Below are 72,089 nucleotides of genomic sequence, written 5' to 3'. Positions count from 1 at the left end.
ACTAAGCACGGGTGGTAAACTAGGACAGGTGGTAAGTGTGTTACAGGTATATATTTATTCATATTATTCATATTTTTTTGTTATAGGTATATATTTATTCATATTTTTTTATGAATAATATGAATAAATATTATTCATATTTTTTGTTATAGGTATATATTTATTCATATTTTTTTTTTATGAATAATATGAATAAATATATACCTGTAACAAAGTGGACTTCATTCCTCTTCTCATCATTTTTCTATTGTTTGATATCTCGTTTAGACGGATGGATTGCCTTGAAGATGATTCAAGCAATTTTGTACTCGAGGAGGAGGAGGACTTAGTTGTTGATGATACAAGCTCCTACAATGAGATGAGTGATAATGCCAATATTGAAGAGCTTCTTGAAGCCACACTCAAAAGCAAGGAAACATCAAGTAAACAAAAGCATTATTTCTTCAATGGATCCACGTCTATGTCTCTCCTACCTTCTACTCTTTGATAAGAAAAGTTACGAAGCAATGAAAAGTGCAATCCAAAGGGATGTTAGTATAACCTTGGAGACTTTGAAGTCTTGTGATAGTAGAAATGTGCTTGATCTACAGAGATGGAGAAGAATGAAGGAAAACATCTGCTTAGGATAAAATAGGGATGGTTCCCTTTTTCTTTTTCTAAAGTCCCCACCAAACTTGAAAATTCCCTACATAGAGGAGTGGGAAGCATAGTCCAATATTGTCATGTACTCTTGGATGTAAAGAGCTATGGCTATTTAGGGTTCGTTCAAGTAAGAGCTATGGACAAGGCAAGACATTTGTTGATTACTCACACCATCGAGGTGGAAAACCTCATAGGAGATCAGGAACAATCCAAAGATTGAGGATCTCACAGAAATGTGGTTGTCCATTCAAGGTAAGAGTGGAGTACTCTACTAAGACAAACACAACCTCCATCTTAGTATTCAAGACTCGTAAGGGACATGTCCCTGGCACACTTAATGATTTATATCATCTTCCTTTCCACCATCCAAGTGTCATTGAGTGTTGCATGGAAGATTTATTTGATGTTGGTATTTCGTGGCATGTGGCAAAAATGTCCACATCAAAATAAAGATTGCATAAGAAAAGAGCTTCCCCACTTGACCAAAAATATACATGCTCTTTATGATTTGAAAGGAGGTCTCCATGCTATCTTACCAAAATACGCAATGAAGGTATGATGAATGGTGATAGCTAAATTTTTTGTCTATTAAGCATGTCATTCGGTTCACATTTCAATTATAGTGATCTTATTTATTTATACAGGGAGTCTTTCCAAGGATGATTGGAAGGCAATGTACATGGAGTCCTTAATTTTGAAAACACAAGACAAGGTATGTGCTTCAATCTTAAAACAAGTGGTTAATGAGACCATATTTGTTATTAACCTTTTACAAGTGGTTAATGAGACCATATTTGTTATTAACCTTTTACAAACGCCTTGTTTTTTTAATAAGTATTATATTGCCAGCCATACAATCCTCATGCAGAGGAGGATAAAGATAAACCGTTCATTGTTATAATCCAAGAAAAATGGATACTAGAGATGGCAATTTACTTTTCTAGCCACAATGCATGGGCTATTGATAGCACTTTCAAAACAAATGTTTTTGGGTCTTCCATTATATGCAAATGTCTTGCCAAACCAATAAGGGGTTGGTATACCAATTTGGTTCATGATGTGTCCCAATGATCCGGGAACCAAACAGGAAAGTATTGTCCTAGATATGACACTAAAGATGATATTATCTAGGATTAATGGAGTATGACCCACGGCCCTCATGATTGGTAAATCACAAAAACAACTAGATGTGTTGCTCAGGGTTGTCAATGAGTGACCCTACATGTTGGCATTATGAAGGCTAAGGAATCTATCAAAAAATTGCATGTAATATCATTGTTTTTTGGTTTCATACAAAAAAGGCTTGGGTGGTGGAGAATCTTCTTCCAAAAGTAATCATGCCAATCTTTATTAGTCATCAATGTTTATATATTTTACTCTCATTTTACGAGGCAAGAACTTATTTCAAAGTGATTGCAAGTGTAGGTTCCAAAGGATTTGCGAGATCATCTCTATAGTTCAATGATAGATCTAATGCATAGTGTTACAAAATTTGATTTTGAAGAAAAGTATCAACAACTTCTATAACAAATTTACCAGGCATATGACAATGTTCAAAAATATGTCACCAATGGATGGTGTGGGCATGATTGTCTTTAGCGAAGATGATGGCCTAAGTTTGGATGCTTATTCAACTATGGAAATGTTGATACCACCAACTTGGTGGAAAGTCTATGGCAATATATAAAGTACACGCTATTGGATGCAAGGATCAATAGGTCAACCTTGGACCTTCTACATGTAGTTTTCGGTGATTCCACAACTGGCTCTCGCATGGGTGGAACATTATTAGAGTTTTTCAAGCAAAAGCAAAAGATAGGTAAACTTTAAAATTCTACATATATTATTTCTCTAAAGTTTGATTTTTTTTGTTTGCTAAAATAATGCAATATGTTTTTGTGGTTCCAATTGATTCCAAATGGTTCAACATCCATGGCTCCTCACACAAGCATGTCTCAAGGTTACACGAGGGGGAAAGACTTTTACAACGCTATGTAAATGATCCGCCAAATACAAGCCAATATTACACAAACAAGGCTTGGTCATGGAAAGAAAATGAATTCATGTAATATCACGCAACCCCTTCAAGATAAAGAGCTTCTCCAACCTCCCAAGCATGCTTGTTTAAGTGGTGTGTTGCAGTGAAAGCATCAACAAGGGAGGTGTCATGTTTGCTTTCAAGAAAGGCCACGCATTTGGTGTTCTGCAAAGCTCTATAGTCTAGCAATGCATGGGTGCAGAAGCAATCAGTTGAAGTGTCTGGTTGGGACAAGGTAAGACATTTGTTGATTACTCATGCCATCGAGGTGGAAAACCTCATAGGAGATCAGGAACAATTAAAAGATTGAGGATCTCACAGAAATGTGGTTGTCCATTCAAGGTAAGAGGGAGTGGAGTACTTTACTAAGACAAACATAACCTCCATCTTAGTATTCAAGACTCCTAAGGGACATGTCCCTCCCTAGCACACTTAATAATTTATATCATCTTCCTTTCCACTATCCAAGTGTCATTGAGTGTTGCATGGAAGATTTATTTGATGTTGGTATTTCGTGGCATGTGGCAAAAATGTCCACATCAAAAGAAAGATTGCATAAGAAAAGAGACTTGACCAAAAATATACATGCTCTTTATGATTTGAAAGGAGGTCTCCATGCTATCTTATCAAAATACGCAATGAAGGTATGATGAATGGTGATAGCTAAATTGTTTGTCTATTAAGCATGTCATTCGGTTCACATTTCAATTATAGTGATCTTATTTATTTATACAGGGAGTCTTTCCAAGGATGATTGGAAGGCAATGTACATGGAGTCCTTAATTTTGAAAACACAAGACAAGGTATGCACTTCAATCTTAAGACAAGTGGTTAATGAGACCATATTTGTTATTAACCTTTTACAAACGCCTTGTTTTTTTAATAAGTATTATATTGCCAGCCATACAATCCTCATGCAGAGGAGGATAAAGATAAATTGTTCATTGTTATAATCCAAGAAAAATGGATACTAGAGATGGCAATTTACTTTTCTAGCCACTATGCAATAAGGGCTATTGATAGCACTTTCAAAAAAAATGTTTTTGGTCTTCCATTATATGCAAATGTCTTGCCAAACCAACACAAGGGTTGGTACACCAATTTGGTTCATAATGTGTACCAATGATCCGGGAACCAAACAAGAAAGTATTGTCCTAGATATGACACTAAAGATGATATTATCTAGGATTAATGGAGTACGACCCACGGCCCTCATGATTGGTAAATCACAACAACAACTAGATGTGTTGCTCAGGGTTGTCAATGAGTGACCCTACATGTTGGCATTATGAAGGCTAAGGAATCTATCAAAAAATTGCATTTAGTATCATTGTTTTTTGGTTTCATACAAAAAAGGCTTGGGTGGAGAATCTTCTTCCAAAAGTAATCATGCCAATCTTTATTAGTCAATGTTTATATATTTTACTATGCAAGAACTTATTTCAAAGTGATTGCAAGTGTAGGTTCCAAAGGATTTGCGAGATTATCTCTATAGTTCAATGATAGATCTAATGCATAGTGTTACAAAATTTGATTTTGAAGAAAAGTATCAACAACTTCTATAACAAATTTACCAGGCATATGACAATGTTCAAACATATGTCACCAATGGATGGTGTGGGCATGATTGTCTTTAGCGAAGACGATGGCCTAAGTTTGGATGCTTATTCAACTATGGAAATGTTGATACCACCAACTTGGTGGAAAGTCTATGGCAATATATAAAGTACACGCTATTGGATGCAAGGATCAATAGGTCAACCTTGGACCTTCTACATGTAGTTTTCGGTGATTCCACAACTAGCTCTCGCATGGGTGGAACATTATTAGAGTTTTTAAAGCAAAAGCAAGAGATAGGTAAACTTTAAATTCTACATATATCATTTCTCTAAAGTTTGATTTTTTTTGTTTGCTAAAATAATGCAATATGTTTTTGTGGTTCCAAATGGTTCAACATCCATGGCTCCTCACACAAGCATGTCTCAAGGTTACACGAGGGGTAAAGACTTTTACAATGCTATGTAAATGATCCGTGCACTTTGCAAATTATAAATGACATGATCTTGTTGTTTAAAATTCAAGCACCTATATGGAGTATGTCTGATTATCTTAAAGAACTTTCACATTTACAACCAATTCTTCCAATTGTTGATAATTTTCATGCATTGAGCACCATTCAACCCACAGAAGATGTTGAGATCCCTAGCATTGGAGTTGATGATGCTACATTAGAGAGGAAACTCCAATTGGTGAAGTACAACTTTTTATCAAGGAATTAAAAAACCTCCTTTCCAAAATTGAAGTGGATCTTGAGAAGAAGGACTCGACCCAAAAGAAGTCACTACTAGAGCAACTCAATATTTGCAAAGAGAGCCTCATGAATTCTATTATCCCCAAAGAGATCGTGATGCCTTTAGGGGGGGGCAGAATTTGCCAAATACAAGCCAATATTACACAAACAAGGCTTGGTCATGGAAAGAAAATGAATTCATGTAATATCACGCAATCCCTTCAAGATAAAGAGCTTCTCCAACCTGCCAAGCATGCTTGTTTAACTCGTGTGTTGCAGTGAAAGCGTCAACGAGGGAGGTATCGTGTTCGCTTTGAAGAAAGGCCACGCATTTGGTGTCCTCATTGTTGTGCAAAGACTTTAATTATAGACCCTTTGGTTACCATCTCATGCCACACATTCCATGCATTACTACCTCTAAGCTCAAGACATGCTCCAATTGAGACAATCTCCACACTAATCAACAAGAGTGTGAGAGTTTTCCTCATTTCTCCGAGTGTGACATGTAAAATTACCTCTATAAACTATGGTGAATCTATAGATGATGAGAGACACTTCTCATTATTGACTGGGGATGGCCAAGTGGTTACCAATGTATTTGCATCTCAAGAGAGACTTTTGCTCTTGTAGTGAGAATCAAAATCTTTTTATTTTTAATGAGAATTGTGTCTTTTACTTTGTAATTTTATGTTTTATTTGTTATGAGAAAAAAGTATTTTACTTTTGTAATGAGAATTGTGTCTTTCGCTTACTTTGTAGTTTTTATCATAGTTTACATTGTAGTTTTCTTCGTAGTTTACTTCCAAGTTTACTCTGTAGTTTACAAAGGAATCTAAATGTTAAACCAAAGATGTCTACAACTAAAAATTTAATCACAAAAAGTGGGAGGCTATTCGAGATTTTTCTACAAAATAAGCTTCTTAAAAGTCATTATATAACACACTCAAGTCTGATAAGCGGACAAAGACTCATTAAATCTACATACCAGTGTAAGGGACTCATTCACACAAGATCTTGGTGTGATGAAGATTGTCGCACGCATGATCATCATTCTGAAGGAAATCATCATCTCTAGGCACACCAAGTTTCCTTTTGCTAGTTTGCCGTTTCTAAATTTGTGGGAAAACATTTTAATAAGCAAAAAATTCAATTTATGTTTATGGTATAAACATAAATGGTAAGAAAATCACTCACATGTTTCTCGTAGCGCTCAACAATTCTTTGTTGAATCACTTGAAGCCCTTACTCATTGGATGCCATGTACGCTTCCATAGCCTTATTGATGAAGTCGTCAATAAATTTTTCCCTCCGTCATGTTCTTCCATTCATGTTCGGCCTTCAATCTTTGCAATTTTTCAAAATTTTCCCTATTGTTCAATAGCTTACACATCACATTGTGGAAGCATACTTGGGCCTACTTTTGAAATTGGAGACTAGGAGCACCATGGCCGCCCCTATCCTTAGGTCGGCCAATCTTTCGCAAGGGAATCTCTATTTTAATATTGTGAGCCTCCTTTAAATGATCCATCATATCTAGCCTCTTGCGATAATTTATAGTTCTCTAGGACACTCCTTGGAATCTCGACTTGTCGAACTACTTCTCCATTTGCTAGTGTAATGGTCACATAAGGGTTTGGAGAAGATCCCATGAGGAGCCCGACTTTTTAGAAGAACTATGTGAAAGAGTGAGGGAGGAAGGGTAAACTTGGCCAAGCCTCACGGGTTGGGATTAGAAGAAGGGGGTAGTTATGGGAATTTCCCATGAAAAAAAAAAGCTTATGAATAAGCTAACACGGTCTCTAGAATATTGATTTTTTCAGTAAACTAAGTGCATGGAAGACTAATACCTTAGGTTGGTCGTACCTGAAGCTAGGAGGCACTGTTGCATGGGAAATTCCACCAATTTTTTGCATCAATCCTCTGCCGTCGATTTCACCTGATGGGGGTCTTAAGACCCAGTGGCAGTTAGTCCTCAGGTTAAGACCTAGTGGCAGTTAGTCTTGAGGGTGATAAAATGCTTTGATTAAGGGATTGGATAAGGTGCTATTTAAGGGGAGCATTATTCGGGTGTATCAGATGTGGGCTCAATTAAGAACTTAAAGTAGCACCCAATTAAGGCTCAATTACAGTGCTTAATCACCAAGACGCTCCAAACTGTTTGTCTGGCTTCAAACGTACACGTCTAGCAAAGCTCTCTAGTCTAGCAATGCATGGGTGCAGAAGCAATCAGTTGAAGGCTACGAGGGCTGCCCATGCCGCACAGGAGATTGCAAGCAGCTTTTGGAAAATTCTCCTATCGTGCGCTAGCCCACCAACCCCTTAAAGCGACTCCTCTCTCCGACCGCGTGGAGATCACGCTGGTTTGAGAGAAAGAGCGATGGACTGAGCCAGTGGAAATTGTCTCTGCCAAACTGATGGCGATGATTCTCTCTCTCTCTCCGTAATCTGTGCGCGCAATTCCGCGACTCCTCTCTCCCTCTCCCGCGTGGGGATCAGAAAGAGCGATGGACTGAACCAGTGGAAATTCTCTCTGTCAACCTGATTGCGATGATTCTCTCTCTCTCTTTCTCTCTGATCCGCGCGCGCAATTCCGCGAGGGGCGAAGACAAAGACCAACACACAGAGAGAGAAGAAGAAGCTCTTTTAACGTCACACACAGAGAAGATGAAACAATCCCAAGAGACCAAATATGATCTATCCGACGGGAGAGGAGAGAGCGCACGCAAATCCTCGAAGGATAGTGAAGGCAAAGAAGAACAAATATAAACTGGTTGAGCGGCCTCTGGAAAGCGTGCTTTTGTCCATGTTTACGGCAGGCATGCTCGTGATGGTGGTAGGCGGGGCGCTGGCGCTGGCGGATTTCTTCGCCAGGCGTTGTTGGTGGACAGGCAGGAGCGACGCCGGCGGTCGTCCGCCGGCGCCTAGTAGGCTGAAGACAATCTCCATGTCACTTACTTGTAACTCTTTTCCATTGAGCACTTAATCAATGTTGTTTTTTCATACTTCAACTTATTGACCTGGATGTGTTTTTACTAGAGCCACTTCTTCAACTTATTGAACTCTATGTGTAGATGCCTTCTATAAGAGCTTAATTGATCTAAGCTACTTCTTCAACTTGTTGAACTCTACTTGTGGATGTGTTTTAGCATATTCTAAGCTCTTTTCCTTTTTTATTTTTAAGAAATAACATTTTTTGCACTATCTTTTAGGATTATCGTTTGTGTGGTTGTGTTCTCTTTACAACCCAGTCTGACAAGTGGATATATGAAAATTTGACGAATTGAGTGATACTTTTTATAGGCCAATATGTAGCCATGATTTTTTTTTTAAAAAAAAAATCAACCTACTGATCATGTAGCCAAAAACCTGATTACCTAGATTCTTTGTTTGGTTAGCAGTAATGGATCGCATTGATGGCATAAAAGAAGGTTTCATTGTTACACATCCAGTTTTTTTCTTTCAAACGAATAATCTTTTGTAAACTATTAAATGATTATTTACCTACTCCTAGTGTGTTTGCCTTTTCTTCGCTTCTTATGTGTAATAAATATAATTATTTTCACGTATTTCTTATTTTAAATAGTTATTTTCATATATTTCTTTTGCGTAATTTCTATAGTTATTTGACATAACTAACAAGAAACTATTACATTTTTTATATTATTTATGATTTATCTCAACTGTCATCAATCTATCTTCAATTGTTTATTATAAATCATTTATATTCCTATTATACACTAAGATATTATTATGTCCAAAAATCTACCCTAAAACTTGTGTTCATTTTCATATTCATTTTTTATTTAATTATTTATGTTGTATGCTAATTATGACGTGGTCTACTATGATTACAACTTAGTATATTAAGCTTCACCACCTTATAATTTGAACCCTTACATTGGATTATTATCCGTGCCATACGAACATGTGACCTACCCTATCTTTGCCTACACCCCTACATTACTTATAGCGCAAATATTCATTCTCCCACAGTAGTCTCCCACAAGAGAGCACAAATGAAATTATACTCTTTGTACTAATAATGATTATGGCCTACGATATTAATTCTAGCATCCTAACCTATACACACCTACAACCCAATGGTTATGGCCTACTATATATTAATTCTAGCATCGTAACCTATACACACGTCCTACAATCCAATGGTTATGGCCTACTATATTAATTTTGGCAACGTAACCTGTACACACCTTCAACCCGATGGTTATGGCCTACTATATTAATTCTAGCATCCTGACCTACAACCCAATGGTGGTATGGCCCACCATAAAACCTACAAGTTTAGCTTTACAGTACTTTCCCTCAATTCAATTTTCTTTGCAATATGATTCTTCCTTCCCCTTAATTCAATTTCTACCACCTCCATCACACATCATGCCGCATAACCGTGGGACCTTGCCCAATTCATAGCAGTAACATAGAAACTTGTGTAATGTAAACCAGTGGAATGGAAATAGAGGAGGCCATGTATGTCTTCGAGGTGTTACTATGGATTTTCATTGCTAGTGCTCTATTCTAATATGATTCCTAGTATTTTCCACCATGGAACCCTTGTAATGAAGCCTTTTCAAAGGTACAACATATACCTCCCCTACATAGCCTAAGTTTTAAATTATGCTCTCTCTAGTATGCCTACAACTTGCTATCTTAATCATTACATTACAAATATTTTCCCTTCTCTACAAATATACAACATTCTCTCTTTAAGCTACACTACATATTAACCTAAAACCTATAAAATGCTCCTTTTATTTAATGTTCTTCGCTTGACTTAATTCAATACTTGGCCACCAAATAACTCCTAGAACTTATACAATCCTTGCTGGCCACATGACAATTTCTACAAGCTATGAGTCATGGAACCGTGATGACTTATGGCTTGTTTGCATCTTAATACTATAGTATAGATTCTTAGTTTAGTCCATCTTGGTTCCCCTAAGCTTGATTTATATACTCCAAGTCAAGCGCTGTTGTTGGCTACATGCCTTATGAATTTGGGAATCCCTAATATACACAACACCTATACCACATATAGATTTCTAAGTATTTTTGTGCTCATCAATCACTACATGGATTGGAGAAAACTATGTGCATTGCAACATCCTAATATTCTTTTATGGGCACTAAGCTAGTCACCCACTAACCACAATATGTCAATACAAGTGCACGAACCAAAGATTGTGCTTAATAAGATTGAGGAGGAGAATTTGATATATGCATCACTTCCACCTCTAGATTTTAGTGAAAATTGGATGCACATAGTGTTAACAATCAAAGTATTGATTGAAACAAAGTTGACAACAACCACTAAGAGCAAGACATTGCCAAGAGGAAAGCATGTAAGAAGATGGTTAAGACAAAATGCGCTACCAGGCTAGACACAACATGTTATGAGGCTCTAGTGGATATATGCATAGTGGTCTCACCAAAACTACTTTAACATTTTGGCCCCACCAACCACCGCTGAAGTAAGTGGCACAGCTATCTTGGCATAATCTGTTATAATCATTTGGCAAGGCCATGGAACTCCTGTAAGTGCCATTAGGGAAAAAGGGATATCATTTTGGGGCCCTGTAAGAAATTCACTATTTTTTGATTTATTTCTCTCCTAAAAGACCTCAAAAATAGTAAAATACGGAAACATGGCTCAGAACTGTCAGTAAGGACTACAGAACTGTCAGTTGAGAAAGGAATAAGATAATCTTTTGTCTAACTAACATGATTTTGCATTAAATATCTCCTTAGTTTTTTTTTGTTTCCCGAAGATTTCGCATCTCTTTTGACGACGTGTGCGGCCTTGCCTCTCATAAAGAATCCATCACTGAACTTGATGATTGCATGGATACCGCCACACTTCCACGATTCATGTTACAAAAAGACTATGAGATTGACAAGCAAACTTTGCAACCTCAGAAGCACAAAAAATGGCCGATACCAGTGAGTCACAATCTCAGAAGAAGCGATTACACCATCTTCACATCAACTTAGAAGAACAATATGCTCCAGCACAAAAAAGACGAAAGGATACGGTGCTGAATGCTCAACGGGAAAATATGAGAAGAGAAGGGCTTCAACATATTGACTTATGGTGCGATGGAAGCATATATCCAAAATGTCTAGTAAAAAACTCTACACCTCCATTTGTCAATCCAACCACACTACTGAGGTTTGCGGGCGATGGACAAAATAGACTTCTTGGTTATATTTCAGCGCAGTTTGCATTTGCAGAAATATATAAAATGATGTACCTACAAGAAAAGGGGGCCAGGATGCAAGAGATAGCCATTCGTGCAAAACTGGAGCAGCAGTTGCAGAATGAAATTGAGGAGCATTCAAAGAGTAAAAAGAGTTGACAAGAGCAAGAAGGAAGAGAACCGTGCTTGGAGACAGACTACGAAGCAGGAAGATTAAAAACATTGCAAATTTGAAGGCTGGGACTGGTGGATGCAAGCAAAGAATTCAGGAAGCAAGGCTAGTTTGAAATTTTTCATTTTTTATACTAAAAAAGGCTCTCAAATGACTATATCTATTTTGTCCATTAACGCAAAACAAGAATGGAGGTTTTGAATGATATAGGCATATTGTGTTGTTACTATAGGAAACTATTGGAGCCTGCAAAAGAAAATATGGATCCCAACCTTCTTCCTGTTAAACAAATGAAAGGATTGCTTTCTTGTGGTGTAGCAAAAGGTTTGATTGAAGAAAAAAAATACAAAACAATCAAACGCAATGTTGTAAAGGACTTTATATCCAATAATCAAGTTGATGGCACTGCAATCCAAGAGGCTCTTGATGTTAGTGGAGTTAGCAAGAAGGGATATAGTTCGATTTTCCATGCGATATCCTCAACTTTGAGAGATCAAAGGATTAAACGAGTTTTACTGCCAAATCCAGCAACCGTGTGGAGAATAAAAGGTCATTTGAATGAAAGTATAGATGAGTTTATTGGGCAATATATCCATATTGAAGAAATATTTCATGGTGGTAAAGGAAATACTGTGTATGACCCTTGGAACAATATATTTGTAGATCTACAACAACTTCAAAGAAGAATGGTCGAGTTTTATGGAATAACATTTGAGGAGTGCAAAGGCATTTTGAAATTTGTTATCAAACTGGATGAGTGTGAGGTTGTAAAGGAAAAGAAAATGGAAAGGATTACTATTACATTGATGAATGGAGCACTTGATACATCATTGACTGAAGCGAGTTTGAAGTATTTTAGTGTGCAGTCTCGGAGAAACACATATGGTGGTTAGGCTCGTTCCAGGTATGATCATTTTTTGTTTCGTACTTGATTTTAGTCATTGTTTTCAAATCTTTTATAGTAAGACTTTTGTTTTCTATAATCACAGGTGAAGACAGAAGACCATGAAACACTAGATTGGGTGTTTCACTGCACGGAAATACCAAGAATAATTAAAAGACAAGTGCAAGGAGAGAATCTCCATGTTGCAAGAAAAGGTGATTTTCAAGTAGAGTGGCACATGGCAGGGGATCTTAAAACACTTAAGTGCATGTATAACGTTAGTAAAGGAGGCAACTCAAAGTCTCCTTGTCTTTACTGCAAAGAATTAGCTCAAGTAATGGATTCCAAATGGTGGAAGAGAGCATCTAATAGAGATAAAGTTGACCCTGACTTCAAGGCCATTCTTGACATTCCACTATGTAATGTTCACATATGCACATTGCATGGTCTATGTCGAATTATTGAGAAATTGGTATTTTTGTATATTGGATTTGCTTGGAAACTCCGTCCCGAAAAAAATAGAAAGGATGCTCTTCAAGCATTGGAAAAAGTGTTATCCGATATAGGTCTGCATGGAGGTGATGTTCATATCACAAAGGATTTTAAAAAGTCTACCAATGGCAAGGAGGTACCAATCAAGCCCTCTATTGGTGGTGTTAAGGCAAGAAGATTCTTGTCTCGACCCAAACACAGTAGTAAGCAAGTAAGGCAAGGTAGAACAATTTCAAGGATTAATTATGGATTGTGGAAGCAAGTCCATAATGCCGTGAAAGATCATGAGGCAGATGGGAAAGCACGAAATGTGAAGGCAGAGGTGTGGAGGTCTCTTGATCAACTCTTCATGTTCTGTGACAATGTAACATGGACAAAGAGTGATTGCAAGAACTTTGAAGAGGCAATTAAACATTTTGGGAAGTCAATGAAAGAGGCGTGGACAGCCTGCAATATAACTCACTACATGGTAAAATTCTGTCTTCTTCTTTTACTTAAGTGTGATCCTCTTTTTTTTTTATAACTTACTATGCATTCTTATGTCTCTGTGAAAACAGCATATCATCTACAACCACCTTCCCTATTTTGTCAAAAAGTATGGATGCCCAGCAATTTGGTCTACCCAAGGCATGGAGAAGTCTCACTACATGGCACATAATGCATTTTTCAGACACACACAGCACTACGGAGGGAGTCAAAAGGCAAATAGTCTAAAGGAAGTCTTCCAATGGTTTTACCGAGGCATTCTACAGAGGCTGCATGCTAAAAGAAAAGTTGCTAATTCCAAAGTCAAGCTTGCTTTTATTCTAGCCCAAAAGCAAAGACGAAGACAAACTTTGGACAATTCAATGGCAGCAGAGAGACATAGAAAATGGAGGGATTCGAAGATATTTAGAAACCATAAATGGACAAGTAAACATGAATAGCAGTTTGTAACTTATTGGTGTTATGTCCACATGTTTTCAAAATCAATCAATAGATTTTTATTTTGTGGAACAAGTGACTCTTGGTGTTATGCCTATATGTTTTGAGACTCCATCAAAAGTATTTCTTTTGTGAAACATGTGATCTATATTAACAAGCATCAATACATCCATGAGCTACACAAAAAAAATTCAATCAATACTACTTAATTATGCTAGACACACTATTGATCCTTACCAATAAGGTACTGAGTGTCAAACGCTTTTAGAAGCTATTGAGTGTGGGAAGAGTACTGAAGTGTCGTACGGTGATGGGACAAATGCAAAAGGGTACTGATCGTCCGTACGGACAAGGAACTGATGAGGGAAAGGTAGAGGATCAAAGACTTTGTACAAATCAGTTCAACTTCAACATAATGTTTGTGCTATATTTGATGACTAAATCCTATTACTCCCAGGGCCTGCCAATCGGAACTCTCTTTTTGAACTTGATTGGACTCTTTTTCTTTCTTGTTGGCTTGATGTCGACTGTCTGTTTATCAATGCTTGCCTTTGTTGCTTGTCTAGGAGGGGTATCCTTGTCTTCAGCTATCTCCACATATTCTTCTTCTTGGATTGTGTCGCCTGATGTAATCATGGGTGGCTCTCGAAACCTTATGAGCTTGTGTTTTCCATAGCCCTCCAGACATTGGGCTCCATAACACCACATGCTAATGCATAAGAAGTGTAAGACAAAAAGTAAGAGGCCCTAGAGGCCTCCTTATTCACATAAGAAGTGTAAGACAAAAAGTAAGAGGCCCTAGAGGCCTCCTTATTCACATAATCCCCAAATATATCTATGGCAGACAACCTCTCTATCAAAATGATCTTTTCCTTTTGCCATGAAAGATCATGTCCACCTAAAACCCTAGACAAACATTTAAAGAAGTAAACAATGGCTTCTCCATTGTTGCTCAACTGCCTATGGTAAATCAAGATCTTAGCACTGCCTAGATCATGAATATAATGAGCTAGGCTTGACATTTTGCCAAACCCAGCCGGCCTGTTTCCACTTGTTCTCTGGAGGAATGTGTCATTCTCCTCAATTTGTAGCTGCCACATATCAAAAGATTGGAGTGAGACAATACACAACTACAAAACATTTAAACACAAGATAAAGTATTTGATTTGAAGTAACAAGATCATACCTTCTCATTTTCATCAGCAACAAGAAGCTCATCATTCCAAAGATTTATTCCTCTCCCCTCCAGTCCAGCCTCTTCTTTAAGCTTTCCCTTGTATAGTGCTGAGAGATTCATAGCTTCCTGTGTGAGCTGGAAGGCAGCTTCATTTGGCTCTTGGAACTTTTCAGCCTCTTTGAAACAAATAGTAAGGGCCTCTGCAGGATCAAAAGTTGTTTCCAAAGCCAGTAGTGAATGGTTATCCTCTATGCCAACCTCCTTGTCAAGCCTTGAAGCCTGGGCAATAAGGGAAATGGCATAGTCCTCCCTCAAATTTAACATACACTCTATATCATGGAGGAAAACATAATCTTTACCACCAATCAAGACACCTGGAAGCATGGGCACTGCATAGTTGCTGCTCTGAACATCAAAATCTTCAACTGGCTGTGCTGCCCTAAGAGTTTCAGTCCTCAGTTGAACAAGGTCAAGAGCAGCCACTTGCAGCCCCTCATCCTGGAGGTTGATATCTTCTTCCTGCTCTGCCATTTCTGTTGCCACAGGAACATCCTCTTTTTCCTCTGCTTCAGATGTGTCTTCTTCTTCAGCCTCTTGCCCTTGCTCTTCTAGAGAGTGCTCATGGAAGACAATGTACATAAGGAATGCCATGGTTTCCTCAAGCACTCTACACTTTCTGGTGTGCAAGTTACAGTTGAATTTATATTCCTCAGGCAGGCTGTCAAATCTTCTATTCACATGGTACCTCAGCCTGTCAATGGAGACAATATGATTTATATGCACAAAAACCTTTTCACCTTCCACAATTCTTCATGCCTCTGTCAGTTGTTTGAAGGTATCCCAATGGTCTGAAAGAAAATCTCTGTGATGCTCTAGTACAGAGCTCATAGTGAAGTCCCTGTTGAAAATACTGTGGTATATGTGGAAGTTCCTCTGAGCCTTGCATTTGTGAAGAAAGTCAAATAGGAGCAAATCTGGAGATTTGTCCTCTTCTAGTTCCTTTTGTTTTGAGAGGGAAGACTCAGCTTTCTGCTCCAGTCTCTTCCTTTTGCCTGAACAAATATTTATATATCATGAATTCTATATGCTGACATATGCAATCAGGGAATGTATAGGATATCACCAAACAACTCCCTTCATGAGCACACATGACTCACCTGGTGATTGCTGTGGTCTAAGTATAGCAGCAGAAAAGTCCAGCTTCCTCTTGAAAGGAGGGGCCTGAGAATCAACTGTTCCAAAGCAAAAACTTTTCTCATCATCAAGGAAGAAATCCTCAGGGCCAAAGAAAGCAAAACAATGAGGAAGAAGTGAAAACCAAAAGGGACACAGGAATTTGCAAGAAAACGCGATGTAGGGCCATTTGGAAAATGTCAAGTACTCTCCTCGCATTTTGTTGCAAATTTTCCATTTCTATTGATATCCATCTCCAATCAAATGGTAAGATCATCTCCAGATTCCTGGACAGTAGATGATACTAGGAAGAATTCCCCAGGGCCAAAGAAAGCACAACAATGAGGAAGAAATGAAAACCAAAAGGAATATAAGAATTTGCAGGAAAATGCGATATAGGGCCATTTGGAAAATGTTAAGCACTCTCCTCGCATTTTGTTGCAAACTTCTAGGTTCTATTGATATCCATCTCCAATCAAATCCTAGGGTGATGTACCAGATTCCTGGGCAGTAAGATTTAAGAATTCTATGGATGAAAGAAATATATATCAAAAAACATTGAAAAGAATATAGATCTCTGACCTTTCTTTTCCTTTTCCATGCTGTTGGAGTTGCACTGGTGAATCTTCTGCTCTCTTCCAAACTTGAGCTGTAGCCTAGGTAACCTAGGTAACCTAGAGATCTGGCAGTGGTAGTAGTCTTCAGGCATGTTGCAATCTGGATGGAGTGTGTTGGGTAGGAAGGGATCAGAGGGGGAAGGAAAAGGATGATGGGAGGGTGCTGGTAGGGATGAAAGACGGGGACGGAAGAGTGGTTATGGATCTGATTATGAAATCATGATTGGCACAAGTTCCAAGGCAAAAAGTTTCCCATTCACACATGCCAAGTTTCAAACTCCAAGAGATCTGGGTCCCATCCACACGTGTGAAAAAACGACTCCATTTCACACGTGTGGAATGGAGTAGCTGCTTTGTTTGTATTTTGCACTAATCTTTTCCCTCCTGTTTAATCTCTCCTGTCTTAGCCCTCCCCTCTCAGCTCTCTTGCCTCTCTACCTCCCTACTCTGCACCATCAGCATCCTGACCAGCAGCACAGGTTCATCCCCAGCACAGGGTACTCATCACCAGCACAGCACATCCACAGATAGCTTCCAGGTCAGTAAGACTCTCTATATCCTTATCTTCTTGTTTAATAGTATAACACACATACTTTTGGGATGTGATGTAGCTTAGATATTAGGATAAATATTATATGCATTCCTTAGCTTTTTCCACTGCAACCACAAGCAGGAAGACTTTTGAATTAGGCTGGTTGAGTGGGAGATTGATCACTTCTTGCCTTCCATAGACTCAATCCATCCTGCACCAAGTTGCAAACAAAGTGAAATGACTGAAGGCATGTTCCAGTATGCTGCCTCATGAATTTGCAGGAAAATGTGAGGAAATTTCAAACAGCCGAAATCGCGTTTTGTTTTGCAAATATAAAATTGTTGCTTCATCCACCCCTATCATTGTGGTTTTGTGTCTTTCCAAGTTATCCATGGCTGTACACTCCTTGCATAAACTCAATCCATATTGTATTTAGTTGTAAAGACAGAGAAATCACTGTAGGAATGTAATAGCATGTTACTTCAGGTATTTGCAGGAAAACGCGAGAGTGAGCTGTTAGGAATTTCAAACTGTCGAAATCGCGTTTTGTTGCAAATTTATAAATGTTGCTTCATCCACCCCTGTCATTGCCTTCTTGTATCATTCCATATCCTCCATGGCTGTAATCCCTTTCCATTGCTTTGTATGCAGCTTGTCAGAGTGATGGCAAGAACCAAGTCAACTGCAAGGAGTGCTGGCAAGGGGCCAGGGCTTGCAGCAGCAGCAAACTAGGGCAGGTATCAAGGAATTTAGTGTGCCTCCAAGTGTGCCTCCAAAGGGAAGAGTTGCACATGGCAGGAAGGGGAAGCCAATGAGCCTGCTTTAGCAAAAGGCCAAGAGATTGAAACATGGTGCAGGTGTGCTAAAGGAGATCAGGAAGCAACAAAAGCTATAGGCTTTGCAATCCCCAAGGCACCTTTTCAGAGACTAGTGAAAGACATATGTGATAGTTGGCACCTTGGTTTCAGGTGGAACAAGACTGCCATTCTTTCCTTACAGGAAATGGCAGAGGATTACTTGGAGAAATATTTTGAAGATGCAATGCTGGTAGCAGCCCATGCTCACAGGGTAACTCTGATGGCCAAAGACTTCAACACTTTGTCCAGAGTGAGATGGAGGTATGACAAGCTGGTCCATCCTGTGGAATGGCAAGACATCAAAATGTTAGACATATTATTAATTCCACATACAAGAAAGTTGAAGGTAGATGAAGTTAAGGTTGTTGAAGTAACCCACTCAAAGAACACCAGAGGGAAAGCTGCTTACGAGGAGTCACTGAAGCAGCAAATAAAAGAATCCAAATCTGTTATAGATGTGGAGACTGTACAGATGGAGCTGCAGATACAGAGAAGGTTGCAGGAGCCGGGCCCTAACATAGTTGTCCATATTGAGGATGAAATTTCAATGAATAATTTTGACTTGACAAAACCGTGCTTGGCAGCATTGGCTCATAAGAATGAGTATTGCTCAGATACTATCATTCTTGCAATGCTCTAGTAAGTGTCTTTTATTTTACATTTGTTTGCAAAACAATCCTTCTTGTACCTCCTTTACACCCTACCCTAATTATTGTTTGGTCCAATGCAGCATGATGAGAAGCTGGCTTAACCACGCTGTACAGCATACAGTTCATATTATTGATCCTGCCATTTCCTTCAAGTTAAGAGATGCAAAGTAAACTCCCATGGATATTTCCAATTGGTTCAAACACTGCGATTTTGATGTTGTCGTCGATGTTTTGCTACTTCCATACCATAACAAGTATGTGGGTGACTGCTTCTTTTGGGATTCTTCTTTAAGATTGAGAACTCTTGTAGCCTTTGATTTCTTAATGCTTTTTTCCTTACGCACTGACCACTGGAGGTTTGCTTCTATTGATATCCAGCAAAAGCAATGCTTTTTATTCAACTCTCTTAAAAACATACACAGAGAGCTGAAATTGTAAGTGGTGTGTGTGCTATTTTTAACTTTAAACTTCATTATTTTGATTTAATGCACACTAACTGAATTATATGTATTGCAGTTGTATTAGAAGGCTTCTAGATGCTTTTTATTCAACTCTCTTAAAAACACACACAGAGAGTTGAAATTGTAAGTGGTGTGTGTGCTATTTTTAACTTTAAACTTCATTATTTTGATTTAATGCACACTAACTGAATTATATGTATTGCAGTTGTATTAGAAGGCTTCTAGATGCATTGGATCACTGTCCTCCTAATGTCAATCTTTTGGATTCAATAGAGCCAGCAGATTTAGAGGTAGAAAGTCGTTCCCTCTACTGATGTCTATTTCATGCTATGCCTTTGAACTTATTGAATAATTTTGTTTTGTTCAGATATTAACAGTTTCTAACATATCTTTCCAACTGTACAGACACCACAACAAGATGATTCAAGTAGCTGCGGGGTTGGAGAGTGCTGATCAGTGCCAAATATATACTTTCAAGCTATTTTGAGATAGGACAGCCAGACCTTGTAAGAAAAAATTATTTCCATTTAGCTTCAAAATAATTGATATTGGTACAAAGTGTTCTAAATCATCATATGCCATTGCAGATGAGAGAAGATAGCTTCAGTTTGAACTATGTATATAGTTTTAGAGCTGATACAATTTGGAAGTTTTTGAAGTATGCCTCCCCCAAACCTATTGTACCAGCTACTGTCGAGTTGGGTGAGAGCTCTAAAGTCCGAGAAGGTGTCATACACCTTGATGACACAGATGATGCTGATGTGGTGCCACAGGAACAAGGACCTAGTGCTGATGAGGAGAAGCCACAGGAACAAGGACGTGCTGCTCTGCTGATGTTATTGAGGAGAAGATGCAGCAGCAGCAAACAGATGCTCTAGGGGCAGTAGAGGAGACAATGGAGCAGCACCAAGAGATTGTACACGACAGGATGGAGCAGCAGAAAACAGATTCTCCAAAAAAAGATGATACGGTGAGCTTGGACCATGTAGAGCAGCCTCTCGATCAGGCTGTAGATAAATAGAAAATGGTTGTCAAGAATATGTTCTACATATACAATTAAACACTTCTGTACAAAATTTTACTTTATTGAATATAATACCTTTGTTTATGGAGTCTGTGTTATCTCAATTTTTAAATTTTCAATGTCTTTGCATTTTATTGAACTCTCTCTTTGAGCACCTGCAAAAAAGCAATATGAAACAATAGGGTAAAGTAAACTAATAGCAGTGCTTAATGAGACTAGGATAAGTCAAATGGTGTACCTTCTTATTGTTGTAGATAAATAAAAAGTCCTTTGAAATGGAACCTTATGTCTCAAACAGAAGTCTCAAACAGAATGTCATTGCGCAATTGAGCTAGGGAGCAACATTGTCTTAATGAGATATTGACTAGCACATCACCATTCTCAACAACATCAATATCAAGAAGTTTATTTTCTGCACCAAAAGAATCTTCATCTTGATCCATTGGGACTAGTTTTGTGCCTAGCATTTGACTGCGCTTATAATAAAAAGAAAAAATAAAATTTTGTGATGCAACCATGCACTTCAGTTGCATAGAAGGTTGGACAACCTCACAAAACACTGAACTACATGTCTTCTTATCCCAACCTTTATCTAAAAATTGTGGCATGCATGCCAGACTTGTTGCTTTAACTGTGAACATTGTTTTTGAAACCTTCACTGGAAAGGTATTAAACAAGTCTACAAAAACTGTGAGAGGCATGCATAAAGAAATTTTTATTATCCTTGTGGCAATATTGGGCCTCAAAGCTTTCTGTTCTTCTTTAAAAAGCTTGGCCCTATATGCCTCTGTAACACTAAAATGTCAGAGAGGCCAATCCACTAAATTCCATGCCGAAAGGTCTTGTTTTCTTAACACACCATGTGTGTTAGCATTGTCCCAGCACAACTGATAAAAATGATCAGTAAAAAATATACCCGATTGAGCTAGCTCTGTTGCACATCGACCTTGGTATTGTTGTTCTCCTATCGATCCATGCAAAACATCTATAAATCCCAGAATACAATCGATGTTTTGCCATGTCTCATACGATGAAGGGTATAAATCTGAAATAAAATAACACAAGAATGTCAATAAGCAAGAAAGAAAGCTTCATCTTAAAAATCCATACACCTCATAAAGAACAAAACCACAATAGAAAAATATACAATTAGGCCTATGTTGCGGAAGATCATTTGGATAGTCTCGCAAGACAAGTTCTTTATGCATGTACACATGCTAAATCAAAACTTCTTTCACCGATATCTTCCCTCTGGTGATTTTAAAATCGTGTACTAATCCCTTCCATGACGCCAAGAAAATGTTTTTTGTATGGGGTCTCTTTCTTTTGCTAGGTTGCATGAGCACCCATGCTCCTTTCCAAACATTAAACCTTTCCCAAGTTCCTTCCGTTTTGACTGTACTTGAATTCTCTACCGAAGAAATAGAAGAAGCAAGTCGACGGAGTAAGGATGTGTGGTATAATTCTGCCTTCATGGCATTATCATCCACAGAGCGTCTTCCACAAGAACGGCCATAGTTTTTATTCACCATGGAGACCTTGTGAATCTGTAACAACAGCAAAGTAATGTAAACAAGATAACAAAGTGAAGTTTCAAGAAAGAGAAAGTGGGCAAACAGACAGTTGACAAGAAACATCTTACTCTAAGCCAAACAGGATCAAGGGAGCAGTTTTGGAAAAGAAGAGGCTGCTGCACAATGAGGCAGTGGTGTAGAATGGTAGAACTTTCGAAGGAAAGGCATCACAACATTTCAAAGTTCAAAGGAAGGTGGAAGCGAGAAGGCCCTTGTCAAAGAAAATGTCAGACTAGATTCTATCTTCATGTCCAAAGATCTTGTGAGAATAAAAAACCAATCTCCACATTAATGTAGCACGCTTGTACCTACATAAAGTATTGTTTCTTTTATCTATTTTCTCTTATTTTTGTGAATTTCCAACGTTACGTTGGCCCTCTGTTGATTGGTTGAGAGCTTATTTTTCCAAACCGTAAAAGGCCCCAAAATGAGCTCCCTTTTTTCCTAATGTACATCTAGCCGTCCATCCACTTCTTTTCATAATGCATCATCTCTCAAGAATTAAAGGTAGTTTTAAGAATGTTGTGCTCTCAAATCATGATTTGATAGTACCCAAATTTCAAGTCTATTTTAGTGAAGTACTTGGCACCATGCAACCTATCAAAAAACTCATCGATGCTGCAATAGAGTATTTATTCTTGATGGTGCATTGATTAAGACCTATATAATCCATGCAGAGTCTTAAAGGGCCATCTCTTTTCTTCTGAAAGAGAACATGGAGTGATACACTAAGTTGAATAAACCCTTGATTAATTAACTTCTCAAGGAGTTTCTTCTTTAATTCAATTGCCTCTAGGGCTAACATCTTGTAAGCTCTTTTGGTCAACTGACTAAGAGCTAGGCTCTAGCTCTGTCTCATGATCAACTTCCCAGGAAAAAATTCTATAAGCTCCTCCCGGAACAGGCATGTATACTCACTAAGAAATTGTGGTTCCTATTTTGGAGACTTATCTCAGCTTTATTCAATTTCACAACACATAAGACTGATCCTTTCCAAAAACATGGGAAGCTTTAACTACACGCAACATGGCCTTACCCCATGAACCCCATTTCCTTGCACTTTACTGGAGACATCTGAGAAAGACACATGTCATATCTTACAATAAATGTCAACATCATTCTTCCTAAGCTAATCCATACTACCTAAGATCTCAAGGGGTGCACTACTAAGAAACCCTATATATCACATGCATTCAAGGGGTATTTAAAAAACCCCTTACCTATGAAAAAAATGATCCCTTGATCTTTATGGACTTATGGGTTTCCTTCAAAAGCAATTAAAAAAACCCCTTCTATAAATGTATTTCTGTAAATTTACCTTTGAATTTTGAATTAAAAAAACCTTTCATTTATGTTAAGATGCCAAGCTCAACATGAGCTGACACTCACGAGGCACCACTCACGAGGCACTTGTATGACTATTCGACATTTACATCACTGGCGAGTTTGGTAGCTAGCACCGACATATCTTTGCCAAAGATTCTACAACTAGACTACACCAACTAGTCCACACCTATCCACTCCACTTAGCGTGTTCACATTATGGACCACTTGTACATACTCTATTATGTGTGTTAGTAACTTTATCTTCGTTTGTAGACCTCTTTTGTTGTGTGAAGAAGAAGAAGATTTTTCATCCTCTCACCTTGTGTGTTCTCTTCTAGGGTTTGTGTGAGTGTGTGTGTGCTTGCAAGAGCTTAAGCTCTCCTCTCCCTTGCATCTTTTCATGGTATCAAATCTTGGTTCATGTTAAGGGCTGAGCGGCAAGCAAGAGAAGCACAAGAAGCGGTATGAGGGTAAGAGCTTCATCTACTTTTCCCCCTTTGTGTTGGCTACTACACCTTTGTTGGGAGCTCTTCAAAAGAGGCACCGGCGGCAAACGAACTCCGATTGAGAAGCTTTCTTCACAGGAGAGCAAAGCTACAGGGCAACTGTTTTGCTTGTCGGACGAAGTTTTTTGGCCCAAAAATGCATTTCAGGCGCTTCTAGATCTCCGTTTTTCAGTTCACAAGCGTTTATGGGCACTGCCCCCGGCGAGTAAGTTTCGATTCTCTGTAGAACTCTATTTTTGGAACTGCAAGAAGGGTGATTGGTTGTGCAAACACTGTGTGTACTGCAAAAAGAGGTCTTAAAGTTTCCATTGGGTGTATGTATGCAAATTGAGGTCACTGGTTTGTGACAATTTGGATGCAGTATAGTACCGTTGCTACAGAGAATATAGCAGTTTGTGTAGGTCAACTTTGGTGTCAATGCTGATCATTGAAGAGAAGAACTTGGGTGAAGATCAATAATCTTCAATGCTGATCATTGAAGAGAAGAACTTGGGTGAAGATCAATAATCTTCACAAAACAAAAATAGTTCAGAGTAGCAAGCCTTCTACACACGTGCAGGTAGAGGTCGTGGATGTGGCCAAGGTGGTGGCCGAACAGGTAATTAGAATTATGGTTAGCAAAGAACAACAATCCTAGGATTTGCAACAACAACACACAGGTGGAAGAGGCCAATTTAGAGGCAAGGGGAGTCAAAGAGGTCATGGTAATTAGCAAAGGCAGCATAATGATACACAAGGCTATTTTTACTATGGTAAGCCTGGACATGTGCAGGCAGATTGCTATAAGAAGCAGAGTGACATGCGGAATGGAAAAGTGCAGCAAGATAACTATGCATGGATAATGAGAGGTTGTTTGTTATGCAACATGTAGTTAATGTTGTGTCTGGAAATCATGTAGCAGCATGTAAGGATGATGTATGGTATATTGATTCAGGTGCTTCAAATCACATGACAAGTAATGGTGAGTGGTTCAAGGAAATGAAGAGTCTTGAAAGACCAGGTTTTGTTGAAACAAAGGATGACACTGCTCATCCGATTGCCCATGTTGAAGATGTGCCATTGTCTATGCAGCAGGATGGTAAGGTGAAGTACCTTGCATATATACTTCATGTTCCAAACATTACAAAGAATCTGGTTTCAATTGGCCAGATGATTGACCAAGGTTTGCAGGTCTACTTTAATTCGAATGGCTATTATGTAGAAGACTTTAAAGATAAGTGCAGGTTGGTTGGAAAAGGCAATAGAGTGGGAAGAATGTTTACATTGAATGTAAATATGCTTGAAGTGAGTGCTGCAATGTTTGCAAATGGTTCAGGAGTTGTTGCAGATACAAATATTTGGCATAAGATAATTGGGCATGTAAATGTGTAAATAATGAATTCTATGCAGACTAAAGAAATTGTGACAAGGCTGCCTAAGTTTAAAGTTGAAGGTATGTAGAAAGTATGTGAAGCATATCAATTTGGAAAGCAAACAAAGCATGTATTTCCACATGAAAGAAATGTGAGCAAGAATGTATTAAATGTTATGCATTCAGATGTATGGGGTCTTGCAAAGACTATGTCTATGGGTGGTTGTAGGTACTATATAACATTCATTGGTGACCGCACAAGGAAAGTGTGGGTGTATTTCATGAAGGAGAAGAGTGAAGTGTTCACTCATTTTCATAACTTCAGAGTGAAGGCTGAAAAACAGACATGAAAGCATGTGAAGTGCCTAGATCAGATGGAGAGGAAGAATACTTCTACAATGAGTTCTCTGAATTTTTGTGAAAGAATGGCATTCAAAGACAATTTACATGTAGATACACTCTAAAGCAAAATGGAGTTGCTAATAAGCGGAAAGATAGACACATTGCAGAGATAGCACGAGCATTGATGGCAGAGAAGAATATGCCACATAGCTATTGCACTGAGGCTGTGTCTACAACAGTTAATATCATAAACAAGACTCCTACTACAACCATACATGATGTAACGCCAGATGAGAAGTTTACTGGCAAGAAACCTGATTTGTCTCACTTGAAAGTTTTTGGATGTATTGCATATGTGCATGTGCTAGATGAGTTACGTACTAAGCTAGATCCAAATGCAGAAAAATGTGTGTTCATTGGGTATTTCCTTGAGAAAAAGGGATATAGATGATATAACCCTACTACACATGTGAATTGAGGGTAAGCAGGGATATTGTATTTGATGAGATGAGTAGCTGGTATGCTGTTGAAAAAGATGTTGTTGGGACTAATGTAAGTGGAAACATGGTTGCACAGAATGCAAGTCAGCAATCACAATCATTGAGTGGACCAGGAGAGTCCTCATCCAGCGGTTCTATTGATAAACCATGGAGTGGAAAGCTGTATCATAATACCAGTCTTGGAAATATAATTGGTACATCACATAAAGGTAAAGAGAAAGTGGTTGAGCCCCTTGTATGCCTGATATTTCTACAAGGCATTCTCTTGTTGATGGAGAGTCTAGTGGCTCGGAGATGAGCCTTGATATGAGGAGCTTGGGATTCTAGCAATGAGGACACCTGGTGTGAAGAAGGCTATGGAAGCCATGAATGCAAAGTTACAAAGATTTGGGAAAGAGTCAAAAATCTTGTGCAGAGGTTGACTTATGATGGTTATATGGCACATCACTATGCTTATATGGCAAAAGTTGTGCAGGTTGTAGAATCCACATGTTTTGATGAGGCTATTGGAAATGTGTGTTGGGAGTAAGCTATGGATGAGGAGATGGATGCATTGTATGGAAATGAGACTTAGGATTTGGTACCATTGCCTAAAGGCATGGTTGTAAGTGGGTGTATAAGGGGAAACATAACAATGATGGTAGCATAAGCAGCTACAAGGCTAGATTGGTAGCCAAAGGATATGTGCAGACACATGGGATTGATTATGAGGAGACATTTGCCCCAGTTGTTTGCAAAGATGGCAACTGTGAGAGCTGTGATTGCAGTGCCTGCAGCAGCTAAAGGCTAGTTTTTACATCAGGTGGATATAAAAAATGTGTTCTTGCATGGTGACTTTGCAAGAAGAAGTGTATATGTATCAGCCACCTAGTTTTAAGGATACAAGTCACTCGGAGTATGTATGTAGGCTTCGTAAGGCTTTATATGGGCTGAAGAAGCAAGCTCCATGAGCATGGCATGACAAGATTGTTGAGTATCTTGTCACTATAATTTGGTTTTCATATGGCAGATACAGATCACTCTTTGTATGTGTGCAAGAGTGATAAGGGTATTGTGATCATGACCATCTATATAGATGATCTTATTGTTGGGGGTGACAACTTGGATGAGATTGAGCATGTGAAAAGTATTCTCAAAAGGAAGTTTGAGATGAAGGATTTGGGAGATCTACACTACTTTTTGGGAATTGAGGTCATTCGCACACCTGATGGTATTTGGCTTACAGAGATAGTACATGTATTAGACATGTTGTCCAAGTATGGGATGGTTGATTGTAAGTCAATCGTGATGCCATTAGATCAAAATGGCAAGCTTAGTGCAGATACAGGTTATGTATTGGAGGATTCCACTATGTACAAGCAGATTGTGGGGAGTTTGATCTATGTCATGATTAGCAAGCCAGATTTGAGTTACACTATTAGCTTAGAGAGCCAGTTTATGCAGGTTCTGCGCAAACCACATCTTGATAGTATGCGATACACACTTTGGTATTTGAGGGCCACTATTGATTATACATTGTTTTATGCAACAGGTGTACCATTGGAGCTATATGGGTACACATATGCAGATTTGATAGGTAATGTCCCAGACAAGAGATCTACTAGTGGATTTATGTTTTCATTAAAAGGAGTGTTATTGTGACATGGAGCAGCAAGAAGCAACCCACAGTTGCCTTGTCGAGTACAAAGGCAGAGTACAAAGGAGCTGCGGTGGCAGCGTGTGAGGGAGCTTGGTTACGTAAGCTGATTATTGCTAATTTGGGGTTGCATGTGGAGAGAAAGGTTGTCATATATTATGACAATCTTAGTAGTATACAATTGGCCAAGAACCCAGTTTTCCATGCACAGACGAAACACATTAAGCTACATTACCACTTTATCAGGGAGAGAGTCTTGGAAGTCGACATCATCGACTTGGCTTACGTTAGCACACAGGATCAGGTTGTTGCTGACATCTTCACATTCAAGGCCCTTGGAATTGAGAAACTCTGCAGATTTCGAGATATGCTTAGAGTTTGTGAGAAACTCCGTAGATTTCGAGATATGCTTAGAGTTTGTGAGAGCTAGAGTTGAGCTTGAGGGGGAGTGTTGAGATGTCAAGCTCAACATAAGCTGACACTCACGAGGCACCTGCATGACCGTTCAACATTTACATCACTGGCAGGTTTGTTGGTAGCTGCACTGACAGAGACTCTACAGCTAGACTACACCGACTAGTCCACACCTATCCACTCCACTTAGCATGTTCACATTATGGACCACTTGTATATACTCTATTATGTGTGTTAGTCACTTTATCTTCTTTTATATACCTCTTTTTTGTGTGAAGAAGAAGAATATTTTTTATCCTCTCACCTTGTGTGTTCTCTTCTAGGGTTTGTGTGCGTGTGTGTGTGTTGCAAGAGCTCAAGCTCTCCTCTCTGCGCTGCATCTCTTCAATTTAAACGCACATGCTATACTTACATGTTTTTTATGTGAACCCCTCAAGCCTAAGATGCCATGAAAGATTCCCAAAGGAATAACCTTGAAAGCTCAAGAGGTAGAGTGGCCATCAAGGAGAAATGGAATCTCATCTATCTATGACTTTGAGAACTCCAGACATCCACCACTAGCCATTTCTACCTTTAATAACTTCTAAGATCCTCTAGCCTTAATACCAAGCATCTTCAAACATTGAGGAAACATAAATGACTACGAATTGCCTAAATCAATCAAAAGGTAAAAACTTATACCTTTGAGGATTGCTGACATCTCAATGACATAATATTGACTATTGGCCCTCTCTTCCTTGACATTGAAGGAAAGCATCCATCTTCTTTAACTGAAAGTCGATATGGTAATATCTCTCTTTAAGAATGGCCTCAATTTTCTCTTAGGTAATATTAATTCCATTAATAAGTTGAAGATGGTTTTGTCATATAGACTTCCACCAAGTCTGGGTTGATCCACATAGCTTTAGGCAACAAGCCATGATTTATTTACTATTTTTATTATAACTAGACATGGAAAAATAATCTTCCATAGAGTGTATCCACTTTAGAGGCATGATTCTGAAAAAAATAGAGTATAAAAGTCTTTAGCTAACTTAATAGCCCTTCAAGCATAACAACTTCAGGCAAGTAAAACCTTTATATATGAAAATCATTCACATCACTCAAAACTATACGTACAAAAATATTTAGCTAGCTTAATAGCCCTTTGAACAGAATAATTTCTCTAAAGTAAAATATTTATAGATGAAAAGCATTTACATCACTTAAAAAGATTGAAAATATTATTTATATACTAAATTTTCCTTCCTAAACCCTCCTAGAAATCCTCAAGAGACCAGTAGTCTCCTAACCTTCTCAGGGATAACTATCTTATGAGTGGTAGGCTTTCAAGCTAGTGGAGAGGTGTGTACATCAAATCCTTATAGTCCCCTATTGACAACACATTCAAGCATATATAAAAGTTGGTTATCATGGCTTAAGCCAAATTTTGAATTTTTGAAGTACTTTCTCCTCCTTTGAATTGAGCTAGATGAATTAAAATGTTTTTCTTGTATTTAAAGTTCTCTTTATATAAAACGAGAAAAGAAAATGGTCATTCAGTTTATTTATATCTCTTTTTTACCTTAAATTTCCCTTAGCTAAATATTAAATGGAGAAAAAATCCTAGATTCTCTTTTTCTTTTGAAATCCCTCTTGGTCCTTTTGATGATTCTACAACACTAAGGATCACATCTAAATGTTTTAAAATACAACACTAAAGGCTTCTTACTAGAGTAAGCAAGTTGAGGAGTCATCCCCTTCACCACACCTTGGTGTGACTGTGTTGAGAGTATGTGCACTATGATTGTGGTTTTACTACCTTTTTCCCCAAAAGTATTTGGCAATCCTTTCCCCTTAAGTTTAGCATAGTCCATGCTATCACAACTATGTGGTTCTTATGTTCACAACAACAACACTATTTTGTTAAGGAATACGAGAACATGTCAAGTATCTCTTAATCCCATGCTCCTTGTAGTAGGCATTGACTTCACTTGATTTAAACTTATTGGAAAATTCTTTTAGCTTCTTTTTTATCTCATTCTAGACTACTTATACTATGAATTTAAACCAGCTCAAGAGAAGACTCCTATCAAAGAGAAGACCCCTGTCAAAGAGAAAACCCCAATCAAAGAGAAGACCCCTGTCAAAGAGAAGAGTGCTACTAAAGGTCTTCCGTTTCACTCACCAGTGAAATTTAAAATTCAGAAGCGTCGTTCATCCAACAAAGAAAGTAAGAGGGCAAATGTTGGCTCTCCATTCAATATCTTTTTCATGTCCCCCAAGAAGACTGCCAAGTCTCCAAAGCCAACCTCCAAAGAACCTTCTCCAAAACCAGACCCCACTGCCAAATCTCCCTCGCCAACACCTAAAGATCTCAGAGAAGAGCCCAACTTACCACCAGTTGAGGAATCCACTGCAAAGTCTTCCTTTCCAACACCTCAAGAGCTCAAAACACCGGAACTTGAACCTCAATCAGCCAAATTTGATCAAAGCAAACAGAAGAGAGAAAGATTCTCTAAAGATCCAGGGTCATCCCATGCCAAAAGAAAAGTTGATTTTGTTGAGTGATTCCACAAATTGGCTTTTGTTTTGTTCATTTTGTCCATATGAACACACCCTTTTTGGGACTATATTTTATACTTAAATTCAGTATCAACAATTTGATATTCAACTGTTAAACCTTGTTTTGTGTTGCGAACAATATGTTGACCATTTTTGTGAAGAAGTCAAGACGAAATTTAGCAGAATATATTGATTACATTATTGGAGAAATCCTTTTCAACTTAACAAACTTGCCCTTGCAAGTGGCTCAAATACAACTTTTTTTGGGGAAAGACATGTGATGCATGAGGTTACACTCTCCATCCTTGTACTGACAACAATATCATCTACTTTGAATCTATATTCAGGTGATGTTTCGTCCAGAAACTCAAGCGACTCTCTTACATGTTGTAGTCTCCAGTTTGATGTTACTATAAGGTTCCTAGGATCTATGAATGGATGGACTATGATGTTAAATTCAAACTCTAGACAATTCTCTTCAGAATCCAAAGGGACCCAACTACCAAGCTTGCTTTTCCATCTCCTATAGTCATAGCCCAAAACTAGGGATTGACGACATAGTTGGTATGAGATAGACATAGAATTTGGGCTTACTCTACAACTGATATTGTCGCCAATATGAAAAGTTTCCTTGGTACTCCATCCTTCTCCAAGTACAGTGTCCAGATCAGTCGTAGACAGTCTTCTATTAAGCCACATCGTTCTTGTCCTCTCCAATTCCATTGTATTGAAACATGCCACAAAGACATGTATAGGCAAGAACCATTGAATTTTTATCCTTCTTGAAATCCTTCCAGGAGACATAGCTTTAAGAATATCATCTTTGATTTTGGATTTGAAGCTTGTTATGGTATTTGGATCAGGAACTTCCCATTCGAGTGACATTAATGTGGGAATAGGTATGTCATATAATTCTCCATGAACACCTTCTCTTGATGGAACCCTGTATTCTGCAAAATACACAAATATATCCACTGATTTGTAAAATGAAGGTGGTTTGTCTGCATACATTACATCTGCAATCCCCTTGTGAATTGCTTTGAATGTGCCACTTAAGCTCTCAACAGGCTGCCACTCCACAACTGTTGATGGAAAGATAACTGAAATTAAACAAACAACAAATATATCAGAAGGAGAAATATTGTGTTCTATCAAATAGATAAAGTTTTGTTAAATTACAGTAAGAATGGAGAATTGGATGTTCATCCAAGTTCAACACCATGTCTTTGGCCATGTAGACATGTTGAACTTTTGCAAGCCAGCCATTGTCGGTCACTTTGAAGGCAAGAACACAACCTTTCCAATGGGATTTCACTTCATTTCGCTTGGTTCTTTTCACCCTGTGGGCACCTTTGCAAGAGGGAAGCATTGTTACCCAATCATTCACACGAAAAGACATGGGTTTCCAAACACCATCCTCTCTGGTGTTATGAAAATCACAAGAAGTTATATTATGAGAAGGACGACGTGAGGACGCCATAGAAGCTCACAGATCAGAGAAAAATAGTGAGTCTTTTGAAAATGCAAAGAAAGGAGAATAAGCCATATGCCAAAATGGAGGGAAGGTGGAAAAGGGAATGAGCCATACCAAAATGGAGGGAAGGTGGAAAGTAGACGTTTGAAAAAATTTGGTGATTTGTCATTAATAGCGTTGTTTTCAGAGCCTGAAAAGAGAAGATTTCGTATCTTCCTGCTTGATTTTTTGAAATATAAAATGAAACAAGATGTCACTATTTTGGACCCAAACTTTAATGTTAGCCATCGTAAACGTCTAAATTAAGCCGTTTTAGCCGTTCGCCACTAAAATAGAACCGTTAAGAAGACATTTAGAGGAGACAAGAATGCCATACTTTTGTATACGTGTCAATTCACAATTGGACAATTTCTTAATCCTTAGATTAACAAACAGCCCTTTTCTAGCCATTTTTGGCCCTAATGACATAAGTTTAATTCCCCTTTAGCTGCTTGATACTGAAGTGGCAAAGATTCTTAATAACAAAGGCATTAGATATCTGTCGATTGCTAGGACGAGATGTGGCTGGGTGGAAAGAGGTAAACCTCTTATCTGTGGAGTTTCAGTTAACCAAGAATGAGAGAGACTTAATGACTCACGTGCTGGAGTTGCTGCATAGTGAATTATGCTCCACAACCCCCACTGATATTTCAGTCTAGATCAAGGACTGGTCTTGGATTAATGGTGTCAAATTAAAGGAAGGAAAAACTAGGGATATCTATGCTTTAATGAGAAAAGGGGATGCTAATGTTATGTACTGCAACAAAATATGGAATGTAAAGTGGAGTGCTTCTAGCTGGAAAAAGAGATGGCACTTGATCTGGAACTGTCAGGTCCCTAGGAAATTTCAAGTCTTTCTATGGACGGTTTGCATGTGGGCACTACCTATTGGTTATAAGCTGCATAAAAGAAACATGGCTAGTAGCATTTGCCCTAGATGTAGGTCTTCAATAGAAAGTGGCACGCATGAGTTTTGGGAATGCCTGGCCTTAACAAGCACTTGGTGCAAAATGACCAAGTGGATACAGAAGGGTCTGAATATGCAAACCTTTTGGGAGGACTGGCTTCTTGGAAAGTGGGAAATTAATGATGAGCATAGTGGGTTGGTATTTAACATTGTCAGAACTTGCACTCTATGGGAAATCTGGACTAACAAATATGAAATTATTTTTTTGAAGACTACATGTACAGGATTGCAGGATACTGAGCTGATGTATAAATGTATATGCATGTGCTGGTTTGTATGCAATGTAAATAAAATTAGGTCTTTTTTAGAGGAGCTTTTTAGAGGAGCTGGATTTGCTGATTCAGAATCTGCAAAGGAATATGCCTTGATTATTTCCCTGTTTTTGGCACAGCTTCATGCATACTAGGGGTCTCTCCCTAATGTGGATTTGTTGGATGCAGGTGAGGTGCTAAATTGAGAAGAAAAGGCCTCCAAGATTTGGTCCTAAAACTCAGAGATGGTACCGCAAGGAAAAACAGTTGGATCACACTTTTGTGGATTTTATTGAGAACCGAGTTGGCTTTTATTGAGAACCTAGTTGTTGGCACTAGACCTATTGTCAAGGTATGGTCAAAGCATGGGGGAATGTTGGAAAAATAATCTCCTTGGGGCTGCACTATTGAGGCCATGATGGAGGCTTGCTTATTATTGGGATATCAGATCTCCTGGGATCAGTCTAGCCTCTTGTGTGAGGGTGAAAGATGGGAATTTCTTTGTAAAATCTTGAATGAGATAAAAAAGGAGTAGATAAGTTGCTTTGATTTTAGAAATTAATTAGGGTTGAATTGAGATATGCACTAAACTTTGATTTATATATATATGCAATGGGGCTCCACTTGACTCTGCTAGGCAAGAATCCCATAATGGAGGCTCCACGATGAAAGTGTGGCCTCATAGAGTTGGCCTTTTGAAGTGGATTTAGTGATCTAAATCATTGGGTATACTTTACCTTCAAGGCAAAGTCCGAATAAGTAGACGTTGGTGGGATTATCAATCCATCCCATGGCCCCACAATTTTGAGAGAGAACTTCTCTAGGTGTACTGAATAGGATCTCCAGGTCCACCATCAAATTTGGTCATCGTCCGAGATGTGGATTGGCTTGGTTTTGCCAAGCTCTCAGCCTCTAGATGTTATGTTGGTTGCAATCCCCGTTTTCATTTCAAACGATATTCTTAGCATGTCCACATGGTAGTGAAACGTACGGAGGTGGTTACACAAAACCCTCTATTTCTAGGTAGGAGATCTCGTGCCCTGTGGGACTGGCTTATGCGGTCTCCAATGGCACTTGTTCTCCATAAACCTGGCTTGGAGGCTACTCGCTTCGCCTGCAAAGGACATATTATGAAATTACTCTTATGGATCCCCTTGTGATGAGGTAGTCCCTGACACTGGCTCCTTATCGCTCCCAATGTTTCATGTTCCTTATCCAAACAAAGATGAATTGGTTCTGTGGTAAAGGCACTTCTATAACTGTGGAAAGCGAGAGCATGCTTATGTTGTGTGCGCTGTTATTGGAAATATTGTCGCTAGTGGTACAGCAAAAGAGATAGGTCCCAACAATCATCATAAAACTACATTTGTTTGGGCTACATGTTGGTCATGGTATGCTTTGGATAAACCCAGTTTACAATCGACACTAAATGTTTTAAACATTATGGTATTAGACATGGTTTGGTGGATTTGAGGTAATGTGATGCACTACACTTGACTTTATTGTTGTTTCCAACAATTAGTCCTGATCGGGTTTACGTCAAAGATCCTTAGTGCTTTTGGCAGGTCTGAGAATGGCTTCAAGCATGTTTTCTTTTTTGTTGCTAAGGCTCATGTCTTATAGGTTCACATATGTAGGCTCACATGTGTAGGTTCACATATCCAAATTCATGCCTCTAGGCTCACGTAGGTTCATATGTGTAAGTTCATGCCTCTAGACTCACGTCTCTAGAGTCACTTCTGCAACATGCTCATATTGTTTTTATATGAACTTGGCTCACATATTTCTCTTTCATGAACTAAGTCTACTTGGGGCATGGAAATCTAGGAGTTGGGCCTATGGCACAGTTTGCATGTACTTATTGGGTAAATAATTATACTTTAATTTCCTAATAATTACGAAGGATAAAAATTTCCACAAAAAAATCTTCCAAGGACATGAGTAGGTATGTTTGTACGAGTCTTTATGACAGTAGATATACCTACCTATAGATTGAGGTCTCCAGGCTCACATCTATAGGCTCACGTGTCTAGACTCATGGCTCACATATCCATACTCACATGTCCATGCTCACAACTCATGTCCAGACTCATGGCTCACATGTCCATGCTCACGGCTCATGTGTCCAAACTCACGTCTTTTGTGCAAGATTATGGACTCATATCCCCTGTCCGAGAGTTGGTTTAGCTAGTCTTTTATGGTTTTTGTGATTTTTTAGACCTGGTGGAGTTGTGATTAATGGTCCTTATCCTAGTGAATAGTTGTTATGCAAGTAATTAGAAGTTTTTTTTAATTATTTTTTGATGATTTACATGCTTCTAAGCCACCAATTTAAATAATGCATGAAAATAGGAAATGCATAAACAAAATTGATAAACCCATTTATGTTTATTTATTTTATTTCTTTGCTTATTTTTCTTATTTATTTATTTTCTTAAAAAATAAAAAATAAAAAAGAAGTCTCTAATGGCCGTTTTAATGGATTAATCCCCTTCCCCATGTATACATATATATTTTCAAAAATAAAAAACAAAAAATACCTCCCTAACTTTTGTTTTTCTATTTTTTTTAAATTTTTTTCCTTCTTTTTTTGGTTTTAAAAACCCAAAAAAAAAACTTCTCCCCTTCCTTTATTAGTTCACTCTAGATAAAGTGCATGCATGTAATTCTAAGATTGAGTTTAGTCCCCAATTTCTATGGTTTTCATGGATTGCATAGTTGGTATGACTTAACATTAACTCAAGTAGACTGTGTATGTAAGTCTCCCAGCCACCCTTTTTAAGTATAGATGCTCCCTCCCCTCCTTAAGAAATCCACAAATTTTATTCTAGTGATTCAAGAGGTACTCTGTTTGCCTTTATAGCTCATTTTTGACCTTTACCTTGGTTTTTTTTAGTAAAATTTCAAGAATTATGTGCATAAATAAATGAGAATTAACATTAGGTGCGCATGTGCACACTTGTGCACATTATATGCACACTAATGTGCATACCTACAATTAGTGTGTACACCTACAATTAATATATATCAAAATGTAAAATGATAAATTAATTAGGAAAAACAAAAAATAAATTATTAATGCAAGTGTCAATATGTAATTAAAAATATTAAGGTCGAATTTGTAAGGTTTCTCCTTTTAAAAAAAAGCAATAATTGATATGCACCACTATGGGTGTGCACACCTTAATTTAATTGGGCTATAAGGGCTATTCTCATAAGGTTCAAAAAACCATGGTTTGGCCAAATCAAGGTAGATTTGTGGTGGTTAATCTACCCATGGTATTTTGTTGGTGGTATGTCATATGTAGTTTATGAAAAATAAGAGTCTATTTTTTCTCCATTTAATTCATTTATTTTTATTAAGCTCTCTCTTTCCTTCTTTTATTTTTTCTCCTTTTTACTTTATTTTTATTTTAATTTACTATTTTATTATTTCAAAAACTTGTTTTTTATTCTTTTTTCTTTTTTATTATTATTGTTAAAAAATAAAATCTTTTCATTTGTAAATATATTTAAACAATGTAGACCCTAAGCCCCAACGCGCACACCGCCCGCGGCTCTTGCGCCCACGTAGATGACTTATTTTAAATTTTAAAAAAAAAACCTTAGAACCTCCTCTCCCCCCTCTCCACACTGATTGCACAGCGCCGCCTTCTACATCATCGTCTCCACCCCTTACATCTAGACCCTCACTCCATCTGAGTAGTTGCGCATATGCCTCCCACCAAGATCGATGCCCTCTCCATCTTCTCCACTCCCTACGCCCAAGCCATTCAGCATCCTGTGCTTAGACCCCCAAATGCTGCCCTACCTCACTACTGACCTGTTGCTCTGTGCCACCTCCATCGTCGACCTTGCAACGCATGCTAGCTTAACCACCTTCTGCACATTTGCACCGCCTCTCTCCCACCCTCCATACAACAACTACACCGCCGACTTGGGTGACGCGAGAACTTGATCACCATTATGAAGGACCATCTCACTTTCCAACAACTTCTTTACCGCCGACCTAGATGATACAAGGATGCGATCACCATTAGTAAGAGGGATATGTTAACCATTCCATTGGTAAACATGGTTATTTCCGCCCAATCTAGTGTAAGGTGCTTTGCCATCTCACCGACTCAAACGGACAATAGAACATATAAAACAACCCTACCTTGCATTTAATGTCAAATAGAAAAAGTCTAGACTTAGTGTACATAGCTGCTTAAGAGTAGTAATAAAGGCTGGACCATTTTTTAGTTTGTTCGACCTAGTGTGAAAACTTTCACTAGTATATATGTCATTTTTTACAATACGCAACACAATTATCCACCTGGAATAGTTACTTGTGAACTCTCCCTCTCCCTCTTCTTACTTGCTTATATACTTTTGAAGCTTGCTTGCTTGATGGATGCATGCTAGATAGGTTTGATTGTAAGTACAAAACCAAACAAGTTAGATTGTAGCAATGTGACTGCTTGTAATTGGCATACTAGCACTGTTGCTTAGCCCACCATACTAGGTTTCCAAGGCTGGTTTGGAAACTGCCCAAGTACTCTCTCAAAAGTCCACAATGGGCACAAGGCCTTGTCCTTCCTGCAATGAAAACTCATCATTTACAATATGCCATCTCCCACAATCTGAATGGCTCCTCCTAGCAGGAAAAAATGACAACCTGAATGGCTCCTCCTAGCAGGAAAAAATGACAAAGGATACAATTTCTCGGAATTCCCAAATAAATGCCCTTACTAATACAAAGAATCATGGTTTGACAGCAAAATAGGCTAAGTGGCTGCTCTAGCAAGGATCCTACAGGCATACCAATGGAAAGATCAGGTTATTACCAAACTAACAAAACCCAAAGTGCAATCTTGATTCCATTAGAGTCTACTCACAAAGCTTTAAATTATCAACTCCATAATGCATAGCATAGACGACGTGCTATGACATCCCCACTCGCTTGTTACCAGCATACAAGAGAACATGCGGGTTCATGCATAAATGTCACCTTAGTAGACAAATCTTGATAGATAAAACATTGAACTAAGATCTTATCACTTTTCCAAAGGTGAGGAGCAGACTCAGCCATGATGAAGGCTGGCACTAAAGAACACACCCACATATCCCTCACACGGCAAGATCAATATGGGCAAATTTGCACATTCATTCTCATCTGTAGATAAACATCCACTTTATTCATGGTGTTTTTAGTAACAATTGAGCTTGCTTCACCAATCAAAGAACCCAGGATGATCAGATTAGTACATGAGGGATGGATAGTAGTTTGGCAGGGTCAGGTGCAGGAGCTAACAGGCAGCTGGACCTGCTAACTATCAGTAGCCTGGCACTAAATTGCCACCTGAGCAGCCAGTCAACAGTTGGCTACTGGGCTTTAAGGTGGAGACCACCTGTTCAAACAGTTAGCAGACATTTAGATGGACGCAAGGACCATGGAAAAAAGGGATTTTGATGGTAAATGCCTTGAAAGGAAAAACAAATGCCACTGCACAGTGCAAGCATTCCAATCCAAGATTCCTAAATTACAACATGTCAAATGGTGAAACATCTCATCTACAAAAGGAGCTACAGATGAGGCATCACCATTTGAAAAAGAAAGGACTCGATATTTTCAATTTCCGGGTGCAACATTTGACACCTAGAAGTCTATATACAACAGATAAGTTGCCAGCATAATATACAGCGATTGTCAATGGATGAGCTTTGGGCTCTCTTTAGGAGCCAGAAGTTGTCTTCGATAATAGCCTGTACCCTGCTTTGAAATGGATGTGCCTGTAAATAATCATTAGGAAACTAAAGTCCCGAATGGCTGTGGCATAAATAATGTTAAAGAAAATACTGAAAATTTTGATTAAGGGCAACTTCAGAAGGGGGAGCTGCCTCCAGACCTACAAGTAGCAGATGTCACCCTCTCTCCGAACACATCTGCAAACATCCAACTTGCCAAAGATAGTCAGAAAAACAGCTGCCAAGCGACATCCTGAAATGAAAATACTTGCCAATGCTAGGTGCCTCCATCAATCATGACTTCACTCTCTCTACGTGATGATGCCATCGACGCAACTGCACTGTAATCCTCCTGTACAATATGATCATGAGATTGAAAGTGGGCATCTTGATCCCATCTATTACCAAGTACTTCCCAACCCATCGGATGACTTTGTTGCATATTCACACATGGAGGTTGTATTGAAGGAGGAAGTTCAATAAAAGGCAACATGGTATCCTCCCTCCCTTGACCAGGGAATGCCGATTCGAGTACATGCGGGCTTGTCAAAGATCCACTCGGGTGAGTGTATAGAAGCTCGCTCCTGCCTGCTGATGAGTAGACAGAAGAGAGATCACTGGGCCCTCCAAAACAGCTAGTGGGACTAAAATCGAGGCCAAGTCCACAAGAATCCTGGTCATCCCTCCCTGGGTAGTCATACTCCTGAGGAAGGCAGAAGTCCGGGTTCTCGATGCCTTCTTTCTTTGTACGTTTCCACCTCTTGGTAGAAGAAGTGGCGTCATCCTCAAAATCTTCATCATCTTTGTCTGTATGCAAATAGACCCAGAGCTTCCTATCACCATCAAACCGAACACAAGGATCCCTTTCATAGTGCAAACGGTCAAGTGCACCACTTACAACCTGATTCAATTGAGCATCAGAGACATCCTCTACAATATACTGGGAGTCTCGAATGAGTGAACACACATCTGCCCTGGTTCCAATACTTCCAGGAAGCCTTGCTGCTGCATCTCTTACCAAGCAGAGTATGGTTACATGAGGGGGTCGGTCAGATTTCAACATGAAATGATCTCTTGCCTTCGAATTAGGCTTCCCTCCTATACGCCTCAACGGTGCTACTGCAGACTTCCGGCCATCCAGACATGTGTAAGCAAAGGCTCTATCTGGAACTGAATATCGAAGTGCTTCTTCCCTTCGAAAGTAAGCTCTCATCTCTTCAGAAGTGGGGCTGATAGTTATGAGACTTTTCTGTGCTCTAAGCTCCCGAAACCTCTCTTTCTCATCAAGAAAGACAGGTGTTGTTGGTTGTTGGGGGAGAGCCAGCTGGCCAAGTTGCTGCAAAATCTCTTGCTCATGTTTCAACCAATTGCCAAACAGTTCCTGGACCTTGTAAAGAGTCTTTTGCGGGATTGACCATGCTTCATGTGAAATCTGCACCTCATTGCTGTCACCATTCATGGGAAGTAAAGATACAGGCCCAATCCATGACCAACCTCTTGCCCCTCTGCTATACGCTACAAGAGGTTTCCAGCCCTTCATTCCAGGCTGTGTTGTTTTGCTTGATAAGACCTTCAGAACACCTCGAACAAGCCCTTGTAGAGGCTCCTGTGTCTCAAGGATCCTAGGGTCTCCAGGGTTGGCTTGAACCCTCTTAACTATCTCCTGAAGTGGAACAGCAGGTAGCCCAGACCTCTTTTCCTCTTGCTCCTTTGCTGCATCAATGGCATCATCACCCTGCAAGGACTGACCATTGGCCTGTAGATAATTTGACTCGGGTGTCATTAAGTAATCCCCATCATTGCTTGCATTCTCTGTGTATGTGCTCTCCCTGTGCACAAGTACTAACTGATCAGTAGAGAAGGCCGTCAAAGCCAACCTTACAGCAGAGAGGAGGTGGATGACTGAAAAAGGGAAGCTCAAGGCCACTGGAGGGACTGGTGGAGGGACCTTCTTTGAAGACTTTAATGGAGTAGCATTTTCACTAAAAGAAGCCTCTCCATTGAGTGTGCAGGATTGCAGCAAGGCGCCATCATCAGCAGATTTTAGCCTCTTCCGCCTCCTCTTCACAGGCTTCTCATCTGTGTCAAGCTCTTCCTTGTCTTCCAAGATGTCATGCATTTCTTTTTCAGCAAGAAAAGCATCTTCATTGAGGTCTGTTTTCATCAGCAGACCTTCACAAACTTCCATTGGACCTTTGTCTTTGGCCTTCCCTTTTCTCTTGACCTTCTTTTTGGGTTCATCACCCTTTTGCATCTCCAATCCAGATGAATATGTTTGCATCTGCTCAACAGAAATGGGAGAAAGGTTCACCTCTTCGTCTTCATATACCACAATCACTTGAGTAGGATCTAGCTCTTGCTTCACCATCTTCACCTCATTTTCAAGTCCCTCATTGACCTTTTTGCGCTTCCTGATTACTCCTGAACCTTTCTCCTTTTCATCTCTTGAGAACATGCCTTTTGCTTTCTTGTCTCCTGTGGCTTTGATCTTATTTTCTAACTTTAATTTAAAAGCCACTTTCTCTTTGACTGGAGAAGCAGACGACTGCTCTACACATGGAGACGCAGCAGACTCATATGCAACTGGAGAAGGGACAAGCTTATCTTCAAAACCGCTTTCCACATCTGGATATGCTAAGCGTGTGATTGTATCTGTCTGATCAAAAGGCAAAAGAAGCTGAGATGCACCTGTTTCTACATATACATTACTTCTCACTGGAGCTTTGGGAAGCAATTTCAGAACCCCTTTGGGACGAGGTTTCTTCATTTTGTCAAGTGAGCTCCCATGGCCACTCTTAACACTTAGCTCCACCTCTTTCTTGGGCTTCCGGTCCATCTTCAATCGGGTAACTACTTTGGAGTCTACATCAGGTGGTGCTCCAGAAGTGGCCAGAACCTGAGAAGACTTTGCATTTTCTTTGGATTTCAGAAACTTTGCCTTTCGGTTCAAAAGATTCTGCAGACGGTGGCTTTGAAATGGCCCCACATTCTTCTCACAGAAAAGATGAGGCGGGGGTCTTGCTTTCTTGAGCTTCCAGGTCTTCCACATCTCCACCCTCTCTTCCATGTTAGAATCAGGGTAACACTGCCAAAGATGCTGCATTTCAAGAAAGCTATTTACCATGCCATTATGGTACTTTCTCACATGGTGATGATGCTCTCTTCGCTGCAGGCACTTGAGGGCATCACAATAACGAGTGGCTTTGGGATGGCATTGGCCTAATTTAAGTAGCTGCAATAGATCTGCTAAAGGGCTACTAAAATTGAAGGTCTCTCCAGCAAAAAGCTCTTTGAGGGTCAACCTGTATGTATCCTCATCCATGGGGGGTAGGAGGGCAAAGAGACCTTCTCTGTCTTCTTCAGTGAGGGAAAAATTCCATGTTTCCAGGGACAGGATTTGGGTGAGGTCAGAAATGTCAAAGAGCTCAAGGGGCAGTTCGCACACCTTATCTTCGACCTGACAGATTTGGCCATCGATGGGCTCGATGGGCTCTGCATCGCTGGAGTCGGAGGACGAGTCCAGAAAGGAGCTTCCTTTTCCGGTGAAGTTTCCGGTGGATTTACCAGCAGATCTCTTCACCGGCAAATCAGAAGAGCTGGAATGGCCGCTCGCCCTACTGACCCTCGACCCGCTCTTCACAATGGCCATGGTGGAGTGCGAAGATCCTTCTTCCAATTGGGTGACCTACTGCGTCTCGTCTGCAGAAGGGGGCAGACGTTGGCGAAATCTGCAGACGATGAAGAAGTAAACTTGCAGTAGATCGGAGGGACCTTTCCCCGCAACGAGATGAGGTTGGAGAGAGAGAGATCACGTACCTGTTCAGCGTCAACAACGCTGCCGTTCTGCAGAAAACTTGCAGTAGATCGGAGGGACTTTTTCCCCCTCTCAGAGAGAAAATGCCCAACGAGATGAGCTTGGAGAGAGAGATCACGTACCTGTTCAGCGTCAACAACGCTGCCGTTCTGCAGAAAACGAAGCTTTTCGAGTGATGGAACCCTTAAGGGCGGGTCCTGCGAGGCAGAGGGGAGAAGGCCATGGCGCCATTGAAGCTACAAGGACAGGAGAAAGGGTATGCCAGGAGGTCAGGTGTAGGGGGAAGGAGGCCGAGGAGCAGAAACTAGGGTAAAATTACGAGATTAGGACACGGTGGAGGCCGAGGAGAAGGTAACAGGCGAGGAGGGCTTGTCGGGCTGTGGTGGGGATGATGGGGTGATAGTGGCCATTTTGTTGTTGGTGGTGATGCCATGGTGTGTCTGTGTGATTGTATGTGTGTGTATATGTTGGGGGTGTGTGTGTGTGACCCCGTGTGTATGTTTGAGGGATACATAATCAAATTGTGGAAGAAGACGAAGACTTTTGACTTAGTCATGTGTGTAAGGGGCGTTTCACACCCTTGGAAGTCCCTCCAAAGCGCATTTTACACCCTCAAGCCCCTCTCTCACCGAACTTAGGACCTTTACACACTATCCACACCTCTCGCTTTTCGAGCTACAAAAGACAATGTTCGTGGTCTATCAGACGGGCTCTCTAGGCCATCCACGAAGGACTTTCATCGCCTAGGGATGTGTAAAGGATCTTAGGGATTGGATCTTGCATCATGGGGTTGGATCGTGCATCATAAGCCCCTCATGACTTGACCTATATATTGTGGTAGCTCTGATTCCCTATTCAAATTCAATCTTCACAAGACCCATTCTTTAATCAGCTTAACAAGACTCCTACTGTTTTTTGTTTTTTGGAAGACAAAATTGCATAGAAGGACTCCCACGTGGTCCAAAATCTAAAGTCATTATTTACCTACCTAGACTGTTGTGTTCATCTCTATGTCCTCAATGCTTTGTAGCCACACAAATCAAGTGAGAACTCCACACATTTGCTCATGGAAGCACACTTTGGAAAATGCCTAACTCATCTTTCAAGGACTACCTCTCATGGCCCAGTAGTTCCTCAAAGAGTACAAAACTTTTAGAACATTTCTAATGTTGTGTAAGAATGCTTTTGAATGCCTTTAAGCTAATACAAAGAGTACCTTGCTTGACCATACCACATTATGTGATTATGAGACCCAAAGTCCATCGTAAACTCCTTAAGTGTGTGACCTACATATACGACAAAAGAAGCAACTTGCCCTTCTCCACCTATATAGCCAACTTATAAGGTGTTGTATAAACCCTACACCCACCATCTCCCATGATGTTGGCCATGTCATGTGCTCTAGCCCACACCTTCTCCATCAAATTAGCTATATTGTAACTTACACTACACTTGTCCAGTCACTCCCTCAACACTCATGAGATTCATGAGATGCAAGGGTGACTCGTTGTGCCCCCAGGTGCTTGCCAACCTAGGTTCTACTTCTACAATCTCTTGTGAATCAAGTCTCCCATGATGCAATGCAGCTTTTTCACCATTCCCATGTGACATTCTTGTGGGGCTCAAGTCTCTTGTCAACTTAGGTGTGAACATCACTAGTATCAACCTTATGCCTGGACGTTGGCATCCTCATCAATTTCAAGTAAGTAACGTGACATCTAAACACTTACTAAGCAAGTGCAAGTGATGTATAATGGTGTAAAAGTGCATCCCTTTGAGTTCTTTGATAGCCTCAAGAGTTCGTTTGAGAATGGCAAACACATTCATAGATGGCATTCAAGCAAGCTAGCTCAATGGCAGAACCATGGGTGAGTAACTTGACTTCATGTAAAAAATTCTAGTAGTATCATCAATGCCCTAGTACACCATGGCAAGTCTAGGTGGAGTAATAGTACACTGGAGTTATTGGTGGTTATGAGACACAACTTTTGCACCACCATTCATTCCCCCAATTAGGCTAGCTTATATTTTGCAAAAGTTGCCAATCCATTCCTCCAATTATGCTAGAATATCTTTTATTAGTACTTTTTACCCATATCCTAGAAGAAAATAATGTTTTTTTAGTTGTATTGTGTTGTTTGCCTCCAACTACTTAAGGTAATCGTAAAAAATATAGCCTTCATGGGGACCACGAGTTTGTTCAAAGGTATAATTTGCTTGCGAAATCCCCACAAGCAACTTGCATTGGGAATCAATTCTACCAAGGAATTTTGTAGACTAATTTTATTGATGGTTGCACATAGAGTTTTCTAGTCAAACACAACTTAGGTCTTTCTTAGGTAAGAAAATTTACTTTCAAAGGATCATTATTGCATTTTCCAAGCTTGTAGAGCTTCGTATCAAGTATGGCAGGACAAACCTTTATTGGTCAACAAAAGCCCAAAGTGTCTACAACTTCTTCGATAACTAATGGCGACACTAATGGAAGGCAACAACATCAACACATATTTCAACAACAACAATCAAGAAGCAAGAAGGGGATTTTTTTTGGGAAGCAATGTATGGCAGCAGTTTCTCTCTCTACCATGCATTTCTCTCTCTCCCTCACTCTCTCTCTCTAGAATTTTGCTCTCTCTAACCTGTATCTCTCTCTCTAACATCTCTCTCTCTCTCTCTCTCTCTCTCTCTCTCTCTCTCTCTCTCTCTCTATAACCTGTATCTCTCTCTCTAACATCTCTCTCTCTCTCTCTCTCTCTCTCTCTCTCTCGTATCAAAATGAGCATAGTTTCAATATACACAAATGATTCAATCTATTTCAAGTGAATAATTAGGATTTACCTTCTCATATGGTGAATTATATTAACCATAGATTCATTCTCTCTCTCTCTCTCTCTCTCTCTCTCTCTCTCTCTCTCTCTCTAGTATCAAAATGACCATATGTTCAATATACACAAATGATTCAATCTATTTCAAGTGAATAATTAGGATTTACCTTCTCATATGGTGAATTATAGTAACAATCTATTTCAATCTATTTTAAGTGAATAATTAGGATTTACCTTCTCATATGGTGAATTATTATAACCATAGATTCATTCCTCTCTCTCTCTCTCTCTCTCTCTCTCTCTCTCAAGGACCTCTCAGAGAAGAATAATGTCAAACTTCTTTTTTGGGCATCAAAGTAGCTACATTATAGTTTCTCATAGTAGTTGAATGTGCCAATCTTAACTGATTTAGATACATTATAGTTTCTCATAGTTAAATGTGCCATTCTTAACCAATTCAGTGTAAGTCCTAGCTTTGCCAAAACATTCAGCCATGTTTCTTTGTTTGGATACAATTGGTTAACAGATAAACATATTTTCATTTTGGCTCATATCATGTACACAAAGTACAAGTGCTAGGTAAAATACAAGTGCTTGCTAGGTAACATACAAAGTACAAGTGCTTGCTAGGTAAAGCTTGCTAGGTAACATACAATTGCTTGCTAGGTAAAGCTTGCCCTTTCCAATTTATTAGATATACTGAACTTCTACATGACCTTCTACAAGTACATCTTTTTGTTGATTATTCAATCGACCATTTCTTGCACATGGTCTTTTGCATACCTTGGGAAGCCTTCATAACATACTTTGTGGTGTGCATATTTAGGCTTTGTGCCTAGTGGAATAGGCAACATCGCTCATGTCCCTTCATCTTACACCCTCCATTATGTTTCTCTGATGGTGTTTCAATTTGATTAATCCCCTTATTGCCATGAAACCAAAGAAATTTTCCTTTTCAAAACCATATGATATCATGACATTTTTAGTTGCACTCCCAAAATAGTACTTGGGAGGTCTTGTCCTTTTCTTTCATTAAGGAGCTCCCATAGGCTCTGCCATAGAAATAACTATATTAGCGCAAAGACTGAAGACTAATATAGTTGGTAATAAAATGTGTTATTTTGGATGTTACCTTGAATAATCCACGTGACATGCCATTTTTACTCAATCTCTGCTGAGATGCACCTAGTGTGGTCAAATTGTATTCAAGCTCTCCTTAAATCAACATTACTTGAATGTTTTAGCCTAGATGAGATAAATATTTGAGGGTGATAGAAAATCAAATAGTATTTGATTTCATTTTTTTGATGTGCAAATATGATTCCATGGAAGAAATCATATATCAAATGTAATAGGTCATCATACCAAATGTAATAGGTCATCATACCAAACAGACAAGAGAACCTCACAACACTTACACTAGTAATAGGTCATCAAACACATAAAACTGAAGACTAAGATAGTTGGCAATAAAATGCCTTATTTTGGATGTTACCCTGGATCATCTACGTGATATACCATCATTATTGTCCATCCATTCTAGGATGGACAATAATGATGGTTGTAAGCAAAGGGTGCTCAGACCTGTCCCATCACCCCAAACATGGGACAAGCACCTCTCACAAAAATTTGCGGGTGTGGCATACCTTGAAGGCATATGGAAAAATCGCAACACACCACTCGTCCAATGAGTCTCAGCTTGGATACCTTGATCTAGGTCCAAGTGGCATCCAAGTAGGCCCCCTCCTCACCTCGATCGAGGTCCAGAGGGGCATTCATGTCAAGCTCCCCCGATGATGTCTATTCATTTGCCATGCAGGACCTTGATCAAGGTCCACACTAGTGGGCCATGCTAGAACTCGATCGAGGTCCATTTGACGCCACATAAGACCTCGATCAAGGTCCATGCATGATGGATCTGTACATGTATGCGTAAATCATATGGACCTCGATCGAGGTCCATTAAAAAAAATTTATTGTTTTTAATCTCAGTGTTAACCCTTCCCGGAGACCTCTATGGTGTCGATGTTGGACACCACATCATTTTTACCACCTTTGGACCATAGGTACTGGAATTCACTTGAAAACCATGTTTTGTATATTTTACGTGTGTGCTCGCTACTTGTATATTAAAGGTACACCACGGGATTTTAGGTGGAGAGTGTTGTCTTTAGAATAGGTGTTTACACTAGCTAGAGTGACCAAATGAGCTTGAGGACCAGACTTTTAACTTTGGTTGCCCAAGAGTGTGAACCCTAGAGGTCACCTACAAATTTTAAAATGTAACTCTCATGACTCATTCTTTTATGCTAATTTAATAGAGTTCTCTTCTTCTCTATCTACTATCTTATGTCATTGTTAGCTTGCTTGCTTTCTTGTGTGAGCTCTTATGTGTGCTTGCCTGCTTACATATGAGAGAGTGAGCATGAGAGAGTAAGTTGTGAGGATGGTCGAGATTCCTTTGGAGTGCAATGGGACATTGTCATCGGCAGAGTGGAGCTTTGGAGTGCAGATGCGGATCAACATCGTCTCCTACAAGAATCCCGAGCACAAGTATTCACACGAGGTGAGTGACACACCTTTCCCATGCAATTGCGAGCCAGGCCATGGAAGATTGGCTTCTCGGTTGAGTTGTTTTATACTCCTGAGTGTGGTTGGGCAAAGCCCCACGACATTGGTTTGTTCCTAGACTCTTTCTATGGTGCAAGGGCTTTCCATAAGTGGCACCACTCTCTGCTGGTAATAGCCCCACTGCATAGCCACAAGGAATTTTGAATGTGTATATGCGTATGGTTGATTTCTGTTATGAATTTTGAATGTGTATATGCGTATGGTTGATTTTTGTTATATTTCTATTTTTTATAAAAATAAAATAAAATTCAAGAATGGTAGAAACAAAATTTTAAAAATCTATCCATTTTGTTGCATTGTTGTTGAAATCTTAAGAAATTTATGCTTGATTTCTACAATTTCTACATGTTTTTCACTTTTTGTAATTTTTGCATTTTCAATGAGTTGTATAATTTGTGCATTTAGGTTAACTCTACTCCAACTTATCATTTACAAGCTTAATTTTTTAGTTTTCTACATTTTTAAAATTTGAAAAGAAAAAACATTCAATTGAACATAATTGAAAGAATTGGGTTGAATAGACCATAAAATCGGTTTCCTAGCATAGTATTTATCCCAATTTTGACTCCTTGCATGGAGAAATTGGGATAAAAACAAAAAATAGGGGAGGATTTGCAACACACATAATTTTTTGTGTTTTCTACACATTCTGTCTTTGCATTAGCTTAATTAATGTGAGTTAATCAAGCTTAATCTTTTGTCTAATATGGGGCATCTTGACTAGCTGATCGCATTTAATTTATGCAGGCTTTTAGGCCATTAGCCCCAAAAGTCCAAAAGCCTATCAATACCCATTTTTGGGTAAGTTTTGAGTGGCTGGATGCATTTAATGCGTGGAAGCCTAAGTCAAAGATTTCAAGAATACTCTTTTTTGGTGGGTAAATGTAAACTGTAAATCGTAAACATAAAAAATAAAAAAATAAAAAATAAAAAAGAGAAAAGGTAAAGGAAAAAAGGGAAAAGGTCCAGGGACAAAACAATATATATATATATATATATATATATATATTGAAAGTACACATACAAGTTTGCTTAATATATGTTTTAGGCTGTTGCAATTGTGTTGACACAACTTGTGTACATGCCAAAATTTTAAATTTTGTTATGTAACCACACTAAGCGCTTACTGAAAAAGATATATAGGATGACCGAGCTTACGACTTGTGCAATACCAATCTCACATGAATGGGCCTAGATGTACATAGAGCTAGGAAGTTAGTTTTGGGCCCCCAATTGTAAATGGGCAGCTGGCCATTGTAAAAATAGAGCTCATGTATATAAGTGATTTATGAAATATAAAGAGGGAAAATCCCATTATCACAATTGAGTTTTGCCTTCTCTCTCTCTCTCTCACTCTCTTGTGGCTATGGTGGTAAGCTTGTATTGGTTGATGCATGCTTGCTTGATTGTGGTGTGTGCATGTAGGAGATGATTCTTCCCTTGTCTTCTCCCCCCTTCTTCTTGTCTCTTGCTCAAGATCCTTATTGCATACACAAACGCATGGAGTAGAGGTAGAGCTTTCCATAGCTCCCTTCTTCTTTGATGTCTACCTAGCTTCTTGTGGAATCTCCATTTAAGTGACACAAGTGGAGGTGGAGTGAGCCCCTAGCGGCCTCACATCGGGGAGTTAACCCTCATTAGGGTTGGCTAAGTGCTAGTCTCCAAAATGACCTGTGCATGGCATCTTTCTCTTCTTCTCTCCCTCTCTTGTGCAAGGTAGCATGTCGATTTGGTTAACATACACCTTTAGCTAACTCCCTCTGATTCTCAGCTGTCTGTCTGAAACTGACAGTCCTCTTATTGTCAAACTTGATCTTATTTGGTTTCCTCTCAACCCAATAGATTAATTCTATTCTTTTACTTCTTCAACTGACTCATCCTAACATTCAACTGACTCTTCTACTTCTTCAACTGACTCATCCTAACATTCAACTAACTCTTCTACTTCTTCAATTGACTCGTCCAAACATTCAACTAACTATATAATAATAGCTAACTCTCAGCTGACCTTCAATTGACTTTGTTCCCAATCAGCCCCTCTCAACATTAACTTAGACATTCAAAGCTCATCTTATCTCAACAGTTTCAATTAAACACTCCATGACTATCATAATCAAAACATTATATCCCAAACTCAATCATCCATTCACAACATGTGCAAACCCAAACACTATGGATTCTCCATATAGATAAAATCTAAACCGATCTCAACAACCCTAAGACCTTAGGCTCAAACAAGAGAAGGAAAAATAAAACCTGAGAGAACTTCCATAGCTTCAAACCTCCTTGTTAAATTCTGCAGACATCTCTGCAAGTCTTCTTCTTCAAACACAAACCCTTTCTGCTTCTTCTTCAAACCCAATTGAGTAAAGTCCTGGGTAGCACCAAGTTCTAACAGAGATGTAAATAGAGAGCCTAGGCTTGCCTCCACAACCTACATTTAATCCTCTAACTCACATGCATTCCCTTCGCTTTGGCCAAACCCACTCCTACTCACATTGGGTTGAGTTCTTCAAAGACAAGCTCTTCTCCCGCTGAATAGTTCTCACTGCATTTCCTCTTCTCTTCTTGTACCCGCACATGCAAATCTTAGCCAAAAAAAACTCTTTAAAAAAACAAAAAATCAATGTCTACTTCCTACCTTCCTTCCTGAAAAGAAGATCACTGCTCGATGCCTTCATTCTCGCCATTCTCTTTCCCCTTTTTTGATGCCTCCATTCCTTCTGGATCACTCCTCGCATCAACACGAACATGTCCCCTTTTAGCAAGTGTATGACATTTTTATTTATCTATTATCTCGACTATATTGCTTTCATACTATGTCGACTATCGGGGTAACCACCTTAAGCCCTCCACAACTAAGACCATGCCATATCACCTAAACTTTATTCACTTTTGCTACTAAGACTCTATATACAAACCAATTGTCATTGCTTGGAACAAGAACACCAGAACACTACACATATATACATGTTTGTTTTAATTTGATTTCTCATTCTCACAACATTTCTGGTGTTTCTTAACCTGTCTGGCACCAAAAATAGTGTACTTTTTTCAGGCTAGTCAAGCGCCACTGGCGCTAGCTCCCATACCCTCCCCCCTAATTTAGATCCATTCTCGGAGAGCTGGCAAGAGTACTTAGTAGTAGTAGATGGAGTAGATGCGGATGAGGTCAAGCCGTGACTTGGGATGTGGGCGGATCGATGGAAGACTTTGTAGCTCGTCCAAAAAGTGGTCTCCATCATGTCTTCAAAGGTCTACAGGCGCCAAGCAAGCATCCATTGGATGCGCTCGTTGGGGCCTTTGTTGAGGTTTAAGGTGAGGCCTTGGTTGCCCTCGTGGTAGTGGTTCCAATTTGGGAAGGATTCCAAAAGGGTAATGATGAGGTTGAAGAAACGGATGGTAGCCATAATTACGGGATCGGGCACCTATTCATATCTGTCGATGAAGGCATGGATCTTCTTAAGCATGGTGGCCTTGGTGCAGGGGCTTTGGGATGTCGATGGGGCAAACCATGGAAAGTTGTAGCAAAGTGTAGGGTTCTCTACTTGCTCTTTATGGAAGAGGTCCCACGCCTAGCGTTGAGACGGATCGACAAATAGGCGGGATCGATCCGGAGGTGACATGGTGCCTTGCAATACTATTCCTAGATAAAAGGCTCGAGAAGAAACGGCCGATGTTAGGCACGTTGCTCGCTCATAAGTTTGAATGTGATGGGGCGAGTAATGGTCGCTGCTGGTAATCTCCTTGTTTGACGATGGGAGTGATGGCGCTTTCATGTGTTGTGCTTGGTGTCCAAGTAAGACCGCAGGACATGGATGCCCATACGGTCGGTTACCTTGGTGATGGGGGCTTCTTGGTGTTGTCAACTGAGTAGGATGTTGATTACCTACTCAAACTCCATGCGATCGTGCCAGTTGAGGGGTTAAGGGGTGGATTCACCTCTTCATTCTCTTGTGGTGGGGGTCTCTAGGATCTAAGAAGGTGAAGCTCATGCTAGTATGCACTTGAGTCCCTGCACGGCCTTGTGGGTTAGAAGATATGGATTGGTACATGGTATAACCAGGTGATACTCCAAAAGCAAGATCCGATGGGCTCACAAGAGGTGTTACCATTTCTCTCATTATGGGCATTCTTGCTTTGAATGTCCCGACTTGTGCCATAGGTCTTTGGATCCTTTCATGTTCAATGATCCTATATATGTAATCATAGCACCCTTCAATCATTCCTCCTCTGTTATGGCCCCAGATATTGATTGGACAATCCCTTCCCAACTATAAGCTTAGCTTGCACCAAAATCCACAAGAGTCTCTATTGATGCATCATACTCCCAATCATCTGTGATGAGAAGACATTGATCTAAGATTTGTAAGCCTAGCTCTTTCTTTGATGTAGACGCAATGTTATTGCTTGTGTTGAGACTATCGCGCACTACTTGTGCAGTCCTAGCATAGGACTCGCTTTGGACATATTGAGCTATTTGGGATGCTAATCGTTGTTGTGCTACTGGTAAGATCTGTTCTTCTTTTGCTCTAGCAACCTAGATTAGTGCCTCTAATGACTGTACTTCTTCTAATGTTCTACCATCAAGCATACGCACTTGTGCAGGGGGTGGTTTAATAGTTATAGTTGCAGCAACCAAGTGCAACATGAGTTGTATGGACAGGGATATCAATGTGAATGCTCCCTTCTTGTAAACGATAAGAGTACAACAAGTGTTTCTCTATAGTTTACCTCAACTCCTTCATCATGTGGTCTATATGTTGTTAAAATTACAGCAATGTGATGAGCTATGGTGGATCAAATGCTAGAATCAACATCATTAACAAAGAGATTAGACGATAATTAACATGTGAGTAATTAACTGATAGCTTAATGTAGGCATGGATAATAAAAAACCAGCAAGTTCTCATTAGGCTAATGCCTCAATTTATAGAGTTTACATCCAAGCATCTAATCCCACTGATTTCTCCTTGATTCACTCCACCTCTTTTGCTTGATTCTCTCCACCTCTCCCAGAATATCTCAACACTTCCTAAATCTTCTCATGCTACCCTTTATTCTCTCCCAATAGATTCTTCTCACCTTTTCATAGGTTCTCTCACATTTACAGATTCTCTTTTACAGCCTCTAGCCAAGGGCTTGTTCCCGCACACACCCTATTCACTTGTATATTTCAACACCTCCCCTCGAGTGAATACTCCTAGCACACCTGGACCCTATACCAAGTTTTCCTCTTACTTGATAGTCCGCGACCAGTGCCTCAAGTCCCTAAACTCATAGACCTTGACACTCTCTCTCTCTATGTGTCCAAGGCTACTACAAGTGCCTGTGACCTTGACTAAAGTGCTCACACATACATCTACCACATGGCCTACATCATAGGTGGCTCAGAGGTGGTTTTACTCTGTTGGGGCAGGTTACATTGGGTTGTGGGGTTTCTCTCTCTCTCTCTCTCTCTCTATCTCTCTCTCTCTCTCTCTCAGAAAAGATGATTCGACTCCACTTTTTTAGGAGCCTCCATGAAGTTTGCCGATGTCATTCCTTCTCCACTGTGGATTTGCTATAGCAGTCTCTGGCCATGTGTCCTGGCTTTCCACAGTTGTGGCAAGTGAAGGTCCTTCCTCCTACTCTGCCTCTTCCTCGTCCTCGTCCTCGAGAGAATCCTCCTCGGGTGAAGAATGCTTTTTCTTCTCCTGCTGTTGAGTCGAGCCATTTCTTCTCTTTGCCTCTGCTCTCTTGCTCTAGTAGAGCTCCTTCTATCTCGTGTAGCTTCAATTCAGGTACATTCTTTAGTGTTGCTACAATGTTTTCATATTCACCTTTGTCCACACTCTTCAGAAGCATTGCTAGTGCCTCATCATCTTCTACCTTTTTGCCAATAGCTGCGAGTTGTTGCTTAATGCTTTTATCTTTGTTCAAGTGTGTGATTAAAGGTTCACTTTCCTTCATATCGAATTTGTAGAATTGCATTAATAGATTTATCTTTGAATTTTTAGCTTGTGTGCCAAATAATTTATTGAGTTCATCCCATGCATCTTTTGCCCATTGTATCCCTGTGATGTGATGAATGATTTCATCATTTAAACTGAGTGCGATAAGTCCCAATGCTTTTTCATTCCTGCTCTTCCACTCATTTTTCCCTCTCACCTCTGGGCATTCATCTCTTCCCTCAAGTAGCCCCCACAGATTTTCCCTCATGAGCAGATACATGGTTTTTGTAAAACTGTTCCCCATTAAATTTGGCTATTTCTTGTGCTGTACTCATGATGATGTGAAGGGGGTCTTACCTCTTGATCCAATTTCAAGATTCAAGGGCAGTGTCTACCCTTTTACAACTTAATCTGGTGTTTAAGAGATGATTACAACAGATTTATCAGCATAAAATCACCAAAAATTACATTAAATCAAGGTAACCAATTTGTACGGAATGGTTGGAGTATCAAACCATCTCCGAATTGTAATATGAAGTTATAGGGATCTGTATCAGATACTAATGGGTTAATTTGAACCCTCAATTGCACCAAAATATAGTGATTAGCACTGATTAATCACTGAAGTTATAGGGATCTGTATCAGATACTAATGGGTTAATTTGAACCCTCAATTGTACCAAAATACAGTGATTAGCATTAATTAATCATTGATTAGCAAATTAATCCTTTGTTTTGTGTGCAAAAAACAGAGTATGCGGGGAGCCCAGAGCTGAGGCCTTAGAGTTCAAATGAGCTCAAATCCTTTCAAGGCCATCAATAGCAATTAGTCTAGTAGAGGATTAAGCCAAGAAACACAAGATTTGACCAAACATTGAATGCTTAATCTCTATTTTACCAAAACCATTGGGGCTAAGAGGAATTAGACCCCTTGCAATTGGAGAAGATAAGATCTCATTTTTCCTTAGAAAAAATGGTGCCTGCAAATCTGTGAAAATCATGAGCTGTAATCGGTGGTTTGCTGCGCTGACTTGATGGGCTGGATCACAACTGAGTTAGCTATGTTGGGCTAGAAGCATTTGAGCTAATGTTGAGACTACAAGGAGAGGGAGCTCCTCCACTGGCTGGGGGTGCAGAGGTTAGTTGAAAAAGAGGTGAAAATATTAATTTTCTACTAATCCTAATTAGCCAAGTAATTAGCAAGATAATGGGCTCACAAATTGATGGATTCTAGGCTAGGCTCTGGTACCATGTTAAAATTACAGCAATGTGATGAGCTATGGTGGATCAAATGCTAGAATCAACATCATTAACAAAGAGATTAGACGATAATTAACATGTGATTAGTGATGAGTAATTAACTGATAGCTTAATGTAGGCATGGATAATAAAAAACTAGCAAGTTCTCATTAGGCCAATGCCTCAATTTATAGAGTTTACATCCAAGCATCTAATCCCACTGATTTATCCTTGATTCACTCCACCTCTTTTGCTTGATTCTCTCCACCTCTCCTAGAATATCTCCACACTTCCTAAATCTTCTCATGCTACCCTTTATTCTCTCCCAGTAGATTCTTCTCACCTTTTCACAGGTTCTTTCACATTTACAAATTCTCTTTTACAGCCTCTAGCCAAGGGCTTGTTCTCGCACACACCCTATTCACTTGTATATTTCAACATATGTAGTAAGATTTGGTTCAAAAGTAGCTACTAGCTATGTGGTCAAAAACATAGGTAGCAAGCTTGACTAGTGAGGCCTAGTTAGGGTTCTCACTTCTTGGGATTGGGGATCCTTCCATTGACCTAAAATCTGATGACCTACACTAGCCCCTAGTGTAGGTCCTTGTACAATGTTAATTTGGGTTTTGACCGAAGGTCCTAGACCTAGTGTAGGCTAGTACACACCTAGCTTGATAGATGCACTATCGTCTAAATAGACCTTTAATATATGCCTAGATCGTATGTGCATGTAAATATGGGGTGTTTAAAGGTCCTACAGATGGACAAGTTTGAGATTTTTTTTTAATTTTTAATTTTTGTTTAGGTTATCCAAAGTTTTTCCAAAAACACATTGTGAAGTGACAACCAGCAATTAGTTTTTGTCTCTATAGCTAACCTTTGTTAGTCTCTCAACCCTTAAAATATAATCGAGAAACCTTCAATGACTCTCTGATGATGCAATCAGACACCTTATCACCCTCAACTTGAATCAATTGACCCACCAACATGTTTTCCTACGTCAAATTTGACTCCCAACAACAACCCTAATCTTCAATGATGATAACACCCCAGTTGACCTCCTCTGATCATCTATACTGACCTAAGCTGACCTCAGCCTGCTGACTGCTATTACTATTGACTTATATCTAATCAGTTGACTTTATCATACTTTCAGCACAGGCAGCTTCTTGTCCTCTAGACTCTTAAATTCTCCTCTAGACCTAGCAATCCTCAAATCTCTTGCTCTAGAACCTTACTGGTCATGTCATCACCCATCTACTGATTGGTCTTAGTAGATGGGTGGTGACCTAGCAATCCTCAAATCTCTTGCTCTAGAACCTTACTGATTGGTCAGTTGACTATATCTGACCTAGTTCTGATTCAGTTCACTCAATTGACTCGGACCTTTCCACTTATGTGTCCTCTGATAGTCCAACACTCAAACACCCCAAACCCCATAATGATTCATCATTATAACCCCTTATCTGACCTCAACTGACTTTATTAGACATCCTTCAGCTCACAAAACTATTTGACTAATTATAATAGACCTTTAACTGTCAGATATAACTCTAATTGACCCCCTCTCACAGCAGTTAAAAAAGACTAATTCTAGCCTTCTACACCTTTGGTTGACTCCCTTTAATACTCAAATGACCCTAAGTTTATGTCTGTATGAACTTGATTGTCCTATGATTGATAGACTTGATCTTATCTTGCTTTATCTCAACCCAAATATGTTTATTCTATTCTTCTACTTCTTCAACTGACTCATCCTAGCATTCAACTTAACTGACTCTCCAGCTGATCTTCAATTGACTTTGTTCCCAGTCAGCAAGCTCTCAACATTAACTTAGACATTCCTCCTAAGCAATTTCAATCAAAACACCATGACTATCATCACAATCAAAAACACCATATCCCAAACTTAATTATCTACACCACTGCATAGTTCTCACATCATTTCCTCTTCTCCTCTTGCACCTGCACAAGTGACTCTCAGCCAAAAAAACTCTTTAAAAAAATACTAAAAATTGATGACTACTTCTACCTTCCTGAAAAGTAGATCGCCACCCGATGCCTTCATTCTCACCACTCTATTTCCCCTTTTTTGATGCCTCCGTTCCTTTTGGATCACCCCCTGCATCAACTCCAAGAATAGATCCCGTTTTACCAGGTGCATGGCCTTCTTATTTGTATATATTATACCAATTATATTACTTTCATACTATGTCGACTATTGGGGTAACCATCTCAAGCCCTCCACAACTAGGAACATACCATATCACCCAAACTCTATTCACTTTTGCTCCCAATCACTCCCTGCAATCAACTCCGAATAGGTTCCCTTTTACCAGGTGCATGGCCTTTTTATTTTATTTTATTTTTCGAGAAAAGATCCTTTCATTAGTTATATAAAAAATGCCCGTAGGGCTACAAAAGATCCTCTTTGCTCATAAGAAAACAGAGCAGAGAACAAAGCAAGGCAGCCAGGGAGACTCTCCCTGGGTGCTAAAAAATACAAGAATCAGTACAAAGAATTGTGAGGCTATATCATACAATAGGAGGGGGGAAAAGCCAAACAGGTGGCCTGTAGTGCCAACGGGGGGACCCCACGTGTAGGGTATAGAAGGGGCTACTACGCCAAGTGGTGTGAAAGGCCTGGCGCCGCAAGATCGCCTCATCCGCGGGGATGCGGTCGTACTGTCCTCGCAGGGTGTGGATGAGCTCTTGCCAGATCCCCCGAACAGTCTCAACTGGTGGCTCCAGTTTCCCCTCAAAGGCCTTGAAACACCGGGCCCTCCAGGTGAACCATATGGTGAGGCTACTGAGGAGCTCCCATCGTAGATCCCTCTCCTCTGTCCAGTCGGCGGACGAGAAGTCCGGTGAAGGAACAAGGCGAGGCTGGCCCCTAATGAATCTGATGGCCTGGCTGTCCTGCTCCGTCTCATAGCCCATAGTAGGCCCTGACGAAGTCGGCCAAGCAGCGGCACCCCACGTATACATCCCCTTTAGAGAGAGGGGGGCCAGAATGCGCAGCATCCGCAGCCAAATCTGCTGCGCCTGAGGGCAGTCCCATAGGCAATGTCTCTGTGTCTCCATAGGGTGGCCGCATCGGACGCAGGCCGCCGGAAGACCGCTGTAGACAAGCCAGGTGCCAAATGCGGAACCCCTGTGTGGGCGACCAGTCACTGGAAAGTCGAGATCCTGCGTGCCTGTCGACTAGCCTAGAGCCTGGTCCAAAAGTCCTCTAAGAACTTCGGTGAGAGTCCCTGAAGCCGCTAGTGCCCCGATGCAGCTGGAGAGACCATCCTCCTCGCCATCAAAATATGTCACCCCAATCGAACAGTATACTGGAAAAAGGTGATCTCTGTGGCCTCAAGGGCTGCATAAGGATCATGCCACTCGTACTCGCCAGGGTCCCACTAGGAGCCGGGCCAAGGGGCACGCTGCATATGCCCATATTCGCCAATCAGAGTCCACATTTGCAGGGTCTGGGTCAATATGCCACTTCCGAGAAGTGGCGGCCACCACTCGTATCCTCTGAAAGATGCACCCTGCAACCAAAGGCGACTCCACCTCCACTCTCTGAAGTCTGCCCTCATCTTGGATCTCATCCTCAGTGCAAGCTCTGACAGCAATTAGGATCTCCAACTGAGTAAAAGCTCCCATCCACCGTGGGGCCACGGGCTCGAGAGGCGTGAACCACTCCTCTGTGAGTGCCTCCTGAATGTCATCCCTCATAATCAATCCCCCTCTGAAGTGACCTAGCCTCTCCACCTCTCCTCTGGGGGGAGACTGCAGAAGGCCTGCCAGTCTCAAAAATTGCATGCTGGGCCTGCCGCCAATGGTCCCCAGGCTAGACGAGGCCGAGAACCAAGCATATGACCCTGCTCTGTGCGAACCGCTGGGCTCCAGAAGCGGTTGCCTGGCCCGCTCCTCATCACAAGAAGGAGGTCTCTGAGAGAGCCCCGGTCTCAGCAACTCCCAAGCTCTCAGGATTCTCAAGGCAAATCTGTCCTCCCATCCTCTACTAAGGCCTGTCCTCCTCATCTCTATGAAGATCCATCGTATCTCTGGTGCCCAAGTGCCCCCTACTAGGGGAGCTCGTGCCTATAGCCACTGCAAAAGAAGCTCTTTCCAAGGCTCTGCGCGCCTGGAAGCAGCCCCCGAACAATAAGCTTCCCCAATAAGGCTCTACTTTGATCAACTGGATCTATAATGCCCAAGCCTCCTTGGGCCAACGGAAGTGTAATAACTGCCCAAGCAACCTTTGCCCTGGCTGGCTGACCATCCTGCCCAGACCAAAGAAAGTTCCTGATCAGCCTCTGTACCTGGCTGATACAAGAGCTTGAGAAGATCCAGCAAGACGTAATGTACCACATGGTCGCTAAAAGCACCTGATTTGCCACCACCACCCTCCCAGCCAAGGATAGCCGAGCTGTACTCCAATACAAAAGCTTCTTCCGAATGCTCAGAAGAAGCGGGGCAATCTGCTGCTCAGGTGACAAATCTAGTCCAATCTAGCATCCCAAATATCGCACTGCTCTGCCAGGAGGAATCCATCTAAAACTCGGGTCTGGGCTCCATGCCGGAGTGGGAGCACTACTGATCCAAAAGGCCACTGTCTTGCGCCAATTGATCAATGCTCCCGAAGCTGCACTAAAAACCTAGAGCGACTGCTCTACCCGCTGAAGATTGGCCTCCTGGCCATGCAAAAATAAACCCGTGTCATCAGCAAACTCAGCATCGAGCAGGTCCTCCCCCCTGACTGGGAGCTGGACCAACCTCCTCTGCCGTCAGATACATGCTCATAGCCTCCGCAAAGAAGAGAAAAAGAAACGGGGCGAGAGGACACCCCTGACGGACTGATCTAGTCAACTCAAAACTCGGCCCCTTTCCTCCTGCACAACAATCAGCACGTGGCTATGAGCTGTGGAATATAGAGCCGCCACCCCTCGAATCCAACCTGGCTCAAAGCCCAGGCGAAGCATAGTGCCCTCTAAGAAACTCCAATCGACTCTATCGTATGCCTTCTCAAAATTGACTCTATCGTATGCCTTCTCAAAATCGAGAAGCATCACGACCAAGTCCTCACCAAGAAATCTAGCTCGGGCCGTCGCCTCCCAGAAGGTGAAAATGTTGTCAAGGATACTACGCTCCTTGACGAATCCTGTCTGGGTAGCATGAATCAACTCCCCCAGGAAGGGCTGGATCCTCAAACTCAAGGCCTTTGCCAAGACCTTGTAGACAGTACTGAGGATCGTAATAGGTCTCCAATGCCGAATATCATCTGATACTCCCTCCCCCTTGGGGATAAGAAAGATCAAGCCCTCTGTAAAGCTCTGTGGCATCACCCTAGTGTCCAAAACATACTGAAAGCCCCTGCAGAGACCTGGCCCCAAAAGGTCCCAATAGCGTATAAAAAAGGCAGGCGTCAATCCGTCCTCCCCTGGGCAACTATGGCGCGGAAGGACCCTCAAGGCCTCAGCAAGCTCAACCTCTGAGAGAGGCTCACCCAGAACTATACGCATACGATCTGTGACCCTCCTCTGCACATGGGCCCACACAGTCTGTCTGCAAGCATCTCGAGCCTCAGTGGCTGGCTCTACTGAAAGCAGGTCTCTATAGAACCCAGTGGCTATGGCTCTGATCTCCTCGGGCTCAATAGCTACCGAGCCGTCCGGCCTCCCAAGCTGGCGCACTCCTGCTCGAGCATGGCGGGGCCCAGTAATCTCAAAAAACTTCGTAGTCACTCTATTACCAGGCTGCGAGCGACGAGCGACCACTGAGAGGCCTGGCGACCATAGTAAAACTCATGTCTCTACTCCTCTGCCTCTCTAACCTCCTGGCGTGCCTGGCTCAATTGGGACGCCACCCACTCACATGTAGGCTGCTGCTCCTGAAGGCACTGAAGCGAAGCAAGGCTACGTCTCAGTCGACGCTCCCTCTCGCGGGCCTCTCCCAGTCGTGTTAAGACTGCAGCGTGCAAAAAAGAGCTGAGCTCGATGAGTCCCTGGGCACACTGGCCTGCTGCATCCTGGTCAGAGCTCTGACTATCATGCCATATCCTCTCAATGTCCTCAGCGAGACTAGGATCTGTAAGTACCCTCTCTGGGATCCTCAACTGCAAGCTGGTCTCCCGTGTCCTCTCCTCTAGAGTCAAAATAACTGGCGCATGGTCTGAAAAAGAGGTGCCAGGCGCAGCGAGAATGCCAACGAAGCCCCCTCGCTCCCCTAACCTGTCGCCCACATAAAAGCGATCAATCCGTGATAGATTAGTCCCTCCCTGTCTCGGCGATCCGACCGAGAGAAACTAAGACTGTCCTGAGAGCGGGAGAAGGCCTCATGCTGCCATGCATTAGTGATCCTCAGTGTCATGCAAAATCGCTCCCAAGCTGCAAGCTCCGTACCGTGCACTGTAACATGACTGCCTCCCACCCTATCGGTCGGCTCCTCAAGCATGTTGAAGTCTCCCCCGACACACCAATGTGCAGCCTTTGGCAATGCATCCGTAACCTGGGTCCAGAACTCTACTCTGGCACTAGCATGGTTGGGCGCATAGACATTGAGCATGCCAAAGAGCTCATCATGCGTCCTCAGAATGACATATTGTGCTCTACCAGGCACAATGATCCCGCGATCCACAATGGCCTGCCGCCATACATCCGCAATGACCATACATACTCCTCCCTGCCCACCCAAAGGGCCAAATCCTACAGACCAAAAGGTGTCCCATCTACCAGGCATCACCGAACCATATCTCCGGATCCTGCTCTCACCCAAATGGTGCTCCTGCATCAACAGAATATCAATACTGCCCCCAACCAGGCATCTCTAAAGCTCCTGCCTCAAGCAACCACGATAACGTATATAATGTGCGCCGCCAAGGCCCTGTACATTCCATGAGATGATCCTCATGGATGACCTGCTGAGGTGGATGTTGTCTTAGCCGTACAGCGGGCCTTCACAAGCGGCTTGGATGGAGAATAGTCCCCATCCGAGCGGCTATGAATCTGCCCACCCGGTGTACTGCAAGAATCTCGGATCAGGCGCCAGTGGCTGTTGTGTCCCATGGCAACTGCCTCCCGCTCAGACAGAGCACCCTCGTGTATGCATACATATCCAGGGTCAAGTGCTAAGTCTGCCACAATGCGAACGACCAAATGTCGAATCCTTGAGGCATCCACACTCCCGGGATCAATGAAAAAATGAGCCAACTCCCATAGTCGGCCTATCACATCTGTCACCTCCAGATCGCTCACATGGTGAGAAAACTCAACTGCCTGAGTCTTCAAAGTGCTAAGAGCGAGCTCCAAGGTCCACTCCCGGTCGCAAGGGCCACAGAGAGGGAATGAGAAGGTCACCGCTAAATCAAGTGCCTCCTCCCCGCAGGCCGGAGGTATCACTACATGAACTCGGATGGGTGCTGGCTCATGGGGGCCCTCTGCTCCAAAAAGCCGTGTGAAGGAGTAATCAAAAGCCTCCGAGCGTTTTCTAGTGTTGAGACGACTCAGCCGACTGTGGATAGAGGATATCCGTGAAGCCCGAATCGGCATGGTAACTCTCCTCTGCGGTGCTCGAGCAAGGTCAGTGCTCAGAGCCCTCCGGACTGCAGACAGCAGGTGAACGCCAGGGGACTACCAGGGCCTCCCGAGGAGCTGAGGCGAGCGGGGGGGAGGAGGGGGGGAGAAGGGGGTGGGGAAGGAGCCGTTGCCGAAACCGGAACGGGGACGGAAGGAGGCGAAGAGGAAGCGAGGCGGGAGGGGGGGATGGGGGAGGGGGGGTGGGGGCGAAGGAGGGGGTGCTGGCATCTCTTGGTCCTCAGTCGGTGCTGGGGTCTCCTCCTGGAGGGGAGCAAAGCTGTTCCTCACGGGAACCCAATGATGCTGAGTTTGTGGCTGCTGCTGCATCGGTCTCTGGGCGTGCTGCTGGGGCTGTCTCCCTCGACGGCACCCCTGTCTAGGCTGCCACTCCGAGGTCTCTGTGGGTTGAGCAGTTGTCCCGGAGGCCGCCTGCCGAGCCGCATCTGTGGGCGGGCCATCAGGGGCCTGCTGGCTGCGGTGCAGGTCGGGGTCTCCTATGAGGGCAGGTGGCCAACCTGTCTGCAAATAAAGCATTGGTTCAGGAGCCCCGAAAACTCCACTCTCTGATCAATCCATCCCCCCCTATCCTAGGTAGCTGAATGACCTTCGGAAGGGAGGAGATGTCAGGAACCAAGACTCTGACCGAAGGTAGCCCAGCTGCTCTAGCCACCACTGAGGCTACAGAGTGGGGCCAGTCTCGAGCACCGATCCCACCAGTGCTCCTAGCCTCAAAAGGAGCGGAAGGTACTTGCGACAGAGTGTAGGGAAGAAAACAGTAACATGGAAAAGGTGCTCTCCCTGCTCGGCCCGCTACTGCGGGGTCAAAGCCATGCTGCCAAGGTCTAAAGAATGCCCGAGCGCCCCTGATGTCAAGGGGACTCATGGCAAGGACCTGGGCCACGCTCTGGGCGGTCTCGAACTCGATCTGGTAGTGTCCACGGCCCATAAGGTGAACGTCCTGGATCTTGCCCATGTCTGCAAGGCGGGCCTGAAGAAGATCCCGGATCTCCCCTCTACTGGGGCGAGTGCTGACTATACGGCAGATGGTGGAATGTGCCTGGAGGCGTTCCACCTCTGCGGGCGAGGCTCGCTTCCTCTTCTGGCGAAAGAGAAAGCCTGATGGGGGTATCCTCAGGGGCGATCAAGGGAGCTGCAGAAGAGTCCCTCTGAGGTGGGGCGGGAGGAGCCTCCATCAGAGTCTGAAGCTATGGCGAAGGCAGAGCGAATGCGATACACCTGCAAGAACCGCCGAGATGCACACGAAGGGCGGAGAGGGGAGGCGGAAGGATTTTTTTTAAAAAAAGGGAAGAACCCCCAGGGGGCGAAAAAACCAGCAAGAAGGGGAAGGGGGGTTAAGGCGGCGAGCGAAGAAAAAAACCCCCTAGGGGGGGGCGGCGGGAGCAGCAGGAAAGGAGAGGCAGGGCGAGAGAGAAGGCTGGCAGAGGGGGGGGAAAATGGGGCACTGAAGAGGTGAGGGGGGCACGATGGCGAGCTGAAGGGGGGGGCGCTTCAGCGCGAGAGAGGGCGAGAAGGCGAGATGAAGGGGGGGCGTGATGGCGAGATGAAGGGGGGGCGCATAAGCGAGGGTAGGCGAGGGGGGAAAGGGTGCGAGGGAGGGAAGGCGAGGGGCGAGCAGGCAGCGTGAGCAGGGGTGAAGGCGGGAGCTTCAGCGAGCAGGATAATTGGACATCCCCCGTCAGAAGAGCATGGCCTTTTTATTTATGTATTATACCAATTATATTGCTTTCATACTATGTTGACTATTGAGGTAACCACCTCAAGCCCTCCACAACTAGGACCATACCATATCACCCAAACTCTATTCATTTCTGCTGTGAAGACTCTAGATACAAACTAACTATCATTGCTTTGAACAAGAACATCAGGACACTACACATATTTACATGTTTTTTTAATTCGATTTCTCAGCCTCACATACTTTTCCCTCTCCCCAAACTGCTAGAGCATTCATGCTTAGCGGCAGAGAATAAAACACATATGCCAAAGTTTTCTTCTTATTGCTGTTGTGTAGGATCTCAGCCTCACATACTTTGCCCTCCTCCCAAATTGCTAGAGCATTCATGCTTAGCAGCAGAGAATAAAACACATATGCCAAAGTTTTCTTCTTCTTGTTGTTGTGTAGGATCTTCATCTGCAACCTATGCCCGATACATTTCATCCTTCATTACGTCATGAGATGGGCTATGTACTTCTTCAATATAAAACCATTCACTCTCTTGTTGTGCCATTTCCCATCTAGATCTACAAGTTGATAGGTTCCTTTTTTGAATCTCTCTATCACATAAAATGGTCCTTCCCGCTTGATCTATAACTTTTTTTAAAAGGTGTTATCAAGCGTGTTGTTGTATCTGAGTACAAAATCACCTTTCTCAATGTCCTTTTCTTTGACTTTGTTGTTGAACCTCTCCTTTTTTTTAAAAGCAAAACTTGAGCATAATGCTCAAAAGCTTGTATCCTATCAAGTTGTAATTCTTGCAAAAAATACAAAAAACTTTGTTGCAAAGAATTAGCACATGTTTATTCATGCTTCATTAGTACCTTCACAGCTAGTATCTCCACTTCTATAGGTAGCAAAGCTTCCTTCCCAAACACCAAATGGAAAGGACAGAATTCGGTTCCCTCTTTAAATGCAACCTTGTAGGCCCATAGCACTAGTAGGCAATTCTAAATCCCATGTTTTGCCATATCCTTCCATCATTTTTGTCAGCATCTTAATAAGCTCACCATTGAATCTTTTTGTTACATCGTGGTAGTTTTTGCCATATCCAAGGAGGGCTCCGAGCTCTAGTCACCACGCAACCATAGAGGAACGTGGATAAGTGTCAATCTTTGTTGCCTCCTCATTACAAATGGCAATGCACTACCTACCTGTAAGGTGACAATATACTACCCAACTGTAACCAATGACAACAAAAAATAATGGGTCCTGTACCCACTTCATAAACATATTACAAAACATAAATTTGTACAAGTGAATCCTCTTATGACTTTTGGTGCATCAAAAGGTCATACATTCAAGATATGAAGCAATGGTGTCCAAATCTACAACTTGGACGGGCGCCCTCATGGTCCAATGGAATACTTATGACAATTCCCATTTTCAACAACGTGTGGTAGTAAGTCAGGAGATGAAGTAACAAGTGATGTACCTCATGGATATATTATGAGAGTGGTCATTGTAATAGCATTAGGTCTCTTATGAGCCTAAAGTGCCGGTCGGCCACAGTTTAAGTGAGTGTGAACACTTATGGCCATGTATATAAGTGAATATCTCTCATAATACAAAAAACTCTCCCATTATGCAATAGAGTCTTGCTCTTGCTAATCCTCTTGCTAATCTCTCTCTCTAATGTATGCTAGTGAGTGTGTGTGTGTGTGAAGTGAGATGAGAGGAGGGACAAGTACACGTAGTGTAACGCGACGGTGTGACAATGCTCATGGGAGGCGCAGTGGAATTGCTTCTCAAGGAGTTGTAGATCTTGGAGACCTCAAGGGTTACGAGCTTGGCCAAAAAGATCCTCACGAATAGTTGCGGCTCACCCAGTAATCTCTTGTTGGACGACGTGTTTCAAGGGGGGTTCGGGTGAGTCATCACATTTTTGGCACCGATGCTGCCCGCAGAATCATCCCTTGGCTTTTTCCATCAATTTCCTCTAATCTATACATTACCCATTGTACATTGTCTTGATTAATGGTTTCCCATGAAGATGTGGTTTTGATGGAGATTTATGTGTGATTTGGTGAGAAATAGATCTCTTTTTTGTTTTATAAAGAATGCTTTTGCATAATTTTTAGCTTAAATCATTGTTTTTGTTGTGGTTAATTTAGTTTTTAAGGTTCCTAGGGCTTGCACATAGAGTGTATTAGTCTTTATTTGCTTCCATTACATCAAAAAATGCAATAGTATGTAATTTTTGGTGATTTTTAGCTCTCTTTAGAGTTAAACATCGACTTAAAATCGTTAATTTTTGTTTGATTTGTATGCATTTGAGTGTTAGCAAGCATTAGGAGTAGCTTAATCATTTAAGAAATTTCTTAAAAACTCTTGAAAGACTCTTGAAATCAACTAATCTTCCTTAATCTTCCTTAATCGATTGGTTTCTGTCTCATTAAGGGTGATTAATCCAGTTCAAGAGTTAAAAAGATTAGAAAATGTGTTTTTTGGGATCAAATTCGATCATGTAAGAGGTCAAAATTAGTGTTTTTGAGTGTTTTAAGAGCATCTAGATACATCAAAACACCTAATTACATCAATTTCGTGATCAATTGAAGGAATTTTGTTGGATATGATAATTCAATTATGAATATTGATCAAAACATACTCAAGGTGGATCAAAGCTTGTACAAAACATTATGAGCACGAGGGACAAAAACTAGTATATGCAAAAATTGCTTTGAGATTAACACAAAAAGATACTAATTATGATTAGGCATGAACCAAACTTACATAATCACTTGATCATGACTTGTACCTTATTTAGAGACTCATCTACCCTATTTTTAGTTGCATGAGTTGCATGAACCATATGCACCAACCATTTGTAGGCTTTACACCAACCACTAACCACTAATCACTAGCCTAGCCACCACACATTAAATTGGACTAAGGAGTTGGGATTACATTTATCCAACAATCCCCCCTTAAGACCAACTTCTTACAAGAACATGAACAAGTCTAACATACCTCCTTGACACAATAAGTAAGAGTCCCCCCTTAACAACAACATAGGGTGGTGTACTCTCCTCTACAACTCGTCAAGTTGGAACAACATAAGTCTTGACTCAACCACATACATGACATAATTTAAAAAGCATAATCATCATCTACGTCTTTTATACTAAGACTAGAACAAAGATTTATTTCTTCCTGTTGGTTGAATTCTTCAACCACATGTGCCTTTGTTAGCTTTTGATCTCTTTGGTAGCACTTTGCGGATGGATGATTCGTCTTTCCACAATACTCACAAGGATGTTTGGAGAAACAATCCTTAGTAAGATGATTTGTACGACCACAAATAGTACACTTCTTCTTTGCCGATGTCGAAGTAGTAGTATATGCATAAGGATCTATCACATCCTTTGTAATCTTCTTGTCTTCTTCCTGTAAAGAATTTATGATACTTTTCAAGGAAGGGACTGGCTCCTTCTCTTTAAGTACTGTCACAATTTGCCTAAAGCTTGAAGGTAAGCTTTGAAGCAAGATAGCAATAGCATCCTCTTCAGGAACATGAGACTTAACATAAACCACTTGTGTCATTAAGCTCTTCAACCTATTAATCAAAGCTGTTAAATTTTCATTACTCTCCATGGTTAGATCAAAGAGTTGCATCTTCAAACTGATCTTGGAATGCTTTGCCTTTGCACCAAAAGTACGCTCTAGTAATTTCCAAGCTTCCATAGCTGACTCAACATTATCAATATAATGAATAAAATCATCTTCTAAAGCAGTAATGATAATACCAAGTGCTTGCTCATCTTTTGCTTGAAGTGAAGCCGTTGTAGCTCTTGTAACTGCATCAGAAATACCTGCTTCATCTTCAGGAAGTGGCTTGACCGTACTCCACAGATTTTTCTTCATGAGGTAGCCCTTCACCTTGATTTGCCAGGTATGAAGCCCAGTTCTGTTGAATTTGTCGGGGAATTTGGAGCTCATGATGATGCAATATGATGCTTGATGTTGATAAATTGCTCATATAGATGATTTAAGCCCAAATAATAATAATATCATCAATATAGATCAAAATAATAAGCACAATGTGGTTGGAACAAGAGAGGCAAAAAACAGGCAACTGAAAAAATGCTTCGTACAATAGCTCCTGTGGACTAATTACTACAAGATTTGATATGCTGAATCCTTACATTATACACTTGAAGCACCTAAGAGGAATTAGACAAATTCATAGAGATGGCACCGAATGAACGTGATTAGCAGAACGTTGCTTGTTTTGATGGGCGACGACGATTTCGTTTTGTGAGAAGCGACCAAATCCACCTTCGAGCTTCGTTTTAGGGCTTGCGTGGGAGCAAAGCAAGAGGCCTATATCAAAATATTGAAGTATAATCTCCTCAGATGCAAGCATGGAGGCAATCTACAGCATGTTATCCAAACAGGGAAAAATAGGCTATGATGATTAAGAGAGAGATTAGGATTTTTGCTAATAAACTAAACCTAATTAGATCATGCTCTGATACCAAATGTTGGATATGATAATTCAACTATGAATATTGATCAAAACATACTCAAGGTGGATCAAAGCTTGTACAAAACATCATGAACATGAGGGACAAAAACTAGTATATGCAAAAATTGCTTTGAGATTAACACAAAAAGACACTAATTATGATTAGGCATGAACCAAACTTACATAATCACTTGATCACGACTTGTATCTTATTTAGAGACTCCTCTACCCTATTTTTAGTTGCATGAGTTGCATGAACCATTATATGCACCAACCATTTGTAAGCTTACACCCACTGACCACTAGCCTAGCCACCACACATTAAATTGGACTAAGGAGTTGGGATTACATTTATCCAACAAATTTTTCTTTCTTTTGCTTAATTTGCATAAAGAGAAGAGAATAAAATTAAGAGTTTAATTAATCTTTATTTATAGATTATAATTATAGATTAATTTAGACATGAGTTAATGCACATAGCTTAGCAATTTCATGCTCTATCCAATGATGTGCTCAATGGTGTGAATTAATTAGTGATTAATGGTGGTTAATTAGAGCTCTTAGTTAGTCCAAAGGGCAGAAAGATTACTGAAAGAATTAATCCTTAATTAATTCTTAAGCACATTTTTCTATAACTCATTAAGGCTAACGAGCATTGAATGAAAAGATACCAACGAGTTGTCAAATTGTCCATTTTGGGGGTCATTTATGAAGTGTATAAGGGGGGGGGTCATTTATGAAGCGTATAAGGGGGGATGTCATAAAATGTTGACTTTTTTGATTCCCACTTGCCTTTTTGGGAAAATGCCCATATCTCCTCATTTTAAAATTCAAAAAATATTCCCTCTATACAAGGAAATTCAAATTTCCTACTAGACTCCCAAAAAAAAATGATGTTTCACGAGCTAAGGGTTCACGATGTGAAACAGTCCCCGTGCCAAAAAAATAAAAATTTTGATGTTTCACGGGTCAAGGGTTCACAGCGTGAAACAGTCCCCGTGTCCTTTTTTTTAAGTTTTCAGCCTTTTACAATGTCAAGAAGGACTTAAAACATCATTAGATAAAATGAAAGAGATCCTCGCAGAGAATGTGGAGAAGGATGCAAAGATTCAAAGGCTAGAGGAACTTATCAAAACGACTCAAAGCAACGCCAAATGGTGCTCGTGAACGCAAAAAGACATTATTAAGCGGTTCACACCAAAAAATAAAACAATTTAATATATTTTTTACGGTCATGTCGTGAAACCCTGCTGGCTCACGTCGTGGAGGGTCCATCGTGAAGAAGGAGTATGGACAATAGCCCTGTTTGGAGGCTCATATCTCCTAGACCGTGTAGTGATTGAACGCGCTCTAGTGCTCTCATCGGAAGGCCAACATTGATCTCTTCAAAATCGGTCTTGAGCGTCCGAGGGAAAAATCCTTCATTTTGGCTTCTGACTAGTAGCCTTAAAATTCGACCCAAAAATCGAGGCAAAAAACGACCCTTAAAGCACAAAATCACCCAAAATAGCCTGAAAACAATTGGGAACCATCTTTTTTAGTATCTAAACGACAAAATCAAGAAAAAATCAAAGAGATAAAGTTGTAGTGCTCCAAAAATATTACAACTCTCTCATACATAGTTTTTTCAAATTCCTTTTGGAACACATTAAAAATGGGTTGTGAAATAGGAAAAATCTTTCTGAAAAAAAATTCATCTTGAGACAGTGATGGAAAATAGGTTTTGAGACCTCCTCTTCCATATGGGATACTACTGGTATGCACTTTCTCCAAAAAAAAATCTCAGAGGTCGTTCACGTGCGTGTAGCATCTAAGCTAATCAAACAGACACATGTTTGACCTAGCGAAGGGTACGCTAGGCCTCCGAGGCTAACGAGCTATAAGAAAACCTAAAAAGCAAAAAAAAAATGTATGCTTGCTCATCAAGGAGCAATTGACAACGTAAAGATATGACAACAATAGAGAGATTACTAGGGCTCACACCTAGACTGAACCCAATGGTTGATATCTTCGAGCCATTGAGATCCATGCCCCAAATGCATCTTCCAATTCGTTTTGCCATGCCAACAACAAGTGTCCCATCAGGTTTTACACTCCCTATCACATCAATCCCTCCGGGATTCGGTCCTTTGCCTAGCACTACCACAAATCCTAGACCTTTAGAAGGGTCATGTACTAACCCTTTGCAACCCCTAAATACCCATACCTTGGACGTATTGACTAATCTAGGAAGGGGGGTTGCCAAGGGACTAAGTGAGTCTCTACCCACATTAACACTCACACACAGCCTCAATGACAGACAAAAACACAATTGTTTAGATTTCCAAAATCATGGGAAAATACAATGGAACGCCTGATCCTGTTCAATTCATACAAATGTTTGAACAATGATGCGAAGCCTTTGGACATCCAAACTGCCCCACCAAGGTACATGCGTTGAACCTATGCTTAGTGGGAAAGGCTAGTCAATGGTTCATCACATTGATGTCGGCGATCAAGACAAACTTCAAGACCTTGAAAACAACCTTTATCCATGACTTTTCAAGACAAGGTGATCGGTGGAGTGCAGCAAAAGAACTCTATTCAATTGAGCATAAACAAAATGAAACCATTAGAGATTTTATCCTTCGGATAAAAATCTTAGACTCACAATGTGAGCCATGGGAGAAACTAACCGATACTCAATTGAAGAGATGTGTCATGATGGGCATAAAGAATCAATGAACACTTCAGTGTTTCTATTGTTGAGGACCACACAAAGTAGCAGACTACATAGTTTGGAATACCTACATGCCCAGAGTACTGACACTTTGCAACCCATATGTGAATGATGTGGCATCGATCACACATTCTAAGATTTGCCAAGGTGAGTTGCCTCACTTTGCAACCTGTTTCTCATAAAATATAACTCTTAACATCTTGAGTATGCAAAACAGGCAATTGTCCACGGTATCGTTGAATGTTCTTACATGCTTACAAGCCAAGGCATGAGAAACAATAAAAAAGAATGCAAAAGAAAATACATCAAAATGGGTAGAAGAGCATGTTTTAAAACAGAAGCCAAAACGAAAGCAA

At 40.8% G+C, this 72,089-nt stretch overlaps 1 protein-coding gene across 2 annotated transcripts; it reads right to left on the bottom strand.

The window, feature by feature from the left end:
• Positions 1–38,509: 38,509 nt before the first annotated feature.
• LOC147611103 (uncharacterized) lies at positions 38,510–43,133 on the bottom strand. 2 transcript variants are annotated; one of them, XM_086785764.1, is made up of 2 exons: positions 42,618–43,133; positions 38,510–42,529 (listed from the first exon to the last, which is right to left on the bottom strand). In XM_086785764.1, the coding sequence occupies exon 2, from the start codon at positions 42,448–42,450 to the stop codon at positions 39,079–39,081; it is 3,372 nt and encodes a 1,123-aa protein (XP_086641890.1). In that variant the 5' UTR covers positions 42,451–42,529; positions 42,618–43,133; the 3' UTR covers positions 38,510–39,078. The 2 variants fall into 2 exon arrangements, with proteins under 2 accessions (XP_086641890.1, XP_086641891.1); XM_086785765.1 differs by having other exon boundaries at positions 42,738–43,125.
• Between the last annotated feature and the right edge of the window lie 28,956 nt (positions 43,134–72,089).

The sequence above is a fragment of the Cibotium barometz genome, chromosome 48, assembly GCF_041138505.1.
Source record: "Cibotium barometz isolate CiBa-2024 chromosome 48, ASM4113850v1, whole genome shotgun sequence".
NCBI lineage: Eukaryota > Viridiplantae > Streptophyta > Polypodiopsida > Cyatheales > Cibotiaceae > Cibotium > Cibotium barometz.
Note: the sequence above shows the minus strand (reverse complement) of the source record. Positions and strands in the feature narration are given on the sequence as shown.

Excerpts from the sequence above, each read along its gene's own strand:
- LOC147611103 (XM_086785764.1), bottom strand. The coding sequence starts at position 42,450 with ATGGCCATTGTGAAGAGCGGGTCGAGGGTCAGTAGGGCGAGCGGCCAT.